The sequence below is a fragment of the Pogona vitticeps genome, chromosome 2 (assembly GCF_051106095.1).
Source record: "Pogona vitticeps strain Pit_001003342236 chromosome 2, PviZW2.1, whole genome shotgun sequence".
In the NCBI taxonomy this organism is placed as follows: Eukaryota; Metazoa; Chordata; class Lepidosauria; order Squamata; family Agamidae; genus Pogona; species Pogona vitticeps.
The window spans coordinates 112,932,545-112,993,492 of NC_135784.1; the positions used below are offsets into that span (position 1 = coordinate 112,932,545).

A 60,948-nucleotide genomic window follows, 5' to 3' on the forward strand; every position below is an offset into this window, starting at 1 on the left:
TTATTGTGTCTGATACACAATAGCTTTAAGCAGGACCATCCCCATCCCTCTGGCCTGCTGATTCTCTTCAGTGGAAATGCTCCCAGACGGCTCCTGGAACTTTCTAGATGCAAAGCAACTGAGCTTTGTTTCCCTCCACCCATCCCCCCACCAACCTCCAGAGCATGTCACCTTTTCACATCTGGTTTGTTTGTTGTGTACAGCTGAGTCTCAACCAACTTATAGTCAATCTTACTGGGCTTTCAGGGTATGTGAATATGAGTTTCCCCCATATATTTCCATGGCTGAGCAGGGATTTGAACCCATATCTCCTGAATCACCCAGGATGATTTCATTTCTGCCTCCAGGCAACCTCCTGGCCATGATGCAAAGTCCAGCAAGCAGTGGTATCTGCACCACCATGAAGAAGAACCAAGGCGGAAGGGTCAGAAAAAGACAGGGCCAAGCTTACTAATTCTGAGCTAGCCACTCAAAGTCTGGATGAGAAGAACGCACACATTCATTTAAAGTTATGCTCAGGCTCAGCCCTAATAATAGAAACTGTTCAGTCATCTACGCTAGCTATGAAGCCAAATGCTACAAAGCAAATCCTAGTTAGCAACACAACTGCAGGAAATGCCTGAAAAAGTGAATGCAAGGAGATATATAGTGAGGGTGATCTCAGTCCTGAGCTTTTCCTAGCACCTCACTGGGCAGGAGATCTTGGGCTTTATTTGGAGGTATATAGACATTACTTTCACATTGGCATCAGCAACTCAATAATACTATGTATTATTTTCTGCTCTTTGGTTGCTCCCAGATCACACCAATACCCCCAGATTCAGATTGTTTTAACATATTTTTCAGGGATGGTGCAAATCCCTGGCTCACAGGTTTCTGCTCTGTGTTCAGACAGGACAAAGGTCCAGCCAGTATCTCCATTCTCCTTTTGAAGCTCCTGGTGGATTTGTTTAGAACTTATTCTTGCAAGCCTGTGAATTATCACAGCAGCTGCAGACAATAGAGGACATGGGCTGTTCTTCTTTTGATGATCTTTATCAAAGATCAAATGGATGAGGATGCAGCCAGGCACAAACAGACACACAATGAGTCTTCCTTCTTCTAGCTATACTCCTGTCTCAGCCAATCAAAAGGGTGCTTTAAATGCAGTCCAGATGGTACACCAATTTTGTGCCATTAAAACATGGAAGGAGAAGCTATCTTAGAGTATATGGGGAAGATTCTCAGTGCAGAGAAAACTGTATCAGAAGGATGGGCAAGTATCCACAGGCAACAGAATCAAAAGGATGCATAAGTGAAGCCAATGCTACATTTTGCAGAATATAATTTTGTTTTGTTTTGCTGAAATTTGCTGAAGCATTGGAATAATTTACATGTGGATGGCATACAGTGCATGACTTTGCCTGGGGAGAGCTATTGAACGGTCTCTCTCCTGCTTTCATGAACCTTGCTGTGCCACCTTCTATGTAGTCCCCAACTTACACAATTCATGTTTACTGTGCCTCAAGTGCAACCAAAGAGCCATGCACGCCAGTCTCCAATGTCTTTTCAATCCCCATGACTTTATTCGAACAAAGCTGTAAAACAGCAATAGGCTGGTGTCTCAAGCACCAGACGGCTACCATACGTGACAAATCAGCTTCATGCAGCTTAGCAGATCAATTCATGAACATTACAGTTTTGTTTTATCCCTTCTGGGCATTTCTGCCTGTCCTGCTATCAAGCTAGCTTTGAAACTAGTCTTCAGAAAGCCTCCAAACCTTTCCCTAATTGGGCCTGTGTCTGCCCTGTGGAGCTGGGCCACACCCTGAGCCGGGCAGCCAAGACTCTGACTGCAGAAAAGATTTTTACAGCTCCCCAAATCCTAACATTTACTTCTAGGCCTGTACCTGGCACTCACTTCAAACCATTAAGTTGTCACACAGAGATTTCTGAGATGGATTATAAAACTCTCCTTTTAGTCATCGTCTGCCAGATGAATCCTGCAGCCTCTTGGTGAATGGGCTGCAGCTAAGGGGCCTAGAGGTACTCAGTGCCAGCCTCATCCAGCCATTTCCAAGAGGGCAATGCTTAACAACTGCCCTATTAGGCCATGTAAGACATCCAAAAAAACCTGTTTTCTCTAGAGTACTCCTTTTGACTGCAGTGATTTCAACATTGATTTTGAAAGGAGGCATGAAATTAACCTGTTGCCTCAAGAGTCCTATTGCACCTTAGAGATTAAGCACTTTGATACCTAATGAGCTTAGTGGATGATAGCCCCAAATATCAAATGTGTATGTATATGTGCCACTTTATGCATTGCACATCTCTGTGGGATGAGGATATGAAGAGGTGCTCACTGCTAAGACATACTGACTGAAAAATGGCAAGGTGAGACACCAAAAAACATTTGAATACTGTACAGTACTTAGCTTATTCTAAAAAGACTTTCTGAAAAGATGGAGCTCATGCAGAAATGAAGCTTCTTTCCCCATGAGCTGCCTTCCATAAAGCTTTTCCTTATAGGACCAGATTGTGCTCCTCTTTTTTAAAAAAAACTGTGGACAGTTTTTCCTTGTGTATGTCACAAATGACAATGTTTGCAAGAGAAAAATGAATTTACGGGCTCCTATTCTTAGTGTAACTCTATGCAATGATGCCAACAGACTATAACCTAAGGAGTCTTCCAGGTGAGGCTTTTGACATGCTATCACCCATTTTAGCAACAGAATTTTACAGAGAACTTAGATGACATAATCTTCCATTTTTACTCCTTCCACATTTTTCACTTTCATCTTCCACTTTTTCTTGTTAATGAGGAAAAGTCTTCCCATGCAACGTCTCTCGACTGTACCAAGAGCCTTGATGTGGGAAGAATCATGAAATCTTTGTACTGAAAAAGGAAGGGTATAAGTTGCATTGTGAACTTCATCTAAGAATGCTACTAAGGCTTAGATAGTGATAGGAAGGTTGTCAAACAAGAATACCATGACATGTTTGACCCTGCAAACTGGTCAGAGAAAGCTACATTTCACACATACCTATACAACAATAACTTCTCCAAAGTAAGTAGAAATATAATTTCATTCAGTGCATTTACTTATTGTTTGCAAACTGTATTACATTTAAAATTCAGCTATGGACATGTTCTGAATTTGACCCAGCAAGGCTGTTCTGACCTTAGTGTGCACAGGAATCATGCTAGTTTTCACATACTTAATCTTGACTGTATGACCAATTAGTTTAAATAGGACTTCAGATTCTTGTTTCAGGTCTGTAGACTGAGAAATTCCAGTTTATCTTTAAGGAATCCAACCTTCACTTAACCAGTCATGTTACTTAATTGGTTAAGGCAGTGTAAGGATAGTATTACTTGTAAAATAATTTAAGATTACGAGAGCCAGGCTTCTGTTATCGAGTGTCTGTTTTTTGTTTTTGTTTTTTTGTCTGTGTTCACAGAAATCATGTGTGTCTGTCCATGTTAGACACAAACATCCTTGGGTTGGTTTTTCCTTTACAGAAGTCTGCCTCAGTATAGGGAGAACAGCACCTTGAGCCCTCTGGCTATGGCTGCCAATCTCAGAGCACTATCTGAAGTCTCAAGAAATTCCTGTAGTGCCCCAGGCAGAAAGACACATCTCAGGATGAGTGGCGCTGAAAGGTGACAAGAATCAATGTTTTATTTGAGGCGTCTTTAAAGCCTGCAGTAAGCTAAGGGACGTGGTGGTGCTGCGGGCTAAACCGCAGAAGCCTGTGCTGCAGGGTCAGAAGACCAAGCAGTCGTAACATCGAATCCACGCGACGGAGTGAGCGTCCATCGCTTGTCCCAGCTCCTGCCAACCTAGCGGTTCGAAAGCATGCAAATGCAAGTAGATAAATAGGGACCACTTAGGTGGGAAGGTAACAGTGTTCCATGTCTAAGTCGCGCTGGCCATGTGACCACAGAAGATTGTCTTCAGACAAACGCTGGCTCTATGGCTTGGAGTCGAACACGACTGGACACAAATTGTCAAGGGGAACCTTTACCTTTACCTAAAGCCTGCAGTATTGCTCAGTGGTTAAACTGCTATACTGCATCCAAAACTGTGCTCACCACCGGGGATCAATCCCAGGTAGCGGCTCAAGGTTGACTCAGCCTTCTATCCTTCCGAAGTCGATAAAATGAGTACCCAGCTTGCTGGGGGGGGGCAATGTGTAGCCTGCATAATTAACTTGTAAACTGCCCAGAGAGTGCTTTGAAGTTCTATGGGGCAGTATATAAGGAGCACGCTTTGCTTTTGCTTATTGCTTTCCCAGTTAGGACTGTCCGGTTCCAGGGGTACTGATGAACAGAACTGTTAATCTTTTCCAGGTCTCCAGCTGAGGAAACACATCTCAGGTTGAGCTGTGTTGGTGGAGGAAAAAGTTTGATATCTATGAGACAAGCTGCTTTAAACCCTGAGTGCTTATATGAATCCTTTCCAGCTTGTGCCAGGACTCACTGGCTAAGCATGGTGATGCTTGCGTAGGATTTGCTCCAGTGCTGTGATCAGCCCAAGTGCATGCACCTGCTAGCTGTTTTTTTCCCCAGTCTCCTGCTCGCCATGCCATTTGAATCAAGGCAGGGAACTGAGCACCAGCATCAGGACTCAGAAGCCTCCCACCACCCTCACTCAGCTGAATTGTAGAACATGAAACACAAAAAAGAAAAGAGAGAGACAGAATGTGAAACACCAAATAGAAGCTATCAACAGGTGCTATTAAACCTGGTTCAGTTTCAGGCTTTCTTTGTGTCCCCAACAAGTTTTCGTAGTATAGTTCTGTAAAATTTCTTTCCAAAACTTTTTGTATTGTCTTTGTAATCCATGCATCTGTTCTAAGGAAGCTGTACAATCTGTAACTGTGTTGTCTATTGTAGCAAAAAGGAAACCAGAAGTTTTGTAGCACCTTTAAAACCAAGTAGTTTTTACTTATGATAATAAAAAATATTTAAGGTTTTAAGGTAGTACAAGACTTCTGGTTATCCTATAAAATGGTACCATGTCTTAAACAAATTTTCTGCTATCATTTCCCCCTCCTGGGTTTGCTTCTTTATAATTTATCTTTCCTGCGTCTGTACTGAAATCTTTTCCAGAGCTTTCTTGTGCTATATCCATCCTACCCACTGCTAGCATTATTGAGACCAAATGTTTATGTACGTAATAGGCTTTCATTTGTACCTGTGAATAAACAAAATAATGCAATATTTTTGGCCATATAGAACTAAATCCATTCCTCTGCCTGATATACCTAATAGAATATTTCCCTGGTCTTGAATCTTATTCCTAACTATGTTAAGTAAACAATATACAATGAGATTCAGAGAATGTAAATGAAAGTTAATGGTTCAGAAAAAAAACAGAGAGAACTGCTGCAGTGCAGGCTTGCATCAGAGCATAACAGCAAACACTCAGGGGATTTATAGTGCACAGGGAAGCCATTGAAATCCACAAACATTAGCAGGACTTCAACAAAAAAGAAGAAAGTTTGAAACTCAACAAAACTTGGCTCCCAGCACTGAAAAATACAGTGTGCAAAAGGTCAACGAACTCCACCCAGCCACAAGGACCGGGGATCACTACACACAAAAGACCAGCTAACGACACCCATCAATCACACTGACAGATAATATCTGCTCCTTATCACAACAATACACCCACAACAAAAACACACTGATCACCATAATCACCCATGCTCCTGAAAAGGACAAAAGCTGATCTCACAGCCATAAATACTCAACTCCCAAACAAACTGCACCAGAGTACAGGGTACTGTCCTCTGAACATGCTGGCCAGAGACTGGTGAAACATTAGGAAGAACAACCTTCAGAACATGGCCAAAGAGCCCAAAAAACCAACAACAACCATTAGATCCTGGCCATGAAAGCCTTTGCTAAAATATGGCATTATTTGGTGAATTCCGAATATTTCCGAATCTGAAGGCACATCGCTATTTTTATGTGTGCTGTGCTTGCATAGTGTCTGCACACCAAAAAGACAGGAGTGAGCGGAAAGAAGAAATTTCCAGTGGCTTGAGGTACTTGAGCCCATCATGCCATCTGGAACAAGACAAGGAATGAAGTACCAGCATCTCCATTTGTCACACCACTCCTTGCATGAGCCCTGGCAGCAGCATTGTTAGGTCTGGGAGTGGGTGGGTGGGAATTCTCCTCATAAACTGGTAAATGAGATTATGACAGGAGAACAGAGCTTAGAAAAACTAACTGTATGTTTTGTGTGTTGTAGGCATGGGATGCTAGCCCTAGCTGGAATAAAATCAACCATTGCAGCTGCTGGGCACATTCTTTTGCCTAATAATTTGCCAAAAATAGTGAGTTTGCCATGCTACCTGCTTATCTGGGTTTTATCCTGATTCTGGGCCAATTCATCTGAATTATTCTTATGCCCACTTCCAAGATCAGCTGGCCTAGAAGCATATAGTATCACAAGGGTGTGCCTCTTGTTCTCAGATTTTGGCTCTGCAATCTCAGGGGACGGGATACTGCTGACTTACCTGCAGCCCATGTCTGCTCCTCTGCTGCAGGAGATGGGCTGTGCTTCCTTTTGTATATCCAGGCAAATAAAGGAAACTAATGAAAAAATGGACCAGTAGCTCTGGAAACAGAGATATGTGGATTATGGAGGTAAAACAGAGTCACTTGCTTCCCATCCGTCCCATTACTTGCTAGGCCAGGTTTTGCCCAAGCTTCCTTCTCAGAAAGTAAGCTCCCAGCTAAGAATGGGGCAGGAATAGAAAGCTTGGGTAGAGCTCGGCTTAGCTAAGCCTCAACAACTTCTGATAAGCCTTTTTTTTTCTAGATGCATCACATTGAGGTGTTTGTAAGGTGCCTGCAAAGTAGGTAGAGCATCCAGAATGGAGAAGTATGGTATTTGCAATTCAGAAAATCCAAAAATCCCATTCCAGCTGAGCCAGCCCTACCAGGCAAAGTGAGGTCACAAGCTACTAATTATTCCATTTTTTCTTAATCTTTTTTTTTTAATTGCCTGGGACGGAGAGAATTTCTTTCAGTATTATTTGCCCTAACGTAAAGGTAAAGTTTCCCCTTGACAAATATCCAGTCGTGTCCGACTCTAGGGCGTGGTGCTCATCCCTGTTTCCAAGCCGTAGAGCCAGCGTTTGTCCATAGACAGTTTCTGTGGTCACGTGGCCAGCTTGACTAGACACGGCACACTGTTACCTTCCCACCGCAGTGGTACCTATTTATCTACTCGCATTTTTACATGCTTTCATAGTGCTAGGTTGGTAGGAGCTTATTTGCCTTAGGTGCACAAATAACCTGATGAGCCTTGAGTATTATGCTCCTTGAGGGCAAGGGAGGCTCTTCTTCAGGCAACAAAATGGCTTGGCCGAACAAGAGACCAGACGGAGTGGCTGCCCTTGCCATTGTTGGTGATTTCTGAGCCCCCCGCTTAGTGGAATGCAATGAAGACCATTCAGCGAACAAGCACTAAAAGAGGAGGAGAATATACATGGCTCTGGAAAGCTATGGCTGATTGAAAAACAGCAGGACATTGGATTTTTACTCTAGGCTTTGGCTTCAAAGATGGTTCCCTGTAGAAGTGCAAGCTGAAAAAATATCCACCTAACATGCTGGAAAGCTTGGAATTTTGGCTGCTGCTGTGCCTGCACCTCAAGAAATGCAACCGTCCTCACCAGGTCTCCTTGAGAGGCATGCTATATATCAACAGAAATGGGGAGGGTGTCCAAAGAGGATTGACTTAAACCAGATCGGTTGATAGCAAACATGGTCGACATGTGTTATCCGTGTGTTATCCATGTGGCAGTCTCCATACACTTAGCAGAACTCTGGAGTTCATAACCTGGAAATGCGTCTGCATTTCCCCAAAAACTCTTTCTCCATGGCAAGCTAGCTAAAAAACCTTATTGACTGAATCATGCTGGCTTCTGTCGACCATAGAGAATGGTGAAGGCCACCAAGCATAGCGCTGTACTGCAAGAATGGAAGAAACGAAACACCATGCCTGGATTTCAAACAGAGAAGTCTTCATAGGCAATCACAGCCAGATTGTAACGATCTTAGAGGTGAGAAGGGGAAACTGTCATGATTGGCGAGAGCACCAAAATCAAATAGCTCAGAGTGGAATCTTGTTCCACTACATCTTGGAGAGGAACAATGTTGTTGAAAAAGATATTTCATTGGAATTCTTCTTCACCATCAATGTTTTGCTTTATTTTACACAGTTACAATAAGACAAGGATTGTAAAGATAGTAACCTCCTAAACATTACCTTATTAAGTCTTCTTGGAAACCAGAGGACCTGGCCCCATCAGGTCATGGAACAATATTTTAGCTTGTAGTGAGCAAACAGAGGGAGCATTACATTTTTCACTTCATCTTAAAAATCGGGTTACTAATTATAGAGGGTATTTAATGGCAGTGTTTATTTGTGCTTCTGCTAGCATCAGCCCGTCAGCTTAAGGCCTGGCCTGGCTGGACGACTTGAACAAATGGAGCAGGGCAAGTAGGAGAGGAAAATGGACAAAGAAGCCTTTGGAGAAGTTAGCGCCTTGTAAAGAATGGAAGAGACAGAGGTCTGGCTGAAGTTTGTCACTCAATGTCTCTCGTCCATCAATGGCAAATTGTTGATACATGTTAAACCTTTTCATCCTACTGTTTTAGGAGCATGATAATATACATACACAAATTCCAAATAGGATGGACCTGGCTTCAGCCACGGCATAGCAAAGGTGCTGCCCTACAGCTGTTATAGGATTGCAAGTCTCATCAGTCCCAGCTACTGCAGCCAGCCATGTGGAACATGAGACTTGGAGTCCAAAAACATCTGGAGAACCTATGGCCCCAGGGTCTGGCCAGAGCTTTAGTGTAAAGAGTGTTCAGAAGGCAGAACCTGGAAATTTTGTTTTATTGCCTTTGGGTAGCAATGGTCCAGAAAAGTAATTTTTACATTCAGATGTCATTTAGCTTTCTGATCTGCATTAATTGCATCTGGTGCAAATCACTGTCTTGGTTTGATTCTGATGCACATTGTTAGGTATTTCTGTCTTTGTTTGTTTTCTTGATAGACTTTCTTGTCACACTTTCCTTTGTTCCTCTTGTGCCACCATTTACATCTGCACCTGTCATCTGTTCGGCAGTGCCAATGAAATCTTATGTTGGAGCAGGTATCTGAACACCACACTTAACAGAAGCAGGAGGTCAGGCTCCAGCCGAAGCTCACCTGATCTATCTGTGGGTTTATCTGTGCTTGCAAACTCAAGCAAGGGAGATAAGAAAAAATGGGACTGTGACTTTGCATCAGACCAGGGATCACTCTAGGCAGATCTTAACCTGATCCCAACAAATTTAAACCACTTTGGCCGGCTGAAGAAAAAAAAATATGATTCCCCAATCAAAAAGATGATCCCACAACAGACTCCCTGCACTGAGTTTTACAATGTATAGTCACTGGGTTTTAATTCAAATTCATCTGCCCATTGTAGTTGTATCTCCTTGGGCTGGACGGCCGTTCAGAGACAGAACACTGCAAAACAAGAGACTTCTCTCTGTAAAGGAAGATATATATCTAGGAACAGCCACCTCTTCCCAGAATTTGTGGGATTTTTCTGAAGAGTGTCTGCTATTTTAAAAGTCCCACAGTTCCAAGCAAAATGCAACACTGGCTACAATAGTCCACCCCAATTCCTGAGATGCCTTTGTGTGAAATGAAAAAGCTCCCTGCCTTCAAAGGAGTGTCTGTCTGCTCTAGTCTTAAAGCTAAGAATTAATGGGCAGTACTTCCTTGCTAGAATTGAGATCCTCAAGGATCTCAGTGGATTAACTGCATCTCACGCAGCATTCATGGCTACTTCATGCCATGCATGTGCATAATATCAGGATTAGGTTTTGCAATTAGATCTCTCCTCCCCCTCCCCCCCAATTACCTGGAAGTTGTGACTCAAAAGCAAAAAGCCCTAATCTTTAACTACAACATTTGCTAGAGCTCGCTTGAAGATGAAATCATGCTTTTGGTTCAGTTGTAACAAGAAAAAAAAAGTCAGATCAAGAGATCAGACATTTTGTTCTGGGCAGTAATAAGGATGGATATAGCAAAGACTTAGATTTGTCTTCCTAGTGCTCTCCATGTGACAGATCCAATGCCATAGAAGGAAATCAGTAATAATACCTATTTTTAGTAGCACATTTCCAGGTATTTCACCAGCAGTGGCTACCTGGATGTTTCTGTTATGACAGATGATTGCCAGGCCTCTCTTCTAGTAGGGATTACCAAGGAATGAACAATAAGCCCAACTACTGCAGTGCAGAGATGACCCCTCCCACCTTTTAACTTGGCCAGGTAATAAAATGGGATTGTGACCATGCCCACACTACTTGAGGAATATTTTCTTCACTCATTGCCTTACTCCTTACATAAAAGTCATGTTCTTCTGTGACAGCTGCTGAGTGATTATAAGCACAGCAACACTGCCTTGCAGAAATCAGGGTGTAAACATCAGGGGCAGCTAAGACAAGAATAAAAGACATGGGCATGAGATTTATGTTGACATCTTTGTCTGAGGAAGAACACAGTGAAACAAAATGCAGCAAAGTGCTTGTGGAGCGTTCCTGGTACCTTAATGCCTTTCATGGGTTTTTGACTGGCTGGTAATTAAATCATTCTGAGTACAGTCCCTACCATACATGGGCTCATGTTTTCCAGCCGTGCATGACTGAGTTTTATGTTTCTTTCCTCAAACACAACACGAGGAACTATGAGAACCTGCAGGACCAAACCAAATTTGGCTGCATCAGGCAAAATATTAAATGGTGTGCATGCATGCACACATGTACATACCACACACATACTGTACACACAGGTCAAAATATAGGCTAATGGGTCTGTCTACTGAGTCTTGTTGGTGACGCAGCACCCTTTTCCACCACACTAGAAGGCAGAATGCCAGCAAAGGAATTGTTGGGAGGCTACATAACACACACAATCCTTTACTTTGACTCCTGGCTGCTGAGCCTCACCTTCCAGCATCTGCTGCTTGAGGTAGCAGGCTTCTTCCTACACCTTACACATGGCCAAATTTCATTTCCACTGGGAGTAATGCCTGTTGCCAAATAGCTGTGAGCATGTGCTTTGTGTTTTGGATTTGTATAGCACTTCCTTTAGAGCAGGAGTGTATAAACTGTGGTCCTGCAGATATTGCCAGGCTGGAGCTGCTATCATTCCTCACCATTAGGTCAGTATTGCTAGACTGTTGAAAACTGCAGTCCAGTAAGATCTAGAGCAGTGGTTTGCAACCTTGTTGTTGGACTGCAATTCCCAGATGCTTTCACCACCAGCTGTACTGGCCAGGGTTTCTGGGAGTTACAGTCCAAGAACACCTGAATTACCCTAGGTTGGGAGCCACTGATGTGATCTAGAGTTGTTGGTTATTTACTTAGTTGTTTCAAAAAAGAGCTGTGCCACAACTTTAATGGCACTCAGAACTGCCATTTGGAGCAGATGCTTTCTCCAGCTGTAAGGCTGCTTTTGTACTGTAACGAAATTTAGAGAACACCTAAATTAACTCTCAGGGATTCCTTTCATCCCTCTAACTTCCTGGTTGTAAGTAGAGATGAGCTTCAGGTTTTTAATTTATTCAGAAACCAAGCAAAGCAGGAGTATTTGTTTCTGAACTGATTTGAAGCAAAATGAGAAAGCCTAAAGCAGCATTTGAATGAAACCAGGGCTCTCCAAAGCACTGAATTTTTCTTCAGTGCTTTGAAAGTTTAAAATTTTGGAAATTAAAAAGCAGCAGCTTTCATTTCAGAGGATTCAGGAATGACTGACAGTTGGGCAAGAGTACGGAAACTGTCTTCGGACAAGCGCTGGTTCTACGGCTTGAAAAACGGGATGAGCACCACCCCCTAGAGTCAGACACGACTGGACTAAAAATGTCAAGGGGAACCTTTACCTTTACCTTTACCCAGGTAATGCAAGATGGATTCATGGAAGGGCAGGAGCTGGGCAAGAAGCAGATTGTACAGAACCTTGTAGGAGAGGGAGAAGAAAAGAAGGAAGGAAGGAAACAGACGGGAGCTTTGGCTGCACACTGGAGGTTGAGCAATAGTTGATGGCACTGAGTTTCATCTCCCTGCCCTAGGTCACAGTCCTTTCTTTCCTCTATTTGCATATTTTTTTCATGATTTGAACAAATACAAATGTGTACAAATACTTTAAAATAGCTGGATACAAATCAGATTGTATAAATCAGTTCAAAATGTATAGGATAAGTAATTAGGGCCAAAATTGTAGATGGTATTCATGCACACCTAATTGTAGGATTGATTGGAGATTGGTCAGTAGAGTAACAGCAGAACAAGTAAGAGTACTGGAGAAAGTCTCAATGGCAGAGTGATCAAGTGTTCAGCATTTGATACCAAAATCTTTCTTTAGGGATGGGCCCTTCTGGAGGAAGGATATTTTTAAGAAGGAGCTTATTTTCTCCACTCCCAAAAGAAATGTGTGGGTTTCATCTGTGTAGAGGGTCGACAAATGCATCACTTTAAGAATTAAAAGCAGAGTGCCATGGTGGGTTAGAAGTGGGACTGAACTCCAAAGCAGTTGTGGTGAAATGCCAAAAGGTGATGTCATTCCTGCCTGTCCATCACAGAAGCTCAAGGGGGAGGAGCCAAGGATAGGGCAGGAGGGGCGGAGTTAGAGACAGAGAAAGAGACACAGTTGGAGGATGTGGAATGGCAGTTGGAGTTAGGGTTTAAGAGAATGAAGGAGAGGGTTAGTGAATTGAGCTGAGAGTGTTAGGAGAGGAAATTGAGAAGTTTAAACAATATTGAACAAGCAGGAATGAAAGTATAAGCCCTACAAGAGAGATATTGATTGAAAGTATATAGCAGTTTGAAATAAAAGTGATTGCCTACATCACTGGTTCTTAACCTTGGGTTACTCAGGAGTTTTGGACTGCAACTCCCAGAAGCCTTCACCACCAGCTGTCCTGACTGGGGTTTCTGGGAGTTGCAGTTCAAAAGCATCCGAGTAACAAAGGTTAAGAACCACTGGCCCTACAAGATCCAATATGTGTTAATTTCCAAAATCTTTATACTTTTTCACATTCCTCCATATATGAAAGTATGTACCAATTTCCTTCTCACATTTCCAACAGACATTCAGATAGCTAGCATTTATTTTATTTAATTTTGTCAGTGTTAAATGCCATCTTAAGCCCATTTTAAAACATTTTTTCTCTTATTCTCACTGACATAAATCTTAAAACCCTCATTTTCCACATCTTTCTCCATTCTTCCTCATTTATTCTTTTTCCAAAGTCTTATTCCCACACTAACTTCAATCCTTCTTTCACACTTTCTTCTAAGTCAAGCAGGAATCCATACATTTTACTCACTGTACCCTTTACTGAATCAGTCATCTGAATATCTTCATATGATAATAGAAATTGTTCATACTTTGTGTATTCTCTACCTTTGTTATATTTCTTTACCCATTCATTAGTCCATCTTTCTAACTGCATATAATTCAACCATGAAATATTCTTATTTTGAAGGATTCGTTTCATTTGATCTTTCGACCTCATTTTATACAACCGGTCTTTCAATCTAATCACTTTTTTTCTTTAAGTAATTGCACATAAACTTTCATATTGGCAGGAAAATTGTCTAATTCAGTCACTAATTCTAGTGGAGAGTTAAATGGGCATAAACTCTTTCTATATTTATACCATATGTTTAACATTGTCTTTAAAAACGGGTTATTAATTTCACTTACCCCTTCCATTTCTCTGCCATTCTATTTTCCCACTCAACTCTTCTTCCTGTTGCTTCCTCCTTATTTAGGATCAGTAAGGGAAGCAACATACCACTCCTTCAGAGGCTTGAACTGTACCTTACAGAGGGCTTTTGAAGGAAGAACTTGAAACAAATAAGTTTTGGAACTCCAACTACTGGAATCCAGCATTCAGGATGGCCAATGGCCATGTGGCCACGATGGCAGTGAGATACTGAGAGTTATAGTCGATTCCCCCCCAAAATCCCACTAACTGTCTCAAGCTCTGTAAGTGTCACATGAGATCAAACTAAGACCTATATGTGCTCCTAGGGCTACTGATTGCTCATGTACATAATTAATGTGTGAGTGATGAACTTATTTATTTTTATTTATTTTCTTTATAGGCCGCCTTTCTCCTGATAAGGGGACCCAAGGCAGCTCACAATATTAAAATAATACAATTAAAAACACAAGAGGTTAAACATTAAAAACAATTAAACTGTACACTAATTAAAATATGATTAAATAATTAAAAGGGAGTAAATATCAAGAACTAACTTTGGGATACCTGTCAGGGTTTTTATTTGTTTGTTTGTTTGACTGACTGAATGACTGAATGACTGAATGACTGATTTTTATACTGCCCATCTAACCCAATGGTTACCTTGGGGAGTTAACATGAATAATTTTATCTCTGAATCCTCATCTATAATCAATTTGTATGTTACAAGAATTCCATGCTGCCAAGTTGACTTCCAGTTATGGTGACCATTTCCAGGGTTTTCTAGGTATAGGATACTCGGACCATATATCAGATAAACAATGTATGTGTGCAATGTCCTGATTCCAAGGAAAACAAACCCCAACAGAAACACACATACACACCCTGGAGTTCCCGTTCCTCTGAGCACTGGGGTGCAGAGGGCATTGTATTGTATGTTGATGCAGTTCTGCCTCTGTACAAATAAGAAGGGGGAGATAACCATAAAAGCAAAATATTCCCTTTCGGGAATGCTTCATTTGCCCATGTTAGGATTCAGCATTGGAGGCAGCGGTGAGGAAGGTGCCTCTTATCCTCCATATTATCTCAAAGGGAGACTCTTTCCATAGAAACGGACAGAGTGCTCATCATCAGTGATCACACTGCCAGTCATCTGTCTCTCCCATTGCCCCAGTCCAGGACTAATTCACACATATAGATAGGTTCTGTGTCTCCATGATACTGTCTATGTACAACACTAGTCCACTTTCAACAACTTGGTGGCACTGTGGTCAATGAGCACTAGGCTTTATGCTTAAAGCCAAGGGGGGCACGCAGTCTAAATGTCAGCCCTTTCACATAAGGGTCAGTCTACACATTCACCAGTATATTTCATGCAGAGAAAAAGCACGTAGGAGTGCTAAAGGAAGTCCACTCCTGCAAGTTTCAGGTATGGAGAAAAGGTGCAGAATCCACAAGTAGGCTATGTGTCTCAAGTTCTTGTTCTTGCTGCTGTTGCTCTTATTTCCTATGTAAGTACTGTAGATGGTTGGACTAGAACTTCTGAGATTCTTCCAACTCTGTGATTCTGTGGTTTTGTAATGAGATAGTGCAGGAAGTGTTCTTTCCTTTGCTAGGAGGAATAAATATGTAGCAGGTCCATGAAAGCAGAGCTTTATTTTAGTGTCTTGTGACAACAAAATGCAAGGCATGAGATGGTGTTCTGCAAAAGATGTGGAAAGGAATTCAATTTTTTTTTTTTTTTTGGCGGGGGGAAAGGATGAGTCTCATTCTCTGTTGATAAAAGGTGTGACTTGATGATTGCTCTAACAAAGTATATTTCCTCCACAAGTCAGTGTCACATTATGAAAGTGGATGTAACAAGATTATCCATATTTAAAACACAATAACTGCGGAAAGGGGGAAACTAGTCTCTATGTTTGCTTCCAAAATTGACCATAACATGTACTACATTGTGGTAGCAAATATTTGGGCTTCTAGAAGGTTTGGACTGCGATTCCCACAGTTCCTTAATACTTCAGTGACCATACTAGCTCGGACTTGTGAGAACTGAAATCTGAGAGAACAACTTTCCCACCACTTACTACATTGTACTCATGACCCTTAGCCTTGGGGGGGAAGCAGTCAAAGAGTGTTCAGCTGAGAATAATGATTATGGAGGCTGCCATTCTAGATAAAAGATCACATATCTACATAATCTTGAATAAATGCTAAAGATTCCCAGTAGTCTTTTATTTCTCACCCACTCACCTCCAAAAAAAAAACCTGGCTGACCATGGTCAGCAGCATGTAGGCAGCATCTAAGTAGCAAATTCACAAACTCACTCTGAGATGGCACAACACCACACAGCAATGCTGAGGAGATGGGGCTAGGCAGGGAGATGGGTGTCTTTTGATTTTTAAAAGCTGCTTTTTACATGCCTAACTGCCCCTTTCGGTCTGGTCAGGTGAAGCGTTTCAGAGTAATGAAGACCACAAGGCAGGCAACATCTCTAGATCTCTTCTCTGTCCCACCCGGAGGGGCTTCAGTGGAGCCTGCTCTGCAGTCAGCCAGCAGCAGCAGATGCACACCCGGACAGTATTTGGTGCCACACCGCAGGATGTACCCAGTTGTTCACCCAGAATATTACCACCTGGCTAAGTGGTATAATCAGCCCAGAATTCAACCACAGACACAGAGAAAAAGGGAGAGCAGGACAAACCAATCCATCCCACTGTGTACCAAGGAACAATTAATGTAGGGTGATGGGTAAATAATATGTATTAATGGCTGCTGCGTGATGGAGTTGGATTTATACCTCTCCCAAGCCTGCGGTTCTCAGAGCTTCTCTGCTTTCCCTAATGGGGCAGGAGGAGGACTGGAGAGGAAGTAAATTATTGCAAACAACTTTCTTGGAGTCGGTTCATTTACGTTCCCAGGCCTGCAGCTGGCAAGCAACAGCCAGACAGGCCTCTCTCTCTCTCTCTCTCTCTCTTTCTCTCTCTTGCCCCACCTCCCCAAGCTCTCCCAGCCACCCCCCTTCCTTCTCTCTCCCCCGTTTTCCCCCTCCCTCCCTCCCTCCTTCTCTCTCTTAGTCTTAATGACTTCCACATGGGCCTCTGGCGTTCTGAGCATTGTCTGAAATCTCCAAATTTAGAAGAAATATGAAAATTGTGAAGCACGCCTTCCTTAGGGGGTAAAACCAACATTCGCTTGAACTGTCGCAGGTCAAGGCAGCAGGCCCATGTGACCAGGCCCCGGCCAATGGCCTCCCTCCGAACCACTGACAGATGTGGCCGTCAGCCATCCAGCATCGTCTTTCAGCTCATATAAGGTAAAAGTGAAGGCTTTTCCAGATTCTGAGCAGGAGCGGGGGAAAGAACTTTCAATCCTGGGCCGCTTGTGCCAGCAGCTTAAAAAAGGAGTGGCCGCCCTGGGGGTGCCAGTGGCCCTCTGTTGTATTATGAGGAGGTGAGGGAGATGCCCACCTTCTCCATCTGCACCATAGGCCTGGGGACATGGCAGGACAACGGTCTCTGGCCCCTATCAGAAGCAGGTATGTCCTTAACAATGAATTATGTGTTATATACCTCACTGCGTGCATGTATATGTGTGTGTGGTTTTGCCCTTCTCTGTTAAAGTTGTTCTACAGTTTCACTGATGTGTGCCTGTGCATGGTATGTCAGACATCTGCATAAAGCATTGCAGGAAGATGGCTTGAGGTTACACTGTCCCTGGTGTTTTATATTAATAGGAACGCAACATTGCCTCTAGTTCTGCACTTTGGTATAATTATTTGGGCACCATATTGAGTCTTGTTCTGAGCAAAGCAGGACACAAGTGAGCTGCAGAAAAGGGAGGAGGTGGACAATTGTTTTCCCCACCCCCACCCCAAACAATAGTAGTGATGGGGTTCTGCTTCTGGAAAATATCAACTTGGATCCATGAGCATCCTCCGTTCCTCCTCAGATCACACCCTTCAAAAGTGGGTGCTGTTCACATACCATTTTACACGGAAAGCAGAGAATCCGAGCATAGCTTCCAGAAGTTCTAATAGTCTCTTTTTTCATCAGGACTATGATCTATTAGGCTGTCTTTTGTCCTGAAGTCCCCTTTAACTCTGCATCCTATGGTGTCTTTTTCTGCATCATTAACTGTGGCTATAAAACACTTCAGGTGGAAGAATTCTGAAGCTGGTACCGCAGACCATAAGAAAAGGAAAAGAACGCCTGATCTTTCATAAAGCAGCACTTGGTGGGAAACATAACTGGAATATATTTACCAGTATTAAAGCCATTATCAGTCCCGTCTCCTCTGAGGGCAACCTCCACAACTCTGCTTCTAGGCTTCAAGCATGATATACTGACAAATAAATAGTGTTGTATTCTGTTCTTCAGAGTTAGGCAGTGAGCAGCTGCCGGCTCCTACAGCTGCCGGACACACCACAAAGAATGGCTAGTTGGCTCCAAGATGCAGATGTCTGAGAGAGCTTCTGGCATTTGTTTGTTCCACAGAGTATGTTCCAAGTTGGAAACATAAAAACCAGAAGAATTTCCCGCCCAGACAGCCCTCTCCACCTCCCACTCTGAAATGGGAAATACCAACAGATGATTCTTTCTTCAAAGGATTCTTTCACCAATAGGGAGTACAGTAGAACTGGGTTAGATGTGCTGAGCCAGAAGAGTGGCATGCTTGACAAGCATAAAATAATGCAAAGGAATGAAAAAGAATTGTTGTGTGGTCCTTGTTCACAATTTAAAGGTGAGGGTGGGTGATCCTTTTATTTGGTCACTAAAAAAAATCACAAACAATTGCTAGCTTTCCATGTACAGTATACTGACAGGTACACATCATTTCAGAACATGTCTGGTGATGTGCTACAGCAGTGCCAGACTAGAACTGGAAATTGCTGCCAAACAATCTCTAAAAGTATCTGATCACCATATTTTCTTCAGGGAACAAAAACATTGTAGGCATCCTAAGAGGTGCAAGACATTGTGTATCTGTATGTTATAGCATACCGTATTTTTCGCACCATAAGACGCACTTTCCCCCCACAAAACAGAGGGGTGGAAAGTTTGTGCGTCTTATGGAGCGAAGAAAACAGATTATATTTTCCTGTTTTCTTCTCCTAAAAAATTGGTGCATCTTATGGAAAGGTGAGTCTTATGGAGCGAAAAATACGGTACCTTTGAAACTTTTTGGAAACCAGCATTGGGTGTATGGGGTGGACTGGAGCAGGCGGAATAGCTGAGCTTGGAAAATTCATCAAATGTGCTCAGGGTCCCAGACCATCATCCTGCCACCACAAGATGCTTGTAAGCAGAGCAGGAGGAATCCCACCCTGAAATTTTTGAATGAGCTAGAACAATTATAGGTAGCCTTGGTGTGTCATTATAGTAATTCTTACTAAAAGTATGTTTCCAGCAAAAGGAATGGCTGGTTGTATAGACAGTGATGATACTCTTGCCACATAGAGGATTTTTAAAATGTAATAATGCTGTAATCCGGAACCCAGTCACAAGAGGAATAGAGAATGCTTCAGTGCCTTTTGACCGGCTGATAGAGAATTCCTTTCCAACTTTCTCTCTCTCTCTGTCTGTCTCTGTCTCTGTGTTTCTCTCTCTCTCTTTCTCTCTCAAAGCAATTATTACTCAGAATTCAGGGGAAGACTGTGTCTAGACAGGCTGTATCACCGAATTACTCCTGGACAGAGTAACATTTCCTCCTTCACTTTTGCAAATGTTATCTGGCAGTAACTTACATCTCTTTTGAAAAATGACAACTTACAAAACACAAATGCAACTTCAGGAACAAAAACTAGGGAAACTGATTCTGTTCCATAAAATAATGTTAAAGAATTTCCCTTCCCCTTCCCCTTTTTATTCACAACTTCTACTGCAGCACTTTCTCTCCCCCCCCCCTTTGTCATAAGCACCAACTTTAAACTGGCACATAAGCAGTGTGGTGTATTTATCCTCAGAGAGCTGCTGTGGTAATTTGCTAGATCTGTTTTGCGGGGGGGGGGATTCTTACTTTTCTATACCTGCAGTGTAGGGAAGCAGTGAGAAGATGGTGGGAAATGTTTATACTGTACTTGTAAAGAGATTAGCTGTGATTCTGAGATACATCAGCACAAAGGGCACCAAGGAGTCTTTAACAGTGGGTCCAAAAATACTATTCTAGCTCCTGCATTTATTGATTGATTGATTGATTGATTGATTGATTGATTGATTGATTGATTTCTTGATTGATTGATTGATTGATTGATTGATTGATTGATTGATTGATTGATTGATTGATTGATTGATTGATTGATTGATTGATTGATTGATTGATTGATTTATTTATTTATTTATTTAGGTCATACAGTATGTTAATACAAATGAGAATGCAAAAGATAAGGTGAATCTAGCTAACAATTGTACGATCACATAACAGAATTCTGCAGCCTATAGTATGAAAACACCCTCAGGTATAAGACTCACAGATGTTTTTGACTTTATGTGTATTTAGAAATGTGAGCAGGGAAGCCTAACACTAGAATTTCCTTCCGCACATGTTCTGATCACCAATATACATAGAAGTGTGAGGTGGCACCTAGCGTCCTCCTTACTCCTTCCGACTCCCTGTGGCTGGCAGGAAATGCTGATGTGGGTTCGATGTGCTTTGGTACGTGTTAATTATAACATAGCAGTGTTAATAAACGTGAAGTATGATGTATGGCAGGGGTGCATGTTCTCCACATTGGGTTCCAGTTCCCATTAGTCCCTCTTAGCATGGCCAGTGGTGGAGCATATTATGGGAATAGTGGTTCACAAGCATATGGAAGGCCTCAGGTGCCCCAGGCCTGGTGTCCAGCATGAGTAACAGGCTGAATGGCACACATGTGTTTCTGTCAGAGAATGCACCTCATTTTTACTACACGGAAACACGTGTCAGTTGCCTGGAAAGTGCACTTGTCCCTTTAATACACAGGAAGTAATTCTTGAGACTTGAGGCAACTCAGGTGAGGGAAAGAAGCAGGTAATGCAGCTCTATGCATGCTTGGTCAGAAGTCAGCTCCACTGGTCTAAACCTAAGGTAATGCTGCCATTCAATTGCCTGTGCCATGGAGCTTTACCCCCACCCCTCCCACCTGCAGTGCAGTGTGCTGTCTGAAGAGCACCTTTGCAGATCTACAAGAATGATGGCAGGGCTGGGAAGAGATCACTTGCTTCCACTGAAACCTCCAGGTCTATCGGCAGGGGCACCTCATTGGATTCTACACTCCATATTCAGTGGGATTTAGTCTCAAATACGCATAGACTGCAGCCTAAATGTCCCGGATGAACAAAAATTCCATGTCAAGGAACATAGCAGTGATTAGTCAGTGTACTGGACATTCACAGTGGCTTTAGGGATGCTAAGGAGCCATTTGTTTTGATTGTGGGGGGTACTTGTTATTCGGATCGACCCAGGTAACATAGCAAAGGTTGCTGTGGAACAGTAACAGACTAGGTCATACCTCCTCCTTTCAGACAGCTGGCATCAGGCAGCCAGTACTGCCAGCAGAAAGGGCTGGATATATCCTGACACTGGAGGTATAGAAGTGGAAAGTTCAGTTAGAGATGTACTAAAAGAGCTGAGTAGGCACTTGACCCTCAGTCAGAGGCCATACAATAGATATTGGCATTTATGACTATTAGGATGGCTGTTGTGAAAATTTTATGGCACCCTTAAGTCATCCTAAGGTAGCAGTTGAACACACACAATGCACCAGTAATGCTCCCTCTATTGCTGCTCCGATCTAGTCTCATTAAAGGAAATAGGCAGCAAAGAGCTACTTTAAGTATACCCAGGGGGTTTGAGGGCATACCCAGTGGAATGGTTGGCTCTTCCCCTTTAAACAGCAAGGGGGGTGGGGAGAGAGAAGTACAGTCTGCTTTCAGAAGCCTTAATCGCCTCCATTTGGGGAATGGTTTAGCAGCTAGCACCCTGGGCTACTTTTCCAGAAACACAAATGCAAAGCATACCACAACCATATGAAAGTATTTGTGCGGTGTTTCAGGCCTTGGCACTATCCAAAATAACTGGTGAACATCATTCATTCATTTGCCTGCCAGTCTTTCTGTCTGTCCATCTGTCTATCCATCATTTCACATATTTTTTTGCCTGAACTGCTTTGTAATGTAAATGGAAAATTATATATTCTTTGTTAGAATATCCATTCAGATTACAAGCTTATCATTTCTGGTTAAAGCACCTTTTGACTGACTCTATTACATAGCTTTACCACAATGCCTGAAAGATGATGGCTCTGGAGGATACGCTACTTTTCAAAGGAAATCATGGAGTTTCCCTTGGCAAACCTAGTCCAGGGGACCAATGTCTGCACCACTGCCTTTGGGCTGTTTCCGTAATCCAGGTGTAGGAAACCTTTGGTTCTTCAGTTATTTTAGACTGCAAGTACATTGACAAATAATGTGGGAAATGCTCCAGGGACAGACTAATTTGCATTGTTTTCTTTTGACTTCATGACATAAAAATCAATATGAATTGGCCTGGAGTTTATCCCTCCAAATTCATAGTTTTCTATTGCTGGGGCTTTGACGTTTTCAGAATCAACTGCCTTTGCATTGGGTTCAGCAGGCGTGACTGTGTAAGCCTATGTAGAGAAGTTTGTAGCTATTGTATTTAAAGTCATTCTAGCCAGCTGGAGCAGCAGTTAGAGAGACAGGGCAGCTCACATCACTCTCCCCCCCTTTCAGTCAACCAACTACTGAGAGAGAGAGAGAGAGAGAGAGAGAGAGAAGGGGAAGGGGAAAGCTGACCCTGGCACTAGGTTTGGGGAGGAGATGGTTCAAGCAGTTGACAAGCTGCAAACAAGGCTGATTTCCTCCCCTCTCTCTGCTCAATCCTGTGTGAAGGACTGAAGTGAATTTACCTGGGGAAACCTGACTTACTAGGTGTGACTTCACAGTAGATCTATTCACATTTTCCCCATTGTGTAGTTGCACCTTAAAACTCCTGTAAATGCTCACCAATAGTTGTGTTGGCTGGAGGTTGTAGGAACTAGAAGTGCCAAATACCTGAAGGGCCACAATGATAAATAGTAGGACAGTTTGCTTGCAAAAGCTTAGGACAACTGAGAGAATATGTCAGGGTCGCTGAATTTAATCTTTTTAGATAAATATCTTCAGTGATATGCAGTGTATCATTTTTATACCAGTTTAATTGCTACAACTTCCTCAAAAGAAGCCAGTGGGAGTGAGTTTGGTGAGAGCACTATGACTTATGTTAGCGATCCTTTAGTCTCACTTAAAGAACTATAGATCCCAAAGGAAAAGGAATGGTTTTTAAATCAGTTTGACTTTGCTACGTAGGCATTCTTTCCACAAAGCAGAATTCTCAAGAGCTTGTGGCACTTAGTTAGTCACTGTAACAACAAAACAATGAAGGCTAACATTGTGATCTGCATGTGAGTTTACAAGTGAACCGAGATTGGAATCCATGTCTTTGAGTATGTTCTCACATGCTTATTTGGCTTTGTCTGCGGTCTCAGCTTCAGATGAATTTCCACACTTACCAAGAAGTCCTCTGGAGGAGTTGACAGCTTGTGTCCATTGTGGTTGGTAAGCTAGGAGGCAAGGGAGGCAGGGATGGGTGGAGTCATAGCAACAGGCAGAAGCAAGAGCAAAAATGGGTATTAATAAGAAGGTGGTTTATGTATTCATTCTCTCATTTTCTTTGACCTTCCACCCTTTCTCTGTGTGTGTCAAACACACAAACACACTCACACAAAGTGTGAGGCGAAATGTTCAGCAGATCAATGAGACCATGGCCTTTCACCTGTTGTAAAGAAGGAGGCAGGGGGTGGGTTAGCTGGTAGCAGCATAAACCTAATAGAGGCAGTGCCCAATTTGCCCTGATGGATCAGTTTCCCCTGAACTACAGCATGCCAGTCAAAATTCTGTTGTGTCGCTCTGTCAGTAGAGTGGGAATGACGTCAGTGCCAGCAGCCAGATGGCCATTAATTTAAAAATGTTCTGGAAAAAAGCATGATAGCACTGCGTTGTTGTTTTTTTAATAAGGGGATGCAGGGAACCAGATTAGTTTCAAAAATGAAATCAGGTTAGAACTTGGTATGCTTGCTTTACTCAGGCCCAAATAATGGTTGTTGCTTGGATGAGGGATAGAGTGTTATGACTTTCTTCTAGAAATCCTGTTGAACTCAACAGGGCCTACTTCCAGGTTCATGGGTACAGGATTGCTACCTGAAGTTCTTCCTGATGAGGGGAAGCTAAAGGGGAATTATAGTATTAGACCTTAGGTCAAAGTATACATGACATATAGTATGCCCTTAAAGGGTAAAGGGATTCCAGGAAGAGGTTTGTGTCTGAAAATTTGCAAAATGAGCCTCTCAGTCACTCACCAGAAAACAAGGGAAATTAATTTGCAAGTTGCCAGCTGTGTGCAAAACCTGCACTTTGATATATTTTGCACTTAAAGAATTCCAGCTTTTAAGTCATATGAACGACCCCTGTGCCTCCCTCCAGCATAATACAGCAAGTGTTTGCAGGAACAAGCCTCTTTTATTAGCGCAACACAACTTATAACAAGCCAATGTGACTCAGTGATAAAACTTAAGAACTTTTAGGATGCCAGGAAAAAGGCTGAACTCTCAAACAGTCCAAATGAATAGAACTAGTGCACAGCGGTTCTTTACTGGGAGGAACAGAGCCCCACCTCCTTTACCACTTCTAGAACCCCAAGCAGGTGGGCAAGGCTTGGAGCGCCGCCACAGGGATGCTGGATACAGGCATTCAGCTGTCCCCAGAATAGAGCAGCATGGACACCTTTCCCAGCTGCACCTTGGTGATCTCGACTAGCAGCAGCTGCCCCACATCTACGGTACCCTTCCTTGGTGGCACAGAGTCTATGGATGGGCTCACCTGAGTAGTGAGGAGCGAAGTGAGGAGAAACAGGAGGAGGACCAGTTGACCGGTGTCTGCTGTGCTGACCAGGAGGCCTTTGAGGTGGGGTAGCTTACCTCTGGCTGCTTCCTTTGCCAGCGGCATGCCTGTCACCGGTTTACAGGTCTTCTTGCCTCGCGCTGTCTTGCCTCGTCTCAGCAAACCCAAGCAGCTTCCTCCGGTGGCACAAAGAACTCCTCCCAACTTCCTGTATCCAGATCCCGGTGTTGAATTTTCTCCCAGAATGATCTGATAATGGCAGCAACTACACCTCTTGGGTCTTGAATGCCTCCCAGTCGACTGTGTCTGCCCAGCAGTCCCCCTCGTCCTCTCCTCCTTAAATCCCCAGGCTTCTATGGCTACACCTGTGGCCTTCAAGGTATCGTCCACCTCTGCACCACCAAAACCCAGTCCACAGGTGAACGGTGTGGGTCAGGAGTCTGATTCTCTCAGGGAGGTAGAAAGCCCACTCTCACCACTAGGGGGATCAGAGCCAGTCCTACACCTATTGCTGTCTGTAATGTATAATGTGACCCACCCCAGAACAGGGGCCATTTCCTCAATTGTCCCTGTTTAGGAAGGATAGTCTCCATTTCTGTTCTCTGTCTTTAGGGACACACTGTCCCTATTTTCTTCATTTTTTCCTCTCCTTTGGGGGATTGCCTTTTATTCTTATTATTGTGTATGTACAGAAGTATTATAGTTCTTCAGATTTGATCACCCACCATGGACTCTTTAAATATGAAATCTTTGAAGAGAGTTGGGATTGGGGAAAGATGGATCTTAATTCTGGTGAGCATGTACATAAATGCATGTGTGAACACCTGGTGCCAGTATATATTTCTTTCCATTCCTTTGCCATAAGTGCCTACCCAGGGAGTACTTGATGCTGGATATGATCAAGTTGCCATAGCTATTCTGCAGTAGGCCTGTTCTGTCAGACATTCTTAAGCCTTGCTTTTAAAGGGGAGGAGACTGTTGTGGTCAATTTAGTTCAGAGCAGATAGAGGAAAACAATGTATAACGGAGATATGGACAGCTGAAATATTAAAACAAACAAACAAACGAATATTGATCCATACTTCAAGAACAATCATGTTTTATAAACCATATATTGTGTGTTATGTGCCATCAAGAATGACCCTAATAGGACTTTTAAGTTAAGGGATATATGTATGCAGTTCAACCTCTCACCCCAATGAATTTCTATGGCAGAGTGAAGACCTGAATTTAGATCTCCTGAGAACTAGTCTGTTACTCTATCCACTCTGCTACACCAGATAAAATTATATTTCAGGTGTTGCTTATTTGTTTATTGGTTACATTTACACCCTCTGTTTCTTCCGGTGAGCTCAGGCCAGCATAGAAGGCTCTTCTCACACCCAACTGTATATCTTCACAAAAGCAAATGAGATAGGCTTACAGGGAGTGTCTGTCCCCACCTAGGTTACCCCATAGGAAAGAAGAGGGAATTGTCAATAACCCCTTTTTTCAGCTTGTAAAGGCAGCTTCTACTGTAGTCATGGCTCCTGCAGATCTGGATGGTTATAGCAGAAGCTGCCTTAACAAACTGCAAACAAGTGCTGATTGGCAATTTCTTCCTTTCTCTCTGCTGACTCATGCCTGGATGGCTGAAGCAAATTCACTCAGGAAAACCTGCCTTCCTGGATGCAAATTTCTGCTCTTTATGTGACCCTGCCATTAGCAGATTATGACTAACAGATCAGTATGGGTACAAAACTGAGTTTCTCAGTTATGCTCTATATTTATGTATGTGTAATACAGTTGGATTGCTTGTACAAGATATACGTACAAGGGAGTAAACTGCACTGAACACAGTGGGATGTTTTACTGTGTGTACATGCAGAGGCAGTCCTGTAAATATTCAGAACAGGAACTCCATAGAAAACCCGGATAATCCATCATCTCAGTGTTCATTCTAAATCAAGGGCCACCCATTACAATTACATTTTCTCAAATAACTGGCTTAAAACAGGTGAGGGACAGATGTCCCTCCAGATGTTGCTAGATTGCAACCCCTGTCAGTCTCAGCCAACAGAGGACTGCTGAGGTTGCAGTCCAACACAATCTAGAAGGCTGCATCCTTGCTTTAGAATATAGGGTATTGGTAGGATCCGAAAAGAGAGCGCCTCAATAGCTATGAATTGTATATGCACAGCCTAATCACCATTTTCTTTTCTATGCGGGTTCCCAGTAACCAAAAGAGATCCCACACATGTACAGGTTGCATGTGCATGTTGTGTGCGGGACTTGCCATCCTGTGTTCAAAGCCAAGGCAGTTGGTGCCATCCTGCTCTTTAACTCCCATGGTTGCTGGCTTTGTGGGAAAGAAACCAGCATGAGTAATGCAGAACTGCCCTCCTATTTGTTGGAAATAACCACTGGTGGTCTTCCTGACCTTTACTTTATCTTTATACATGGAGGAAACTGTACAGCTATGGGTTTTTATCGTGGTTGCTCTGACCTTTGAAATATCACTTTGGGGACTTCCTTTTTGCATTCCCTACTCAGCCCTTGGCAACAGATAGATGTTGCCGGCAAAAAAGCAAGCAGTCTCCTCTGATGGACCTACTGACGTGACTGTGCCTCTCTTGGGAATGGACACTGCAAACCATTTCCTCTGTCCTAGGAATGCAGTAAGTAAACAGAGCGCTCCCAGATCTACTGGTTCACATGCCCCAGGATTGAAACCCTTTAAAAAGGGTGTGTGCGTGCATGTTTCCTTGTTTGTTTGTTTTATTAAGTTGTACAGAAGTCATGTCACACCAAAGGACTGGGCACAGTGTACAAGACAATGAGGTCCCAGACTGAAGTACTCGTCAGGAGCAAGCATGCATGCAGAAGAATGGAATGCTCTCTCTTCTGTGTGGAGTGGTGCCACTGAGAAAAGAACGCTCTCATGATATTGCCTTACACATAATGTGCATTCTGTGCTTTTTGTCTATGAAGACTTTACATGGACACACACTGCTATCTGGGATGTTACCACTATTTTCAGGGACTAGTTTAATGGCAACCTTAGAAAATGTGTACACTAGTATTCTAAGACACTGGTTCTTAACCTTGGGTTACTCAGGAGTTTTGGACTGCAACTCCCAGAAGCCTTCACCACCTGCTGTGCTGACTGGGGTTTCTGGGAGTTGCAGTCCAAAAGCATCTGAGTAACAAAGGTTAAGAACCACTGTTCTAAGAGGTACTATATTATGTGCATGTCTTAATAACATCATTAGACCCACAGTTTGCAACCAGAGAAGATCAGTGTGTGCCACAGGTAATTGCAGGGAAGAAACAGTGCAACACATTTGTTCTTATTGTCCGACTCAGAACAGGCTCTGTTTTCATAGTTTTAAAATGGCAGTATCTATTAAGCCATCATTCTGTCAGCAACCTCTGCTGAGAAGAGGGGACACACTGTCAAGAAAAGATAATAATCCAATTCAGATGTTTATAAGTGACCAAAGCCAATGGAGAAAGAGTGGGTGCGGGAAGAAGGAAGTATACGTGGAATGAAGAGTTTCTGCCAGGGGAAAAAGGGTTGAGACACAGGCCCTGGGAAGAAGATATGGGAAAGAGCTGTCTGTTTTTGAGAGCACATTTTGTCCCAGATCAATTGGGAACCAGCATTGCTTGCAGGAACAAACTTAATCTTGGTGAGAGGAGTGCCTTTGACTTGCTCTTCCCAAATTCACCACTTACTCCACTGCCTCGCTTCTTAAGGCCCTCTAACCTTGTTGCTCCCATTTTCATTGCAAAATGCTAGTTCCAGAGACTCATGTTGAACCTGAGGTTCAGTACCGTGTCAGTTTCAGAGAAACACAGATGGCTTTTCTCATGGACAAGCTACATCTTGTACCCAAGATATTGCACTTAAACATATAAGCTCCTTGCTGCAGTGCTAGAGGGGAGAAGCAAAGGTTGAAGACTTATTTTTTGGACTACAACTCCCACAGTCCCTTAGTCAGCAAAAATAACATTCCTGAGCCCCAGGAGGGATTGTGTTCAGTGCAGATGTAGCAACTACACATCTCAATGTACACATGGGTTCCAGATGTACTTTTATTCTTGCAAGCACACATCTGGAATTCTATATGGTGAATAAGCAGCTGCGGGGCAAGAGTTGGAGAGGAAAAAAAGGTGGATAGGGAGAGGGTTAAGAAACCCTCTTTATTTGTTATCCCCCCAAATGCTTCCTTCTTGTTTTTGCCAACAATGTCCACCAGTGGTTTGTTACCATATTTGTGTGAAAAGTTTTATTTAGGCCGTGATACCAGAGTTTTGCATAATGTGTTCCTTTTTCAATGTACGTATATCAAGACATTCCTGACCATGAAAAAGGAAGGGAAAGATCTCTCCATTCTGCTTCTAACTTTTCCAACATCAGGCTTGTTTCATCCCATTTCTATAGGGGTTAGCAAATTCATATATATTTTTGTGCACATTTCTTCTTATATACATATTTTATGCTAATTTGCATTGTATCCATATTTACAAACAAATTTCTTTCATGTTCTCATGTTTGCAATGATTTTCCATGAATATACAGATTTATGTGTGCAATTTCTCCAAATATCATTTAAAAAAAATAGCAGAACTGTATTACAAAAATCAGAGAAATACAAATAGGAGAAGAATAGGTACATATTGGTTTCTGTAGTGCAAATTATGGAGATTCACCTTGAAATGGACGAATTTCTCCTCCATCCCTCCTATGTCATGCCGTGCCTTGCTGTGTCCTTTTCACCACCAGCTTTTTGCTAAGTATTCCATCAGGCCTGACAGAACTATGCTTGGATGCCTGTCCCTTTGCAAAAGCCATTTAATGATTTTGAGAAATGGAAGCTTTCTTGCCACTCACCTGCAGAAGGGAAGGGAGAGGAAGTTTTCCATTCCTTTCTGTTTGTTGTTTAAACATCAGTGAAGCTCTCCAACTGTTTTTAAAGCCCTTTCAAAGCATCATTGATGCAAAATGTTATCAAAAGGAAATGGAAAATTTCCTTTCTTTTTGTCTTTGTAGACAAGTGGCAAGGAAACTTTCCATTTCTAAAGATCATTAAGTGACTTAAGCAAAGCATAGAGGAAAAGACAGAAGGGAGGGTTTGTTTTGTTTTAAAGGGAAAGAAGATCAGTTTAGATCATGCTAAACAGGATCACTTGAGGTGCAGTGTGGTCAGTCCTTGCATGTGGATACAAGGATTGCCTCAAATGACATATGGCATCTTGAAGCAATCCTATTTAGCATGATCTGGACCGATCCAGACCAGCATAATTGGGCTATCTAGTCACACCCTCTGATAAACTACCTGAGAATAAATCTGTTTGTAGAGAACAGGAGATGTTAATTAACATATTTAGATCATGACCTATATCTAAATTGCTCAAGGCAGGTTAAAATTTATAGCACAACTTAAAACAAATTAGACACTATATAATAATAAAAAGAAATACAACCTGCAATCAAATACTGTAGACTGAACCCAAGCTATGAACACTGGGCCTCTAATGGTTAGCTAAGTAGCTAGTTGTGTAACTTGTTGCCAAAATGAAACCAACAGAGCTCCAGTAAGGCCTCATTCCACAAACAATTATATCTGGACATCCCTTTTCAGTGTGTTTTCCTGGTGTGCTGCTGGAAATAGTGGTAAAAAAATCCCTCCTCCCACAGATCACAATGACTGACCAAAACTGAAGTCCCTTTTTAATAAAATAATTGGGGGGGGGGGGGGAGAAATCCATTATCTTGAAAATTCATTCATTAACTATACTAATTCCAAAAGCAAATAAAGACCTGGCTAATCCTGGAGCTTGTAGACCTATTTATTTAATAAATCAAAATACAAAGATACTTAGAGCAATATTAGCAAAGAGAATGAATACGTTTACTACTAAACATATAAAAACAGATCAAAATGGTTTCATAATAGGGAGACAACAAGCAGATTTGACAAGGAGGGTTTTAATTGTAATAAATGTTATAAATAAACAAAACATGAAAGCGGGAATAATTTCGTTAGATAAATAATCTGAACTTGCTCTAGCAGTGTGAAGACAAAATATCTATGGACAATGAGCTCCTGAAGTTAGGTATGTACAGCTTGCTTGCATACATGTATGCTTTGGGTAGAAGATCAGACAAGTGGCAGGAATCATCTCAATAGCCCTCTGTTCTGTCCACCTGTGTGCTCATTTTCCATGCACCCATTATCTACACAGGGCTTATGAAAACAGAAAGCATCTGTCACTTAGTTCTTGACATAGTTCTAAATCTATGGATGGGTACTCAAGAGATTTCTGTAACCTTGTTGCGCCACTAGAATGAAACTGATATGAAACTGTCCATGTCTGGGCCCAAGGCTCCTCACAGCTCATGACTGCATCACAATTCATGAGCCAGTTGTGTTTTTAGTATGTCTATTCTATGTGATCTGGCTGGTGCCAAAACTCTAAAGGAGATGTATATGCTGTAAGCCTGCTAAAACATAGACTAGAAAGCCATATATTCCTCTCCACGGCAGCCTTCCCCACAGCACTGTCCCATTACAGACATTCCTTTCATACGTTTCATGTTGTTATGTGCCATCAAGCCACCTCCAACTTATGGCAACCCTATTAATGAGTGGCGTCCAAAATGTTCTATCATTAACTCAATTTGATCTAGGACCCCCTTGTTTGTCTTTCTGGTGGTCCAAGGTATGTGTAAAGCTTTTTTTTCCACACCATAGTTCAAGAATCAGTCTTTTTCCTGTTGGCTTTCTTCACTGTCCAGCTTTCACATCCATACACATAACAGTGTGAATGATTTCTGCCATGCTCTCCAGCAATACATCCTTATCTTTGAGGACCTTTTCCAAACCCTTCCGAGTCTCAATCCTCTTTTGTTTCCTTGGCTGCAGCCTTCATTTGGGGTGATGATTGAATTTAGCTGTACAAAATCTTAGACAGTTTCTTCATTTTCAGCATTAAAGTGATGTAGTTCTTCTGTAGTTAGATTTCTGTACTCTTAATGTCCAGTCTTGCTTTAGAATTTTTTCTTTCATCTTCATCAGTAGTTATTTCAAATTATTGTGCTTTCTGTAAGTAATATTGTGCCATCTGCGTATGTGTTTCTTCTATACGCTGTGCAGGGTGTTGCCCTTTACCAATGCCATCTAAAGTGTTCAATAGTAATTCTGACCTAGGCTGTTCATTTTGTACTCTGCCATTTCTCTGTTATGTGACTAATACACACAATAAAAAAGCCAAGTAGAAGTCTGCCCCTCTGATTAGACAATGTGAGTTGGTTGCCTTAGGCCGCAGATTCTCAGTGTCACCAAAGGATAATGAATTCTAAGAATTTGAAATGTCAGAATTTCTGCTTCATCTATTAGAATACATGCATGTATTAAGTGGACATCATTTTCCTAGCATCTTAGGCCATGGTCGCACTAGAGAAATGTCCCCCTTCTTTCTCATGTCTTCTGCTTCCTCTTTAGTCACGTGTTATGGTCATGTGGCATATATCCTGTGATAGTGGTTCGTACGTATTTTTTTTACCATTCCAATTTTTGGGGGTGAATTAGGTGCAGTATGTCTGTCTACACCCCTTGAGTGGGACATATCTCCTTTTTCTTGTGCATTGCTTTGCCCCCTTCCCTTTTCAAAACCTTTTTGTGGGGGTACACTGATGTGTCGGCAAAACGCCCTTGCTGGCCATATACTGATCTTGGCCATTTCTTCCTGTTTCCATGCTTTGTTGCCCTCTGTGGAGGAGAACCGACAGTGTATTGCAGTGGTAGTCAAAAGACAGTAGGGGGACTGATGCTCTGTATTTGACAGAAGTGTGCCAATGTGCCGACATTCCCATTTGAAAATAAATTTTTTTAAAAAAATTAAGGGAGTGAAACAACAATGGGTGAGGAAGGTGAGACTTCGTGCCAGAGTCATATGAAATGAACCGGTTTTGGAGTACACAGTCAGAGGGATGTTGGTTGTACTGTGTGACAAAATGCAGAACAAATATAGTAGTAGCCTCTCAGTGGGCTGGATTTGATGTGGAGATAGCATGGAGGGGAAACAAAAGAATTAATAATGGCCTTGCATTGTCTGAACCAAAAAAGGGGGGGGGGGTCAACATTCATGAGGAGTAACTCGGAAACATTTTGCTGGTATGACCACAGCCTTAGTTTGACAGTGATCAGACAATGTGTTTACAAAACCACTGGAATGGGGTGCCTTGATCTCTAAGCTGAGAATTTGGTTTCCAGCCGTGGAACCAAAACATAATGTCTAGTCCATTGTCTGCACCCCAGCAACAATAGCCCAAGGAAAAGGAGCCTGAGAGATGAGAGGAACACTGAGTTAACAAAATCAGATTTTGTTAACCACAGTTTCCAAACTGCTTAAACTGCATCATCTCCTTCCCTAAGGCCCTGAAAACCTGCTCCTTGCTCTTGGCATTATGATTTTCCCAGCCATGCTTACTGGAGAGGAGAAGCAGCGGCGGCAGCAGCAGCAGCTTGGAAGGCCCAGTGCTATATCCCCCTGGGCCCCTTGGCTCAGGCCCAGCATGGGAGATCTGGACTGTTCTGCTCTAGGAATCTGCCATTTTGACCATAAAAGGGCAGGCATTTCTTTGCTCTTGCTGGGAGGATGGGAAAGGAAAAGGCAGAGCTATTTATAGTCAAAGTAAGGGTCTGGGCTTGAACTCAGGGTTAATCAGGCTGTGGCTATGGGACCAGATTGGGATCTTGCTTTGTTTTCTCATAAGCATTTGGTCTGAAAAGCAAATCCATTGAATACAGGAAGGGACTGGTAAGCAGTAGTCTCTAACTTCCCTTCCCCTCCTGAAGCTCTTTGCTTCCTAAGGTGGCTTCATAAGGTAAGTTTTATACTTGAATATATTGGTATGCAAGTACAAAATTCAAATAGACCCTGACAGTTGTGAAATGTTTGCACTGGGGTGGGCCAGGTGTATGCCTGGGACTGCATGCAGCCCCCAGTTGTTATTATTATTATTATTATTATTGGCCTCTGGCCCTATTAAAATCCCCTACCCTGTCATTTATAGTGACCAAAAAGAGATTTCCCCGCTTCCAGGAGAAACTACTCACCTTTTAAAGATATTGCAGTTCTTTCAGTTGTAGTGTTTCCCTGTACACCTAAAGTTTAGCAGCAAAACAGGAAAGCCCCACATAAAGCAAACATTTTACATGCTCTGAGTGGAGCTCTCCCAGTATCCTGCTGAAATTTGAGGGCCAGCAACTAAAAGCCATTTAAAGAATGCTTTCTTCACATGTTTTTCCCTACTTGTGTCTTTTACCAGTCTCTTACTACTGTGGTGACCTAGAGAGACAGGCCATCCCCACACAGACGCACACAAAATCAATTTTTCAAAATATGTTCAAAGATTTTTCAAAAACTTCTGAACACCTTCAGTTGGGGGGCGGGGTTGTGTGTGTTTATGGATTTGTTTTGTTTTTTAAATGGTCTCTTCAGTTACCTGATGTTCTCCAGGGCAGAAATTTGGCCTGCTGGCCTGCTAAAAATGCCTGCCCTTGATTTAAGTTGCTGTTGTTGGTGTGTGCCACCCAGCTTATGGGGACCCTATGAATGAGGGACTTCCAAAATGTCCTATCATCAACTGCCCTGCTCAGCTCTTGCAAACTCAGTGTTGTGGCTTCCTTTATGTCCTGTATGTATTAAAATTTGCACTTGTGATATCCAGATATCCTTTGTGCCAGCATGAAGGAGTGGTGCTCCTTTTTACAAGCACTACGAAAGAGGAAATGTCAGTTCAGAGATGCAAAAAGCTATTATTTTATGACTTGACTCCCATTGTCTATCCCGTGGCCCCAAAAAGTACAGTGGTGCCCCGCATAACAACGATAATCCGTTCCGGGAAAATCGCTGTTTAGCGAAATCGTCGTCATGCAAAATCAGCTTTCCCATTGGAATGCATTGAAACCCGTTTAATGCGTTCCAATGGGGAAAATACCTCATCGTCCAGTGAAGATTGCCCATAGGGAAGCCATTTTGTGAGCGCCGATCAGCTGTAAAAATGGCTTCCCTGCGAAGCATGGGTCCGGAAAACACAGGGCAGCCATTTTGCAGAGCCGGAAAAATCGTTGTCTTGTGAACGAACGGTTCACGAAGCACGGACCTGATCGACGTCAAGCGAAAATCCCTAATTGGAATGACTGTTTTGCAAATCACTATAGCGATCGCAAAAAGTCATCATAATGCGGATTCATCGTTCAGTGGGGTCATCATCTTGCGAGGTACCACTGTAACTTATCCAACCTCTGAATTAGTTCCCCGCTGTGTTCTGTTATTTTCCTTTGTGCAGTTTCCTGGGATAGTTGCAAAGTTACACGCACTTACTGCCTGCAGGGTTCTGAAATCATTTTCCCAGCCAGCATGAGGGATCAGGATTATTTCCCAGAGGACAATTTGCTTCCAAGTACTGCAGGATGCTCAGCAGTGCTCTGTTCCAAGAGAGCTGGGGACAATCTCTCCAAGACTTTAGCCTCCCAAGGGGCAGCCGTTAAGATCTTGATCTGTGCCTGGGAGGGATTAAATAGAATTTTGAGCCTTTGCTTTTCTACACAGGCTTGTGGGTCACATTCATAACTGGGTTTGGGGTGAGGGGTGGGACAGGATAGAACTGGAACACTGCTGAAGTATCATTTTTTGGTGGGCCTCATGCAAACCTGCACCAGGGACAGGCAGCCCTCTCCACTCCACTCCACCTAGCACGCAATGGGTCTTGTCTACTTTGAAACATGGGAGGATTGATTTGTGTCCTTCATCTTCTTTAGGTCCCTCTGCTCTTTACATTTCTGGCTGTTTGTCTTTGTAACCAGACAGGATAGGAGAGCATATCTCTTTATTAAAGATGCATGAGCAACAAGTGCCATATGAAAACCACGTAGGATCTTTTCTGGTCGCAATCCAGAGACCAGGAGGGGCCTAATTCATTCAATCACATATGTCTTGCACTCAGTAAATCCTGGGATCAGCAGTGACTCACAGTGTTCCCATGAACATAACACCCCTGAGTGCTGTGGTGCTTATCCTTTCCTTTCTTCCAGAGTAACTTCTGGGACTGAGAAATATAATAGTGGTTGGTGTCCATAGTAGTTGGGGAGGTAGAAGGCATAGCAACTAATAATGGGTGCACCAAAGGGTAACAGAGATGGCAAAAGTGGCCATCCAGCCAGCCAGCCAGCTGGATGGAGCAGGAGGGGAAAACAGACTGGATCTCTGCAACCTGGCAGAGAGGCTTGTCATCTTGCCTCCTGCCAGGAGCAGCTAATCTATTGCTGACAACGGTGCAACAGGAAGGCTCCATTGAGCATGCGTCCATGATGGAATGGCGAATGGACAGTCAGGCCGGACCCTCATTATTTCCACCTGTGGGGAGATATTCGTATGCGAATACCCCTATCTCTAGTCCTCATCCTTCTCCACAGATAACCAACTCCTGCCACACCTTGTGGGCTCCCCTTTCTTTGTGCATTGGATATGCCAACAGGAACTAGGAACTGTTGGGACATTTTCCCCTCGGAGAACCATGTAACAGAGGGACAGGCAACGTCCTGTCTGGAATGACAAGTTCTTGCACGTCTTGCACAAGTGAGTGCACCGGAGGTCTTTCCTCTGTTTTGAGGGTGGCCTGGGCCAGGGCTTGTTGCACTATAGGTTTACAGCTAGTCTGAACTGACCAGCAAATCTCACAAGATCTTGCAGGATTAGGGCGCCTTCCACTTTATGGAGGACGTCCCTCTATTTGAAGGGCTGCCTACCGTCCAAATATGGTTGAAAGATAAAGAACCACAGCAAATGAGAGCAGAGACCTTGAAAGCTGGCCATGTACACCTTCACACCTGCAAAGCAGATGAAGCAGCAGACACACCGTCAGCTAGGGTACTCCCCCCCACCCCCATGATGATGAGATGTGCTAAACGTCTATGGAAATCACATAAATTATTTGCACACTTGGCCCCAGCACACAGTTTTTTTTTTTTTTTCGGTTGCAGCTCCCAAGCTCCAGAACTCCCCGCCAAGGGATGCTAGACTGCCCTCCCTCCTGTTGTCCTTCTGCTGACAGGCAAATACTTTTTTAAAAACAGTCAGACAGGCTTCTGGGAATTGCCCAGTTACTGAGGTAAAGGTTTGTTGATAATTGGGTGCTGTATTTTTCATAATATTTTTTAAAATGTGTTAAAATTGTTTTAAATGGTGACCTTCACTGCTTTTTGTTCAGTATTTTTATCTTGTTTTGAATTTTAATGCAGCTTTTTACTCAGTATTCCTGTGTTGAGATCCATTTTGTGAAGGAAGTAGATATAAATCCAATTGCTCGTTAAATAGCAAAATACACATATAAAATGCTCACGTTATGCCAGTCTTCTTATCCTGTCTGTTCTTTTTGGGGATAAGTAAGTAATTCTGCTATATAAGTCCTGGACACCCAATACAGAGACTGAGAACTAGGTGTATGTAAGCATCCTTAAGTATGATGTCCCCACATTGTTGTCCTAATAATGGCCTTGCAGACCAACTCACAACCTACTTGACAATACTTGGGCGTTGGATAGACTAGGGAGAATATTACATATCCTGGATTATGTTGTAGAGATGGGAATGTAGTCTCAGCTGTAAGTGTCTGCAGTAGGGGTGAAAAGGGCACTCCAGCTCACTCCCCAGAATCCTAAATTTAGTGCTCTAATATACTATCTAAAACTCCTAGAAGCTTTCACCACTAGCTGTGCTGGCCAGGATTTCTGGGGAGTTGTAGTCCAATTTTGTGGGACCCAATTTTGAGAACCACCATTATATACAATAGTTGTTAGCCGTTGCCTAGACCATCCAAGGTGTATAGTGAGTAGCTTGGGGCTTTAACTGTTTAATAGCCATCTCCTTAGGGCCCAAAAATCTCTGAGTAATTGAGCACCATCACCAGCTTACAATTCCCAAGACTGCTCAGAAGAAAGCCAGGACAATTAACAATAATAATGTGCTGTCAAGTCAATTCTGACTTATAATGACCCTTTCCACAGTTTTCCAAATACAGAATACTCAGAAGTAGTTTACCATTCCCTTCTTCTGGGAGTGCCCTGGAACTGCGCAGCTTGCCCAAAGCCACACAGGCTGGTTTTTCTCCCAGGAGATCTAGTGGGGAATCGAACTCCCAACCTCTGACTCTGCAGCCAGAGACCTAAACCAGTGAGCTATCCAGACAGATCTGTGACAATTACGCTGAGGCGAAAACCAATGAACATACGTAGCTGATGTGTGTTTTCTATTTGGAGGGTTTCCTCCACCTAGACAGCTGTCATGTTCAGGATGGGGAAACAGTGTTTGATTGTTTAGAATCCCTGAAATGTGAAGAGCATTTGTTCCATAGTTGACAGGGCCAGCAGCATCTAGGGACTTCATACAGCTGGATCTCATGTTTACTCAAGAAGATTCTTTCACATACCCCAGTCACACTGAATCAGAAATGTGGAGTGGCACTGCCTTGGTGAATGTCCAGTCCTGTGCATATTGACTGAGAAGTTCATGTATTTTGTCCTGGTACCATCCAACAAAGCTGGAGAGCATAGACAACTAAAAAGTAGAAGTTTGCTCATGAGGAGTTAAGACTGCGAGGTTTTGCCTTTCAATGGAACTGGGCAGAGCTAGCATCATTTAGCAAGAACATCAAAAGAGAGGTGTAACTTTAATCAGTTCCTCTTTGCCATTAAAGCATTTTTCTATAAAAGCCCATTTGTTCTCTGAAGGGTCCTTTCAAGCATTAGGAAAGCCATTCTGGTAAAGGAGCCAGCATTGCCAAAGGCCATAGCAGCCCACAGCATCCTTGGGTCAACATTTATTCATACTGGGAATTAGAAGAAGATAGAACAAGGAGTGCAGAACTCAGGAAAGTTACTTTCTGGACTATAGTTCCCAGAATCCACCAGCCAGCATGGCCACTGTCCATAATGGCTGAGGTATACTGGAAGTCTTCATCCAAAAAAGTAACGTTTTGAAACTCTGATACACACTAAATAAATTATTTGCAATCTGGGTTTCATTATATATAAAGCCAGATATTTTTCTGGTTCTGTGCCTGTTATTTGTGATATGGTATTTTTTTTTTCATGTGGTGCAGTAGACAGAGCAATCCACAGGATTCAGTTCCCCAGTTCTGCCATGGAAACTCATTGTGGTGTGTGGAAATGGTAAAACCACTCCTTAAATACATCACGTAACTTGGAAACCCTATTAGGGTTGTTGTTAGTCAGTTCTGCCTAACAGAGCCTCGTGGCGCAGTGGTTAAAACGCTGTACTGCAGCTAAAACTGTGCTCACGACCTGGGGTTCAAATCCCAGGTAGCCGGCTCAAGGTTGACTCAGCCTTCCATCCTTGCGAGGTCGGTAAAATGAGTACCCAGCTTGCTGGGGGGGCAATGTGTAGCCTGTATAATTAAAATTGTAAACCGCCCAGAGAGTGCTTGTAGCGCTATGGGGCGGTATATAAGTCCAATAAATAAATAATAAATGGCACATAACAACAACAACATCATTTGATTTCACACCTGCACTGAAGCTGAAGGACATCAGTCCACCACTAACTGCTAGTCATGGCAGTTCTAATATTCAGTGTCTATACTAGATATTGGGGCAGGTAACAAGAAATGCCTGTCTTTGCTCAGTTTGCAAGGGAGCATCTGGCCCTCCACTGTTGGGCTCAGAATGCTAGACCTGATGAACCTTTTTGTTTCAATGCAGTCTAAAACCTTTGGCCCTTCAGAGGTTTTGCACACCAGTTCCATTCACCCTTTTCCCTTGGCTGTACTAGGTTGGGTTGAGGGAAGCTGTAGGCTAAGACATCCCCATCCCTGCAGTTTGGGAATGCAGCTCTTATTTTCTAAAGAGGTCAAGAGTAGTGGGGCCGGGGTGGGGGCAGACAGAGCTACTGCAGCACATTGCAGCTGCAGTGGGGAGTGACTCAAGAGCAGCTTGTCTTGCACCGATTATGGCTCAGTCTTGATCACTTTCTTCCCAGGAATGCACAGATTGTTGTAAAATTCCTCTGGCCACAAATATATATCGAAGAGGCAGGTTTTGTCGAGCCCTGTTTATGTTCAGCGCCTTTAGAAAGTTGTATGTTTGGCAAGGTCATACTTAAGAGAAGTGAAAGAGATGGGTTGGTAGGGAATAAGTCTAGCACATATTGCAGATGTGAGACTTTCACCTCATATGTGGGATTGCTGAAGCTGTCTGATTTTCCCACTCATACCTAAGTGGCCCTTTTTCTCCCATGGCTTCAGGGGGGAAAGTAATTCCCAATATCAAGAGTGGCAAGTTGGCAATGTGCAAAACAGGGCAAGAAAAGAGTTGAATGGATCACTAAGGCAGAGCATGTGGTGGAAAGCTCTTTTTCTGAACTTCTGCCGATATTATATCAATTTTACTCTGTTTTTTTTTCCCCCAGGATTGATTACTGGGCAAAGCTGTCTCTTTGATGAAAAGTGGAAGACTTATCAAGGGCAAAGGAACACCAGGCATGAGCAGAACAAGAACCGAGATCCAGACCACAGGGTAGCACTGTTTGCTAGTCCATAGCAAGACCTGGGGTTTGACCATCCAAGCCATCTTTCCGCCATCTTTAATTTGTATCTTTTAACATGAATGCAAAGTTATGTTAACTTTGGAATTGTACCAGTTAATGGGATGGAATAAGTAACTATGATATTGGTCCAAGAAATCAGCTGTACTCATATGTCACACTAACCCAGGAGTGGGCAACTTTGATGAATTCAGAGGCTAATTTTTCCCACTTGGGTCCTGATATAGGACACACACTGTGCCACTGCCAAAATGCAGTGGTCTATCACACTACCAAATGTTAGTAGCACAGATTTTGCTTGCTTTAAATCTGGTTGTCCTGGTTTCCTGCAGAAATTAAATGGCAAGGCACTATGAGTAGAGATGGAATTGAATTAATTCGGTCCCCAGTGACAAAATGTGTCAGCATGGTGACCTGAATACCCTTTTCCCACCTGCCTCCCAGATCAACTGGACCGCTTTCCTTTTGTTGTACTCTGCCAATATCCTTCATCTCCAGCATCGTTCCAATCCCTGCCTCCTCCGACAGCTGGCCACTCCAATGAGGAGGTGGGACAGGGATTCTCCATGTGCAGCTAATTAGTGGTTGGCTGCCAGAGGAGTTGGAGATGGGCAGCCTGGATTGGAGCACCACTGGAGATGAAGGACCCTGGCAGTGGCATGAAAGGTAAGTGGCCCAGTCAGTGAAGGGGGTGGGAAAAGGGTATGTGCAGCACCTGTGGTGCCACACAAATTTCATCATTGAGGACCGAATTAATTTAGTTCCATCTCTATGACCAAATTAATTTAGTTCCATCTCTAACTATGATTTGAAGTAAACAAAATGCTTTATTTATGTTTTCCCCCTGTTCCTGCTAAAATTCAGCAGAGTAATTTGCAGCTGAATTTCAGTGGCATGCTTTCAGGGTGCTTTGGTAAGGCCACAAAAATGACCTTGGAGCTGCAGAGGACCCATGCATCATGCATGATTTATCTTAGTGTTTGTGAGTTGCTTTGGCCATAACATTTGTTTTCTCTATTCCTGGACTGTTTTTCTCCTCCCTTTGATCAGATCTTATGCTCATGGGCTACTGCAAAACAGGACAGGAACTAAGCCATGGTTCTGGGTTTGGACGGAACAAGCCAGAGTTTGTAACCCAGCAACAAATCATGATTCTTTATTGTTGTTTGTAACCAGCTAACCAACTATGAAAGGGCAGGTTTGACACAACAACCCAGAATTCAGGAAACCACAGTCTGATTTAGAAGTATATATGAACCTGACCATTCCATTTAGCTTTGCTGTCTTTTGATAACGTGTGTACTACTCATTCAAATGGTGAAATATCCTTCTATACATACAAGCAATTTCTCTGTTTCCTTTTTACATGCGCACACACCCTCAGCATAAATGTTATCTTCCATAAAATTTATGAACGTCATGCATGGCCCATGGCCTGGTTGTGGCGGGGGTGCTCTGGCAGCAGAGAGGTGAAATGCTCATATATGATGCTAGCCCAGCGTATCTCCAGGTTTACAAGCGTCAGCACATTCCTGGACAATTATCTAGCAAGAAGCTCTTTAAAATAGCTCCTGCCACTGTGTTTGTCTGAAGACTTCCTTCAGCCCTTCAGGGTTAGACCACTTCCTTGGTTCAAAACAAGTTTTTCCCAACACTTTTGCCCATTTTATATCTCTGATCCTTATGTAGATCTGCTTGCATCCACATACAAATTCAGCTTTCATGGTCTTTCTGTGGGAAAGCAGACTAAGCCACATAAAGGTCTTAATAGTCTCCCTGATTGAGTCAGATGATACCCATGAAGGTTTCCTACCCACATGACTGCATCACATCAGCATCAAAGAAAGCATCTCAAGTCCTCACAGTTAGGGAGTCTTCAGAAGTCAGAATTGTAGGATACGTTCGTTCATTCGTTTAAGCGTAACAGATATGGTCATTTCTTTTCCATTTTGACTGTAAATTGGACCACAGCTTCCCAAGTAACAGTTAATGGGTACTGAATAATGCAGTGATACAGGTCTGTCTCTTCCCCCTTTGTCCTTTGTGTGAATGTGTGTTCCCTTACTCGCACAAATATAGTTCTTGCTTCCCAGGGGAGACAGTATGATTCTTGAGCTCATCTAAATTTCTATGTAGATACATAATGTAGTCCAGTACTGAACTAAACATATGAAGGCTCATTGCAATCAATAGTTTTTCAATGGTTGTTGTGGGTTTTTCAGGCTCTTTGGCTGTGTTCTGAAGCTTGTTCTTCCTGACATTTCACCAGTCTCTGTCCAGTCCTCTGAAGATGCTGGCCACCGAGACTGGCGAAACGTCAGGAAGAACAACCTTTAGAACACGGCCAAAGAGCCCGAAAAACCCAGAACAACCGTTAGATCCTGGCTGTGAAAGCCTTCGCGAATAATTAATAGTTTTTCAAGTTTACTTAACCTTGTTATTGTTGTTACGTGCCATCATCTTGCATCTATTAAAACTGTAGTCAGATGCAGCTTAATGGCACATCACAACAATAACAATGTTACCTGTATGTGAGAGATTTAAGGAGTGATTTTACCAGTTCCATCCCCAGTGAGTTTCCATGGCCAATTGAGAATTTGTTTATCCTACTATTAGTTTGGATTCCCAATGTGATGTAGTGGATAGAGTGATTGACTATGACTCTGGAGAACAGGGTTCAAATCTCCACTTAGTCGTGGCAACTTACAGAAGGAGTGGAATTGGTAAAACCACTCCTTAAATATCTCACTTACCTTGAAAGCCTTGTTACAGTTGCTGTAAGTCGGTTTCGACTTGATGGCACAGAACACACACTATGAGTTTATGATCAGTATGATGGTAATTTCCTTCTCAAAGATTAGGAAGAACACTGCAGGAAAGAAACTTTAGCTCTCACCATCCACAAATGATTCAGGAAGTTGCTTTTTATTTTTCTCTTTTCTCCCCTTTATCTCCCTTAGAAGCTGCTTAAGTAATGACGTCTTGTCCTTAGTTCTGCTTGTTCCTTTGTCTCTCTGTGGCTCATTCCCAAACCTGGCTGTAGTTTTTTGGTTTTCCAACTTCAATCTATTCTCATTCAGGAGATAATGTTGTGTTTGGCCTGGTTTCTAAAGCTCAGATCTTACAGATTTGGGCTTTTGGTCAGCTTTCCGAATTATCTCAGAATTCAAAGTCTTGTTAAGTCAGTTTCTCCTTTCCTTCCATAGCCAAGGATTTACAGCTTCAAAAGACCTCAGGTGCTGTTCACAAATGTTACAAAAATACCAGATCAGATTATATTGAATGCAAACATTATTTCGAACATTTTGTCATTAGTAATATAAGAGAAAGAGGTTACATCCACTTAAACCAGGAGAGTCTCATTCTGTGCACTGATTAGAAAAGTCACCTTTGGGGACTACAGATCTCACAATCCCCTAACCAGCATAGCCAGTGGGGATACTGGCTGGAGCACTTTTGGAACTTCAGTCCCAAAAATAAATTCTCTTGGCTCCATTCTTGCCTGAAATTAAGGTATCTGGATGTAACATTTGGTCTCAGTAGGATTGAGGGTGGAAAACATTGTGTTTATGTTATGCTGCACTGCCTTGCAACGTCTGGCAAATGCTGCAAAAATAGTTCTGTTATTCTCTCTTCCCCACCAGTACAGTATAAACCTGGATGGCTTTTTGCCCATTTTGTTTAACAGATGTGACAGTTGGAAACATGAGGAAATGATTGTCTTGTTCCTCTTGAAGGGTCATTATGGACCATGTTCTTTTCTACCCACTGCAGTTAACAACCAGTATCTCCTGTCATGCACTGCACACCTCTCCCTGTGCAGAAGAGGCTGGAGGAGGAGCTGTTGAATGATAGATTCCGAGGGCTGTGCATGGAGCAGAGGGGAAGGAGAGCCTGCCAAAAAGCCGGATGATGCTCCAGCCCCTGGAGCTGCCATCTGCTTCTTGTCAGGTTGTTGTGAAGTGCTTGTTCCTGGCTGTCTGATGACAGAGACTGCTGAATCACAGCATTAAAGATCTGGTTATGACAGAGGCTATCTTTCCCATGCTTCCTGCCTAGCTAGGATCACACAGGATGTTAGCTTTTGGTTGAGGAAGGCATAGCTCATCTCTTGTTCACTAGTGTTTTCTTGACACACGTTCTCCAAATTGTCATCTTCACTGAGAAAGTATAAGAGTTCCTATTACGGGCCAAACCCACACATTTATAGTATTCCAGTTAAGCCAGAGAAACAATCCTAACTAAGCCTAATTTCATCTTGATTTTTGATCCAGCCACATAGCTGTCTCCAGGCATCTTGGGAAATTTACCTGAAAGTGGAACAGGTCTTCACATTAGCTTTTTAGTGTGGAATCAGACCTTTAAAAAGCGATGCTTTTGGACTACAGTTCCCAGAATCTACTAGCTGGGGGATTTGGGTGTTGTAAACAAACAAACAAAACTTTTCCAAACTCTGCAAAGGTTAATTGTCTTCTGGATTTGACCAGAATCTTGGCATGGATCTGGTTCCCATTTCCCAGCATGTCTTGAATAATAAGCCACCAAATCAATTGCAAACATGTAGGGAAATGAACACCTAAACCATACCTTTGTTCACCTGGATGTAAAATTCGTCTCTAAGCAGACAGCCATTGAAGCATAGCTATCCTAAAGCCCTCAGAGTGTCCCAAATGTCTGCTGTCGGTAACACTACTAAGTAAGTAAGTAAGCAGTGTCAGTCTTTGCCTAACCACTGCAAGAGTAATTAATACCACCTTAATGAGGGCGATGAGTCTCCTGTTTAATTGCATAATTATTCTCAATAAAAATGCAGTGTTTTGGAAACGCCAACAACTTTATCCTTGTAACAACAACAATAAAAAGGAAGCTGATTGCTTTGTATCAGTGGAAAACAAATGTGCACAATTCAGAATATACACCCAAATCACTGGGGGTTGGCAGGATCTCCACTGACTTCAATGACAATGCTCAAAGGTCAAGAGTCATTCAGAGCAGCAACATTTGCTTCTGGTCAAATGTTATGTTATGGACGTGGATGACAATTCCAAAATGAGATAGTTATACGGTCATGCGCTTAGGACAGGCTACCCAAGTCTCCATAAACAAAATACCACACAGGTGCTGTATTTATCACATCTGATCTTGTCATCTTTCAGGGAGTTCAAGGTAGCAGTTACAGATTCCCCTTTTATCAGAACCTGCAGACAGGGAGATAATTAATCCAAGTATGATTTTTGCAGCTGACCAAGGATTTGCATTTGGATCCAATTAATCAAAGTTCGATATGCAAGCCACTACACCACATTAGCCTTCACTCATGTTCACCATGGGATGAAATTTCACTGCAAATACGGGTGAGATGTTTTTGTGCATTTAAATAGATACAGTTTTGGACCCAGAATTTTCCACGCAGCTGTACTTCTATCATCTCTTCTCTTCAAGACAGCTTACAGGATGTACAAGGATCACAAATTCTTCTACAGACCCGAGTAAAGCAAAAGACCCATAAAATCGATTTACCCCAGCTTTGCTTTCAAGGGCAGGTGCAGCCCAGGGCTCCTTATTACTTGAGCATGTGCTCTCAAACAACAGTCATTATCAACGCTGAGCCCACAGACGTTGGGTTTCAGCTTCCAGATCACACAACCAATGCGGAGGGATTCTGGAAATTGTAATCCAACAGCATCTAGAGACCCACAGGTTGAGAATACTGCCCTGAAGTATACCCAGAATCCTATAGCCCAAGAATTCTCTGACAGGTACTCAGCGTTCCTTAACCAAGTCATTTAATGTGGAAACATATTCCCTGGTGGCAGAAATTATGAAACCACTTGTGTATCAAAACCTGCTCTTTTTTCTTCTCTGCAAATTCCTTACCTCCCCAATGCAGCCCTTGTGAGAGGAAGCTATCCATTGGATGGATGCACACCCAAGAACTCCTTCAATGTCTCCCAGCCCAAGGTGCAGTGCTGCATCTCTGGTCAGTTGTGAGTCTGAGATGAAGCACTGTAGCTCGGGAAGGGAGGAACGATGCAGCGGAAGGTGCCAGCTTCATCGCTCTTTCCTCAGGCTGTGTGGAATGGGAGAACCTGGGCAGGTATGTATAACTAAGAGATCTAGGGAGCACCGTAGTTGAACTGGACTTCAACAGCAGCAGAGGATGACAGAATACTGGACACCGAGCCTGAGGAGCAACTTGAAGAAGAAAACAGAATACGTTCTAAGCAGCAAGAGCCTTCTTTATCATTGTCCATTTAGAGAACAGAGTGCCAAGTGTCTTTCTGATCAAAAAAGGGTGATGCTCTACAGGAGAGACAGTGTATTGTCCGCGTTGTCTTGGACCTCTGCAGTCTTGCAAAATGTGTCTCCGCCAGTTAGAGAGTGGGATCAGAAAGGTGTGGGGGGGAGGGAAATAGCCTCAATGGGGAGTATTTGTGTCTGTGCATACACAGCAGGTTCACATCTGCATTTAGAGAATGTGAAGGTTACACGAAAGCCCTCCTCTTAAGAGGAGATGGGTACTTTTCTCTTTTCTTAGATCATTCTAACATAATGATTGACACAGGGCAGAGAAAAGATGGGAGTCTTACCCAGCTGCCCAATCTCACTAGCACACCCAAAGCAGCAGCACTCTGCACAGACAGTAGCTCCCTTCAGTGCCTCTTTTAGCAGCCTTGCATCACAAAAGCTCAGTGTGCAACAAGATACAGAATAGCATATTTGAGGCCATCTCTGCTCTGAGCCCAACCCTTACTGTGTCCTCGGGGTCCAGTTTTCCCAGGAATCCCTTAGATGATAAGAGGGGGATTCCTGGAAATACTGTTCTTGGGGTCATGGCTTAGCAACGGGTGAGGGGCCTATTCATCTACCAGTATGGTCTCATTGCAGAGTTTTCTAAATCATTCTGGGCTTTCCAAAGGCTGTGACTAGCATAGGATTTGATCCACTTACAAAATGGGTGAAATCAAAGTATATTTTACTGACCACAAGACACAAAGGCTGATTTGAAAGCGTCCAGCCCTTTTTGCTTCCAAAACATTTCAGCGGCCACTGGGGTTTCTACTATTTCAAGCTGGAGTGATTTGAAAAGGCTTTTTCTATGTAGTTACTTGTGATATCTTCTTGTAAAGATGGTAGGTGTGTCTGTAGGTGGGGTATCAGTGACATAAGCAGTTGGGGCATGATGTTTGGGACCAACGGAACATACCCTCACATTCTTTCCTCTCCCCCGATCGTCCTCTGATTTTTTTAAAAAAAAATCTTACATATATGAGATAAGCATTAGATCACCTTATCACCCTACTGCTGAGTCATTGTTATTATTTCTAGTATTTATGCCCCATCAGTTTCCTATCAGATCAGCAGAGGCAGGACCAGTGGAAGGAAAGAAAGGAAGGGTCTGTGGGCTGGAATGTGAATCACATCCAGTACGGATAGTAAACTCCCAAATCTATCTGCATCCCCTGTGTAATCACTAACTCTGATTTCATCTCTAAGACAGGCTGCAATCAAATTGCACTCTTAGTAGTTTCACACTTAGTTAAGAAGGTTAATTCCCTTAATCATAGCAAAGAGAAAAATTCTGAACTCAAACGGACCTGGCACAGGCATCTACCACGAATTGGTAGGAGTCTACAATTATGCTGCATTATCCATGAAGTGGTGGTGGCCAGCCTGATGAAGTGGGATTTTCTCTAAGCTTGCAATTTGTTTGATTCTTTTAGTAGTCCAATGAAGGGTACCACCTTACTCTTACAAAGGGAAAAAGAGTTTGTTTACCAGCCACTGCTCATTCTTTTTTTTCCTTTTTTTTTTTTCCTTTTTCTTTTTTGCTTAGCTTAGGTGCAAACAGATTAAAAGAGACAGAGGTATCACAATCATTATTTAGCAGACTAGTAACCACCAAAAGATTTGGGAGCCTGATGTATTCTGGCCCCAAATTCAATGTATTCCACTTGCATACCCTGAAATGCTGTCTTCCAAAATCAGCTAGGCTGCTGCATCCTCAGGCTGCACACCCTGCAAGAGCTTCAAAATAATGCTTTGGATCGAGGTCTGTTCTGGATTCATTTAGCCTGGCGAGACAATGCCCTGAAGTATATGGCTAGAATTTCTCCTCTCCCGTCACTTAACACTTGCAAATAGGCCTGCCTGAATCCCAGAGTGACCCCCTTTCTGTTCTACCTGGGCACTGTTCAATGTCAAATAAAGCTCTGAGATTCCATTGCCTCTCTGAGAATCTTTGTTTCCTTTATGTGGCATCTTTGTTTCTTTTATGTGGAGTCAGGCGACCTAGCTCCACAACAGTGTCAGGCTGCAAATAGTAATCTGAGCCAAATGGATTCAGCAGAGACCAATATAGCAACACTCACATGAGGCAGCAGATTTCACCTTTCCTGAAAAAAACTGTTTTGACAAGACAGTGGGACTGTGTATTTGTGAGAAGTCTCTGTCAAAAAGGCTCTAATGGGCTTTCTGCAAAACAGAAAAATAAAGCAATGGCTTTCTCTCCCTCCCCCGTGATCCAGGGTCCCCTGATCCCACTGGCAGACTTACTATAATTGGTTATTAATGCCCAGAAAGATAAATACTGTACAACAAATAAATATGGATCTACACAGAATTCAGAGGCACATTTGAAAAACGAAGTGCATCTCTTCATATTTTTGTCACTTGGTGCATCTTCATTGGGGGTCAGTGGTTCATCTTTATTCACTTTCCATTGATATGAGGGGTACCAACATTCAAATGCTTTCATAGCCTGTGTGCAGAATTAAGCAGCGGTGGCTGATCCACTAAGGGAAGGAGAACACTCGCTTATCGTTGGCATAGGATAACCTGCAGCCACCACCTTTCTGCCTGCTTCTTTTTCCCAGGGAGGGTGTAAATGAATACTTGCTCTACATATGGATGTGTGTTTCAGAGCGAGAGAAATAGAGAATACAGTGGTACCTCGATTTACGAATGTAATCTGTATTGGAATTAAAAAGCAAAGCATGCTGCTTATATACCGCCCCCATAGTGCTTCAAGCACTCTCTGGGCAGTTTACAATTTAATTATGCAGGCTACACATTGCCTCCCCAGCGAGCTGGGTACTCATTTTACCGACCTCGGAAGGATAGAAGGCTGAGTCAACCTTGAGCCGGCTACCTGGGATTGAACCCCAGGTCGTGATCACAGTTTTAGCTGCAGTACAGCGGTTTAACCACTGCGCCACGAGGCTCAATTAAGTTCATACGTTGAAAAGTTTGTAAGTCGAGTCTGCTTCTGGAAAAAGAAAAGAAAAAAAATCCAACCTGTAGGTGAGATAGAAGGTCGTAAGCTATGTGTTCTGTTCCTGATTTTATGGATGAAGCTACATGTCTAAACACTGGTGATGGTGGTGAGCATCTGAAGATGTTTTGCTGGGTGAGGTGAAATATCAGACACTGCATTTCCTGAACAGCAGCAACAACAGCAGAAGCTAGCTAGATTGGCAACTGACCCTTACTCCATTGAATTACAAGACAGCCTCCTTCATTGCACCCACCCCTAACATACACAGGGGAGGGGATCAGAAGGAACAGTAAGGAGAGGTTCCACCACCTCTGTTCCGAGATACCTGCTGCCTGAGACATTTGGCACACTCTGCCTTAAAGCTGGGCTAGCCCTGAATGCTTGTACTATTTAGAGGGTCTCTTCACAAGCTCTCTGCTGGCACATTTCCTATTTTATGGACAGAACTACATCTAAAGAGTACAATCGGCAGAACATTTAGCAAATGTAAGCTTCAAGGACTGCAAATTACTTCCCTCTCTAATATAAGTCCCTACATAGTCCCTGACTCCAAGGTTAAGAAAATAATTTTGCATTAAAAAATAATAAGGAAGATCAGTAGCTAAAACTCTGAGCTATGCAACCTTAATTTCTCTTTGTCTGAACCTGTGGATAAATCTGCTTTTTGAGAACAGGCAATGTTAATTAATATATTTAGATCCTGACCTACATCTAAGGAGCTCAGGCCAGGTTAAAATTAATAACACAATTTAAGACAAGATAGGTGCTATAAATTAATAAAAAATAGAACCTGCAGTCAAATAGACTGAACCACAGCCTATGAACACGGGGCCTCTAATGGTTAGCTAAAGAGCCAGTTGTAACTTGCTGCTGAAATGAGGCCAAGAGCAGCACCAGTAGGGTCTCAAAGGGCAAGCATTCCACAAAAAGGATGCTACGCCTGGAGAGCCCTTTTCTGTCTCTGTCTGATAATTGTCTCTGCTGGCAATTGTGGCAAAAAGGACTCTTCCTCCCATAGATCTCAGTGATTGAACTGGTATACATAGCAAGAGGCACTGCTTCATATACTGAGGTTCAGAGCCATTTAAGGCTTTCAAAGTCATGACCATTACTTTGAACTCAGACAGTCGTGCATTTGTAGTCAACGCAAATTCTTGAAAAGTGGGGTGATATGGTTCCAATATAATGTTCTTGAAAGCAATCTAGTCATCCCATCTTGCACTAGCTCAGTTTTGTGTCATCCGTTGTGTGTAGAGCACATTGCAATAAATTAATTTCTTCAAAAATCCTTTGGTTCATGAATGTGGAATATTGTGCCTCTGTACCAAATATAGTAGGTACACAATATTGTGCCCACATTGCCAACAGGAAAAGAATGTCAATCTTTACATAGCAAAGGGCAGCCTGAATGTTGACAAGAGCAATGGCAGGGGTCAGGATGGTCTACAGCAGTGGTTCTTAACTTTGGGTTACTCAGGTGTTTTTGGACTGCAACTCCCAGAAACCCCAGCCAGCACAGTTGGTGGTGAAGGCTTCTGGGAGTTGCAGTCCAAAACTCCTGAGTAACCCAAAGTTAAGAACCAGTGGTCTACAGGATACCTTCTTTTGCTGACAACCATTCACAAGGTCACACCATGCAAGGGAAAATCCCAGAAGCTGACTCCTTTTTTCAGTAGTTAACAATTTATCCCAAACACAAAACTATTCTTAGGGCTGTTTTTCAACAAGTGTAAATGGTAATAGATAGAAATGAACAGTTGTACCCAAACTACTTTTGGCCAGGCTATCTCTGTCATGGACAGATCACAGCTGGCAAACCAATCAAAAACACTCTGAGGTATCAACTCACTTGAGACTTCAGTGACAATAATTAAGCCAGGAGTACCATCAAGCTATGCATCAACTTCTTGAAGAATAGGGCAGCTGCACAATTCCTATGTACTAGTCCACAGGTCTGGCATCTTGCTGTGATTCATCTTCAGTTTCTTGGTCTTCACCCAGCCCATCCAGGCACTGGTCCAGCATCTGCACAGCATCCTCTGATTCTGATGACAAAGAGAACTACAGCATGGCGTCATCAGCATATTGACGGCATCTGACTACAAAACTCTGATGAACTCAGCCCATGCATTCATAAGTTGTTACTCAGCATGGGGGCGAAATGGATTCCTGCAGCCCTTCACAGCTTAATAGCCATACAGCCAAGGAAAAATCTTCCAGTGCCATTCTCTGTAACGGGCAAGTTGAAGCAGAATCACCAGAGTGCTGTGCTTTCTTCTCCCACCTCCAAGAGATGGTTTAATAAGACAACTGGGCTCAATGGGATCAAAAGCTATAAGTGATCCAGGAGGGTAACCAAGCCAACACATCCTCTTTTCCCTGCCCAACCAAATATCTAAAAATAAGGTTGTCTAGTCTACTTTAGCATTGATGGAAGGATTTGGCAATTCACATAGCCAAGGTAGTCTCTCTCCCTATCCAACCTGAACTGACTGAAACAGATCAATGTGTTTTTTTAAAGGGAGGAAGGTTGTTGACCTAGAGAAAAGCACAACACTATTCAGCTATCAAACTACATCCAGCCTTTTCCTCAAGGATAAGACATATCATAGAAATTATTAAAGAGTGAGATGATTTTAAATGGAAAACCAGCGGCACTTAGTGGCTGTTGTGGAAATTGTCCAAAAGCTCAGAAACCATGGGAAGTTCTAAAATGAAGCCATGGATGACAAATGCACCAGAAGCAGCACATTTGTCTCCAGGAAGAAGAGTCCACCAGTGTGCCCTTGGGCAAGCTGCACAGCCCCAGAGTGACCCCAGAAGAAGGGCAGGAAGAGCAATCTCCCCATAGCTTGGGACACATAAAGACCGTCATGAGGTCTGTGCATGATGGCTTCTTCATAAACTCACAGATATACGAGGAATGGGGGGGAACCTACACAGTTCTGGTCTTAGGGGTTAATAGAAATGGGAAAAAAAGTGAAAATGATGGGAAGAAAACAAAAGAAACTGGGTGAGCATAAATGAGGTTTAGAAGGAAAATTTGCATGCAATACATGGGAGGGGGGGGAAATCCAGGAATTGTAGGGGGAAGGAACAATGCACATGAAAGCACAATGGAGGGAACAAAGTGTGTGGTTGTGGAGCCTGGAAACACAAGGGAGAATGATGCAGATATTCAGAATGTAATGTACACCCTGGTGCAAAGGACAGAACTATGTAGAAGAAGATATCTGTAAAGGTAATAACCCACACCATTAAATTCTAAGATTCTAAGGGGGGGGGAATGCAGCTTGGGTACTCATTTACAATTATAAATCAAAAAGAGATTACACACCATACACAACATAGCACCTGTGTAAAGACACTGTATGAACAGCAGATGGTGTTGCTGACTTGCCCTGAACAGAACAGTGGGAAGATCTTACTAACTGGAACAATAACTGCAAAATAAGGGTAAGAAATTCTTTTTTTAAATGGCATATATATATATGCCATGGAATTTATAGTCCAAAATTTACATTTTGGACTATAGATTCCAGAATACCCATGGTCATGCTGGCTGGGGGAATTTGGAAGCTGATATCCAATAAAGTAACTTTCCACAGCTCTGCAGGTAATGTGTGTATATGGTCTAGTGTTTTTGCACGCAGTCTGGATAGTTATTCCACATGCATTCTGCATTCACTGCATTCTGTACGAGGACTACACTTTCAATGGTGCTAGTGGGGCTTGGGTATAGGCAGGCCATTGGCTCCTTATCTATGGCCTGAAGTGACAAGACCATATACTGTACAGTGTCCCTGCATCAGTGAGCTGTGTCCCCACCCCCATTGGAGCACTGCTTTATTTTATGGCAGTGCAAGCACTCTGTGACAACTGCATGTTCTCTCGCTGCTCTGTAGGAATGAAAACAAACACGAAAGTACCAGAGCACTTCTAAGACAAACACATTCATTTCAGCATGAGCTTTTGTGGAGATCACCCACATCAGAGGTCCAGAGAAGTGGATTATAATCCACGTAAAAGCATACTGAAATTTTAAAAAGGTTAGTTTCAAGGCTGCTGCAAAACATCTCCCCACCCTCACCCCAAAGCCAAAAACTGAAAATCACCATCTTGTGAAAGTTTCTGAACTGGAAACCAAGCAGTCAGATAGGCGGCACAGAAGTCAGATAGATTAGATGACAGATAGATGGATAGATGGATAGATGGATAGATGGATAGATGGATAGATAGATAGATAGATAGATAGATAGATAGATAGATAGATAGATAGATAGATAGATAGATAGATAGATAATTTATTTATTTGTTTGTTTGTTTGTTTGTTTGTTTGTTCGATTTATATCCCGCCCATCTGGTATATGCCATTAGAGGTCTCTTAATCTTTAAACCATCAAAGGAGCTTCTTGTTGCCTTTCCTATTTTGTGGCTTTCTAGTCTGACCCTCTTGCAGGTATTATGTTTTCTCCAGCCTGGTTCTGGACTCTTATCTCCTATCACCCCCCCACCTAAGCTAACGACTGTTGTCAGGACCTTTTACTTGATCCTGGGAAAACCCCAGGTGGGGCTTTAAGGATTGGCTCTTCATGACTCACCCCCAGGAAACACTGAGCTGTTAACTGACTTAATACTGGTCAGGCTGGTTCCCAAGGTCACCTGAGCCAAAACGCACTCACTGAGTTTTGTTCTCCCTGAAAGGGCAAGCAAGCCTTAAAAACCACACAGCCCAAGTTCACAGTCATGTGTCTAGCTATGTAATTACCCGCCTGCCATTCCAAAATCCAAGCGAGGAATGAGTGATCCTGAATGGAGTCCAAAGAGAGTGGGGTGGGGGTGGGGAGGTCCATGTCTGGTAAACACAGCCCTGTGCATGTAACAATCCCTGCCCACAACTGCCACTTTAGTCTTTGATAGATGAGGCACACATGCCATTTGAACCAGCCTCTCTTTTTTTGGCCAGAGCCATAAACACACAACATGAAAGAAATATAGGCTGAATCAGGATTGTGTAAATCGCATAACGAACCTTTTAAGGTGGTGTGTAAAGAATTGTTTCCAGTCTCTGGCCCCCTTCAAATGCTCCAGAGCTGCCAAGGGGCTGAATAAAAAAAAAAACAGTTGACCCCCTGTAAGGTCTCGCTCGTACACCCTTCTGATATTATTTCCATATTGCTCCCACAAATTGCAAGGATTGAAAATCCTGTTTTGTATACATTCTCACAGCTATTATACCTCGATTTTTGCATGTGCGCACGCACACACACACACACCCCTTTACTTCACACCTAACCCTCTTTTTTGTTGTTGTTGTTGTTGTTGTTGTTGTTGTTGTTGTTGTTGTTGCTGTTGCTGTTGTTGTTGTTATGCGCCATCAAGTCACCTACAACTTATGGCAACCCTATGAATGAGTGATCTCCTCACTCTTGTCCTCACAAGGCTTCCTCAGCTCTTGAAAACTCAAGCATGTGGTTTCCTTTAGGGAGTCAGTCCATCTTGTATTTGGTCTTCCTCTTTTCCTGCTGCCTTCCTCTCTTCCCAGCATTATTTTCCCCTTGCTGCCTTCTACCTTTCTCAGCTAGCAGGAATTATACAATGCAGGGGCTGTATATAGAATTGTACTCTCATGCTGCAATCTCATGGGCATGTGCCTGGGAGCAAGTCCCATCGAGCACTTGCATGTCAATGAGCCAGTGAGTGTTTTCAGCAATGAGATTCACTGATCGAATTCTACAGATTAAGGTAACATATTTTATGCATATAATGACAGGACATATACATATGGCCTGTGTGTGTGTGTGTGTGTGTGTGTATGAAAATAACTCCTTAAGAATCAGAAATCTTGGATAACTGTACTCCGTCTTGCAGAATTGAACATTTGAGAGGTCTGTTTAAATATAAATTGTCATTTCACCATAAAAATATGCTCTAAGGTTTTGCCACTCTCTGCATGAATGCAGTCTCTCTGGGCAAGCACACTCATCATGCTTCTACACACTTTGTATAATGGCAAGGTGTGGATGCCTGATGCAAGCTTCTGGTAAACACTGAATCTTCAGCCTGAAGCATGAACCATTTAGACTTTGTGCTTCCTGCTTGAACATTTTCCCAATCTTTCTCCCTCACAGCACAGAGGATAACTTCTCCTGAATTACACATCCTTATACTTTCATGGATCTGTTCTGTATTGTTGGCTGTTACAGGGGTGAGAGAGGGCAGGAACATACAGTGTAAGGACAGTGCAGTAAGTCCCAGTATATATTAGAGGGCAGTGGAAGAAATCTTGAATTATCAGATGACTTTTCCCCCCTTTGGTCGAGTTCTGCCTTTAACTTACAATCATCAAGTTTTGACTACATGACCACTCTGCACCCAGATCAATCAACAAAAATAACAACGAAGACTTGCACGGCACATTTTTGTTTGGATTACGCTTTTGCTTAGTTTCTGTCAAATAAAATTTGTTAATCTTTGATGAGCCCCAAAAGTTTTGGTTCGTTCATCTGCAACAGACCCAAACAGCTACCTCTTCGGAAATGTCTGCATTAATCACAGTAGCACAGCCCAGTCCTTTTCTGAAATCTTTCATGCCACGTCTGTTTGCTGTGTGTATTGAAATCGATGGTCTCCTGATGTGGATCCAGGGCTCACCACCAGTACATTGACACCCACCCAGTCCCAGCCATTTAAAAACAAATTTCAAAACAGGCCTTACATTCATATGTTGCCTTCCCTACTCCCCTCCATCACAACCCCTTTCTGCAACCATCTTGTCTCCCAACCAGGCTGTTCTCATGCAAGGAAAGGGCTTGAAGGGAGGTTCTACAGAGGTAAGAGCACCAGATTCAGCACACATATTCCATCCACAATCCCTTTTGGCACTTCACAGGGCACCCAACGCGCTGCTCTGCTTTAACTATGATGGCTATAGCTCTGTGGCTGAGCATGGTCTTTGCTTGGGAAACACCCTGGGTCCAGTCCGTAGCATCTTGAGGCAAAACTGGGAAGGACCTTGTCGGAAGCTCTGTAGAGTTATAGCCAGTCAGTATAGAGTGGGGAGGGGTGTCGGAAAGAGGTTCTCCGATGTCCTTGGACTGCAACTCCCATCCTCCCTCACCATCAGATAGGACAGATGGAATTGTGGTTCAATAAACTCTGGAGGGCCACCCATCACCCATCTCCACAGTAAATTATATCGAGCTTAGATGGGCCTGTGGTCTGAGTTGGGATGAGGGATTTCTTTCAGTCACTGTTTTGGGTGTGATTCGGTCCAACCTTTGAAGACACTGCTGGAATTACTAACAACCTTCCTATGTTGCTTTTCAGAGTTTTTGGTTGGGACGGACCTTTCTGGACAGGGGTCAATCCATTAGCAGCCAATTGTTCCCTCTCTGCCTCAGATTTTGAAGATAGTCATGCCTCTCTACTCAAAAGTTCTTGAAGACTGAAGATGGAGCAATGTATTTTACTCAATCAGCAAGTCATATAGTTAGTTATGAAGCTAGTTGTGCAGTGGTTAAAGTGCTATAGTGCAGCCAAAACTGTGCTCACAACCTGGGGTTCAATCCCAGGTAGCCGGCTCAAGGTTGACTCAGCCTTCTATCCTTCCGAGGTCGGTAAAATGAGTACCCAGCTCACGGGGGGGGGGGGATGTGTAGCCTGAATAATTAATTTGTAAACTGCCCAGAGAAAATTTAAATTTATATGGGGTACAGTAACGTATTGCATAAATCTTGTTGTAAACCACCCAGAGTGGCCTTTGGCCCCATATGGGTGGTATAAAAATGAAATGAACGAAGAAACGAAGAACGAAGAGTTCTTGAAGCTTAGCTTTTTTTTTTTTGTTTTGCTTTTAAGCTCTATTTATGTAACCAGTTCAGATTTTTCTACAGAATGCCATTTATTTTTTATCTATGAAAAACTGTGAGTAAAATAGAAACCTTTTTATTCTTTCTCATAAAAGTATCTCTGAGTGAATTCTTGAGACAGCAAGTGTTGTTTGAAGAGAATTAAGCAATAAGGAGTGGTCGACTGTGGGAGACTTGAAGCTAGTTCTGGCTCTGTAGGTCCCTGAATTTTTATCCTCTGTGTTTGAAGGTAATAAATTTCCACAATTTGCCACTTGACAGAAGGGGTTAATGGAGCTCAGCCTTCTGCTGCAGCAACTGCTGACTCAACTTAGTACAGTGTACATGGTACCCACCCAGGTGAGGTGTCTGCAGGAGTGGCGGATGTGATGCAACACCCCTCCGGTAAAAGAACAAACTAGGCAAGCCCGAGACAGCACAGTGAGTTGCCCTACTTCCCTCTCTCCCAAGCCTCAAATTAATTTCCAGAATCTCTCTCTAGTTCCTTCTTTGCAGAGCCAATGCATTTTCATAAGGGTGCCGTCCCTCATTATACTCCTCCTAACTGCCATTTACAGAACTTCAAACCCTCTGCCGTGCCGAGCCCAAAAGCAGGCAATTATTCCTCCTCCTTTAGCAACCCGGTTGCTCCAGGCGTTTCCCTTGAACACGAATCCTCATGTCGGATCCTAAAGCCGGGCTGGGCAACGGTATGAGCCGGCTGTCACCCAAAGCAGCATCCTGGCACATAACCAAAGCCTCTTGAGAACTAGATTACCAGAGTTCAAATTTAATATGGGCTGTTTTCACAGAATTATATATTCCTCTTCTTCTTCCTGAACTGATGCCAGGCTTCAGAAGGATTTAGATTAAAGGAAGCTTTGTATAGTACATACAGCCTGCAGTTGCTCCTAGACAGACCCAGGGTGTGGGAAGCCTTTCTTCAACATTTTTGACTTTTCACCCAAAATCACAGAAGGATAGTCATACTAGTCTATGTCAGCAAAAAGGTGACTCTTGTGGCATTGTGAAAGACACGTGAGGCAATCCCATACAGTGGCCACAATCCAGTTAAATCACACCTGCCAAAGTAACTTAACCATCATAAATTTCAGCATGAGACTGCCCTAAACTGAGATGTCAGCTTAGGCATTGGTTGTTGTGCACCAGGCCACGTGACTGTTGATGCCCAATAGTAGACGCCACTACTGATTTCTCAGCTTTTCGCAATTCACTCCCAAGATTTACAGTAATTGAGTTAACAGCGCAATAGGATTTTGGTCATTGTGTTAAGCTCTTTTATTGTTTTAAAGTGGTTTCACTTATTAAGTAACCCAGCCAAAGATCTTCCTATATAGTGTAAGCCAAAAGTATGTTAATGTAACAGGTCAAAAGACAAAGGGTACTGTGATAACTTTATTAGACCATTAATATCTCACACACAGCTGCTTGCTTTCACATCTGCATGAGTCTTTGTCAGTCAGAGCATTACAAAGGTGGAGATGATGTAGAAATTTTTTTATATGAATTCCAAAAATCCATGTCCAGATGTGCAGACCAGGTCCCTTGTGTAAAGTTAGCTCCAAAATGAAGTCTGCAGAGTCTGCAGGTGGCAGGCTTCAGATTTTACCTGAATTAGAGTGCACCACACTAGTTAAATAAACAGTTGCCAATTACTAAGTTATCCTCCTCAACAAAGCTTTATACTGGCATATGGTTCCTTTTTGACTGGGGAACAGAGGAAATACAGAAAAGTGACAAACTCCATATCAGAGAAGCTTAGATAAAATTTTATTTACTCGCTGGGAGAATCAATTGCATCCAAACCGAATGTATTTACCAAATGGGTGGAGGAAGTGTTTGTCCCCAGTTTTCTATCCTAATCCACACATCCCATTTGCTCCTGGTTAAGAGGTATTCCATCCCTCATTGGTCTGGGTTAGCTTAATGGATATTATAAGACTTCCTCTTCGCCAATGATGCAGCTGTTGTTGCCCATTCAGCTGAAGACCTCCAACAACTCATGAATCATTTTAGCAAGGCCTGCCAAGACTGTGGATTAACAATCAGCCAAAAGAAAACACAACTCATAGGCCAGGGCGTGGACTCACTTCCCTCTGTTACCATCTCTACACAACAATTGGTGGTTGTTCATGGTTTTGTGTACCTTGGCTAAACGATCTCTGATATCCTGTCTCTAGATGTCGAGCTGGATGAATGCATTGGCAAAGCAGCTACCACATTCTCTAGAGTCACAAAGAGAGTATGGCTTAATAAGAAGGTGATGGCATATACCAAGATCCAGGTCTATAGAGTCTGTGTCCTGAGTACACTCCTGTACTGCAGCAAGTCCTGGACCCTTTGTGCACGGCAGGAGAGGAAGCTGAACACGTTCCATATGCATTGTCTCCAACGCATTTTTGGTATCACCTGGCAGGACAAAGTTCCAAATAGAGTAGTACTAGAATGAGCTGGCATTTTTAGCATGTATACATTACTGAAATAGCGATGTCTATGTTGGCTTGGGCATGTTGTGAGAATGGCTGATGGTCGGACTCCAAAAGATCTCCTGTATGGAGAATTAGTGCAGGGAAATCGCCCCAGAGGGAGACCACAGCTGCAATACAAGGATATCTGCAAGTGGGATCTGAAGGCCTTGGAAATGAATCTCAACAGATGGGAAAGCCTGACATCTGAGTGTTCAACCTGGAGGCAGGCGGTGCATCACGGCCTCTCCCAATTTGAAGAGACACTTGTTTAGCAGGTCGAGGTAAAGAGGCAGTCCCAAAACCAACAAAACCAGGGAGCTGGACAGGGGACAGATTGGATTTGTCTCCAGTGTGGAAGGGATTGTCACTCTCAAATTGGCCTTCTCAGCCACACTAGACGCTGTTTCAAGTCCTCTATTCAGAGCATGTTACCATAATCTCTTGAGACTGAAGGATGCCTATCTAAATCAACCCTTTCCCCCTTCTCTTCCATTTCAGGATTATTTTGCCTCAGTTGGGAACTTGTTTTCTTTCTTTTTTTCTTTCCCTCCCAGCCTGGTGCATTCCAGATCTGTCAACCTTGTTTATTCCTTTGTCTTGAACAGGTCTGGTTTCTATGGCGTGCGTGCATGCATGTGTACAACTAGACCTCCCCTGAGATCAGTTGTAATATCAGTTGTGGGAGTGACCTTCTCAGAAAAAGCAAAGGAGAAAGGCAAAGAACTTCTCCCCCTACCCCCGCTGTCTTCCTGCCCTGAGTTGAAAAGCAAGTCAGTTTCACCAGAAAGCAACACTAAATGGGAAACCTCCCCGGCACAGCTGTCTCTTGTCCTCTGCTTCGTGGGCATCCTTTACAGCAGTGGTCCCCTACCTTCAGCCTCCAGATGTTCTTGGACTACAACTCCCAGAAGCCTTCACCACCACCTCTGCTGGCCAGGATTTCTGGGAGTTGAAGTCCAGGAACATCTGGAGGCCCAAGGTTGGGAACCACTGCTTTACAGAACGTTCTTGG

The 60,948-nt window shown here is 43.0% G+C and overlaps 1 long non-coding RNA gene across 1 annotated transcript; it reads left to right on the forward strand.

Moving 5' to 3' along the window:
* Positions 1-17,068: 17,068 nt before the first annotated feature.
* Positions 17,069-41,662, forward strand: LOC110072279 (uncharacterized). Its single transcript, XR_002299364.3, has 2 exons — positions 17,069-17,309; positions 40,186-41,662. It is a non-coding gene; the product is annotated as an uncharacterized LOC110072279 (long non-coding RNA).
* The last annotated feature ends 19,286 nt before the right edge of the window (positions 41,663-60,948 follow it).